Genomic DNA, 72089 nt, shown 5'->3' on the forward strand with positions numbered 1-72089 from the left:
CTTCTTCTTCTTCTTCTTCTTCTTCTTCTTCTTCTTCTTCTTCTTCTTCTTCTTCTTCTTCTTCTTCTTCTTCTTCTTCTTCTTCTTCTTCTTCTTCTTCTTCTTCTTCTTGCATTGTTGAAGAAGCAAACCTATTTTTATATCCCTCACTATAAGAAGAAAAGGATTTTACCAGATGAAACACACCCTATGAATAGATGTTTTTTTTTAAACAACAATGGCAGCATATAGACACATTCATATAGTTTACAGTCTCCCCTTACAAGAGCAGACAAAAGAGGAAGTAAGAGTATTTTTTTTAAGGACATTTTATTTTCCCCTTACATTATCGACAAAACGTGTCGATGAACATTTTTTGCTACAACTCCAGATATAAAACCCAAACTGTATAAAGTTAAAAAAAACATAATCATTTTATTGCAATGAAAAATAAGAATAACATGCACGACCGAAAAGAAAGCACGGCAATCTTAACTGAAACCAACTGTTTCTAACAACAGCAACACCAACAACACTCTGCATACACGCATTGCGTGAGGTGTAAACACAAACAGTGATAACATTTTGCAGGTATCTTGGCTAGCAATTTAAGTCCCAATATGTAACATTTCCCTGTGTAATCAGAAACCTGGAGAAATTCCGTGTACCGAAATGTGGATACCATTGCACATGAAATTACAGGACCCTTGAATAGAGAAAAATAAATGAACGCCTGCTCTGCGGCTGAGGCAACAAGATTTTCTGATTCCATAAACAAGAATTCGAGAAGTCCTTTGAGGTCAGGGCGAAAAACTAAAACTTATATAATGACCATAGACTTGTTCCATCGCACGTGGCAAGGACAAAAAGTAGGGATCGTAAACGATGATGTCAATATGGGCAGGTAGCAAAGGCTGATATGATATTTGACGATATGCAATTGTGTGGCATCACCGTTGGTACACAATCGCTCTTAATCCTGCAACATCACAATGCAAAATAATAACTGTGTCTCGTCGAGAATCAAATAAAATCTAAGATCTATACCTGTTCAGTTATTACTCGTCAACAGATTTTCGGTTCAGTAAGTCCAAAACGAACAAAAGGGACAAGAAAACGGGAAGTACTCTGTGAGGCTGAATTAAACTATACCACCTTCACTATCAGTAGTGAATAATGAGACGTAAATACAACCGCAACTCCTGTCCACAACGAATGAAAACAAGGAGAGCGAACTATAGGAAGAACAGCAGTAACACCACATCAGTGAAGCAACTTTTGCAGCGACACCACCTTATGAATATATGAGAAAGATAATCAAACAGATGATGAGGGGAAAAAAACCATAGTCTTCAAAATAAAGTAAAAAAGTAATGAAACAGAAATACTACACAGGAGCGAAGTGCAATACACCCTGTGAAGAAAGAATTATCTCCACTGGGGTAGGATGTAAATTTTATGGCGGAAAACATGTGAATGCAAGATGGAAATCGCCCCCGATTGAAATGAAATTCACAGTCATTCAACAGAAAACAATTTTTTATTAAAATATTTATACCAGAGGAATATCCAAATAAAGTACAAGTCGAGTGAATAAACTTGTACTTTTTTTAATAAAAAGACGAAAAAGCTGCTGAAAATGCCTCGGATAGAGTTTACGATGTTTTTGTATTACAAGAATGCAGAAAATATGTCCTCTCACTCGGTTGATATAATTCAAGAACTTCGCATGGTGGATTGTGGAAGCTTCAACCATGAACAGTATTGAGAAGGAGGAGACAATTCTTATCAGTGAAGTGGGGATATACTGAAGAATACAAGTTCAAACAATTCTTATCAGTGAAGTGGGGATACACTGAAGAATACAAGTGCAGGTTTATGTTTCCAGTAAATATCTTGTTTTAATCATCGTACATTATCTTATTTTACATATTTTTGTGTAACTTTTTGATTTGTGTATTTTTAATTCGTACAAATTACATATTGTATATAACGTGTTTCACTGTCTCCTTGTTTTGGATGCCTTCTCCGTTCCACTATATACATTGGACATACAGAAAAAAACCCACCTCACATATAGTTTTTTAAACACCGAGTCCTTGTGGCTAATAAAGTAAACATTATTAGCTGCGAGAATGTTTACTGAGCTGAACAAAATGCATAACGTCATCTTTCCCGAGAATTCAATCTCCGGTTTCGAATGCCGCCAATATCAACTTTCGATCGGGATCGATAAAATAAGTACCAGTTGAGTACTAGGGTCGATGAAATTGACTTAACCACTTACTTGAAATGGCTGGTCTAATGTCCAAACTTTAAACCAATATTATCATTACATATGAATCTGTAAAGGACCGGGTAAAATCAATTCTGCTATTTAGTAAAATCTCTAACTTCTGAGATGAAATATCACATATTAAATTTCAGGTTGATAAAACATACATCCTATTCTTAATGTCGATAATAATAGGTAATAAACCCGATATAATGGCTTGAAATCTTGTACATTAAAATATATTTTAAAACCATTGGATGTTAGTAGCGTTAGAAATGAATCTAAACTTGAAACGTTATCATTGAATTCAGTGACGATGCGGGTAAAAATATGATGCCTGCTGAATAAACTCAGAGATCGAGCTCTTGGAAAACACCTTTGTCAAGGATCAACTTTAATACCTATTTCTTTACTACCCACAAGGGGCTACACACAGAGGGGACAAACAAGGACAGACAAACGGATCAAGTCGATTATATCGACCCCAGTGCGGAAGTGGTACTTATTTAATCGACCCCAAAAGGATGAAAGGCAAAGTCGACCTCAGCGGTATTTGAACTGAGAACGTAGCGGCAGGCCAAACACTGCTGAGCATTTCGCCCGGCGTGCTTAACGATTCTGTCAGCTCGCCGTCATCAGCTTTAATACCTAAGAAGTGCTATAGTCCACCCAAGAGTCCAAAGTGCCATTTCTGTCTCACAACCCAACGCGAAAGGGTGAAGTTGATCCCAAACCAATGGTAGAAAAAGACTAGAAAAGTCGAACAGTGGAGCCTTTAGGAGACAAACAAACACCTTAACCACATCACTGTATCTGCGATTAGCGCGCCAGATAAATACTAAAAACGTTAAGTGTTAAAACGATTTAGCAGCATGATATAATGAAATGAATACATACAGAGAGAGAGAGAGAGAGAGAGAGAGGGAGAGAGTGGGAGGAAGAAAGAGAAAGAGTGAAAGTGAGAGAGAGAGAGGGCGAAATACTCATCCACTAACACCATAAATAGATATATAAATAGCTTTAAGCAGGTGTGTGTGGATGCGCGCTTGTATGCGACTGTCTAAAATTTGTATCTATGAATATGTATATATGTATAAATGTATGTATGTAAGTATGTATGTATGCACATATGTATATATTAGCAGTCAGAGATATCTATCATCTTAAGTAAATATGGGGTAGGCTTAGAAGAGGGCGGAATTGCCATATGTGTCAATAGAATGTTTAAATGTTTAAATACGATCATGTCACATTTTGCGTTATCTGACAACTTGTAGGAGAGGCCGCTCATAAAATGATAAAGCAGTCTTTACTTTAAACACACATGATTCCTCTCTCACTCTCTCTCCCTCTCTCATTTTACTTATATCTTTGTATAAATATATGTACACACACACACACACACACACACACATGTGTATAAGTGTCTATATTTATTTGATTATTTATACATTCTTAATATATAAAAACGAGAAGCAATAATTCAAATAGGACATAATACATGTTGTCGGGTGTAATATTTATTTCTATTTCAACTTATATTTTCCTGGAATTTCGAAATATTTGATACAAAGCTTATACGACAGACGTTTAGTGGCGTTATAGCAAAATCCTTGTTTGTGCGGACATCTTTCTGCATGTGAGTGTGTGTGTATATATATATATATATATATATATATATATATATATAATTTCAACAATTGAGGGTAAAATTAATTAATTATTAATCAATTTCACCAAGTGTTCAGTATGCAAAGGGACCATTCAAGGCGAATTCAAATTATTACATTATATAAAAGGGCTTAGTAAAATAAATTACTTTGCCGCATATATATATATATATATATGAATAAAAGAAGGGTAAAAATACCTTTTGCCAAAGATGAAAGCGAAAGCTTCAAAACTCACCAATACTACGATAAATGCACACACGAGCAATGCAATGAATATTTTTAAAAAATAGGCCTACCTTCAGGATGGAATTTGAAAGTAGGTTACATACCGGAATATCAATTGATTTCAAGTTGAGTAAAAAGTAAGCAATATTTTGAACCCTGAAGAATTTGTACCGGATTTTTACTTTTTTACTGTTTTATGCTTTTACTTGTTTTAGTAATTTGACTGCGGCCATGGTGGAGCACCACCTTTAGTCGAGCAAATCGACCCCAGGACTTATTCTTTGTAAACCTAGTACTTATTCTATCGGTGTCTTTTGCCGAGAACAATCTGTTCTTATAGTCTGACCATATGGGGTCCACATTTAGCATATTGTATGTCCTGTCCACCCAAATGGTCAACCCTCTTATATGTATATATATATATATGCACACTTCCATTTTGTATCTGATTTGCAAGATCCTTTATAAGAATTCCTGTACTGAAGCAAATTTTGTTCGGTCGGGGGACAGTGGTATCCTCTTAATGGCTCATCAGTTCGATTTCCATTTATTTGGAATCTGTTATAACGGACAGAGTCAACATCCATTGACAAGGTTGCAAAAGCAAGGTTGCAAAAGTAACCGGTGAGCATGTTAGATAATAAGATATTAAGACAAAATGCCTCTCCCCAGACACAACACTATATAGATGTGTGTGTGTCTGTGTGCATGTGCATGTGTGTGTGTGTGCGTGTGTGTATGTATATATGTGTGTGATTTATTCATTTATTACATTTATTAAATGCACGAGCATATTCTCTTTCGGTAATTTTATTGTTCTTCGTCTTTCCATGAAATTCTTCCACTCTTCTTTTGGTGCAATAAAGTTTCCAACTCGATAAACAATTTTTCACAATATTCTCAGAATCACAATCAGGATATGAAACATATTCGCCTCGTATCTAGACTTTACATGAAGGATTCTGATTACAGGACTTACTCCTCTGCTGCCACGTCTCAATATATTCGATGTATTATTTGTTTCTTTCAGCAACGTATTCCGATATGAGTTCTGTTTCCACGAATAACCGTCAGCTTTTTGACCATTATTACATAGTACAGAGACATTCTCCACTAGTAATTTCCTATCGAAATTATTATATGATGGCGATATAGTATGCTGTGATTGCACTTTATTGTAAATACATGGTAAACCTACCAGAGTATGTTGAACTATTGCTGCCAATATAACTGCTGGGGTCATGAAATTTACGGCTTTCAGTTTACAATAAAATTTTTGATTAGATTGGTCATTCCTAGTTTGTTCACGTGTACATTTGCTTGTAGATTTCTGGTTTCGGCGATTTGGGGATATTGTTATATTATTAGTTATCGTTTGTAATAAGGTATTTTGTTTTTTGCATTATGGAGATTTTGATTATGAGATTGTTCGTTGTACATTTGTTATGCATTTGATATAAATGGTGGATTTCATATTTCATCCAATGAAAATTTGCGTGGTAAAGCCTGCAGTAATCAGACTACAACAAATGAAGATTTACATAACACTGCTGACCTCAAATGCTAACGGTCAAAATTTTTTGTACGAAAGGCTCCACACATTCCATTACTATAAAAAGGACAATATATACGACAAATATGTTCCAGGTGTCCACAATCAAACTGTGAAAATTTCGATAACGTTGTTTAGAATATTTATTAAACTAAACGAAATAGACGATTCTTATTCGGAAATATGAAAACATTATAAAGTTAAAACTGGAATTCATTCGGGTTTTTTAAAGCATGAATAACAGAAAATTTGCCGAATACACTAACATGTGTGTGTGTGTGTATGTGTATGCACACAGACACGGATACATAAAGAATTATATATGTGTGGTGTGTGTGTGTGTGTGTGTGCATAATCATAAGTATATAGGGTTGATTTCGTATATATATATATATTTATATATATATATATATATATATATAAGGCGCAGGAGTGGCTGTGTGATAAGTAGCTTGCTTACCAGTCACATGATTCCGGGTTCAGTCCCACTGCATGACACCTTAGGCAAGTGTCTTCTACTATAGCCTCAGGCCAGCCAAAGCCTTGTAAGTGGATTTGGTAGACGGAAACTGAAAGACGCCCGTCGTATATATATGAACCTACCTCACGGCAAGAGGTGCAAATGAGAGTAGCTATATCAAACTCCATTCTTCACCAAGTGCCACATATTAGAGGAGGCTCTTCGTAATAACAGTTTAGCACAAAACGGTGGTGCACCAGCACGGCCGCAGCTCTGAGCTGAAACTAGAGAAAAAAAAAATATATATGTATGTATGTGTATATGTTTGTATGTCTGTATTTGTACCCCCAACATCGCTTAACAACAGATACTGGTGTGTTTACGCCCCCATAACTTAGCGGTTCGGCAAAATACACCGATAGAATAAGTACCAGGCTTACAAAAGAATAAGTCCTGGGGTCGATTTGCTCGACTAAAAGCGGTGCTCCAGCATGGCCACAGTCAAATGACTGAAACAAGTCATGTATGTGTGTGTATATCTATATCTGTCTCTTTGTTTATCTATGCGTATATCTGTATATATACAAAACACACTCACAAACATACATATTGATGTATATTGTGTTATGATCCCTTTTTTCTCTCTTCCTGCTGCGCTATTTATGTGCAAGTCTTTCGCGCCTTCTCTTTATTTGTAAGTACTTGAAATTGTTTGTATAGGTGGGTGATATATTGTCGGTGTATACACATATATTTAATTAGGCATGTATTGTTCCCTGCAGAAGTGATATTCTTAAATATGTTTCCATGTGTTCAAATACATAAGTCCTGTTTAATTGTCCTGTCTATTTCTAAATAGACGACCCGATATTTTTATAAGATACTGGCAGGCAAATTGGCACTTTATGTTATCAAAACACACACACACACACACACACACACACACACACACACATGCACGCACACACATATATACAGACACACACAGACATACATATACACAACTCATACACAAACACACAATCAAAAGCACTAACTCAAAGACGCACACATACAACGAAAATCCTACTGATACTCACAAAAACTTATTAACACATACATGAACACTCGTTCATCCATTACGTATTTCTCTATATCTGCTTGCATATATATATATATATATAATATATATATATATATATTATATAATATATATATATATATAATATATATATATATATATATATATATATTATATATATATAATACCCTTATCTATTATTATATATACGTGTACGTGTGTACGTGTGTCCTGTGCCTGTCGTTATTTATAAGTGTATATATGTGGACACTGACACACAAATACACACACACGTATATACATACATACGTACATATGTCTATATATATATACATGCATCCATACGTAAATATACATACGTGTATACATATTTATATATATACTCATGTATATAACATTTCAATTACCGTTATATATATATATATATATATATATATATATATATATATATATATATATATATATATATATATACATAACGGTGTTAATTTAAAGAGAAGTGATTAACCGTTAATATCACGTTTAGTCACGATCCAACATATATGCCAACAGAACGAAATTCCTCAGTCTTAACTACGATGTTTAAGTTTCTGTACGAAATTTTCATATTGTTTAATGCACCCCCCCCCCTTAATATTTTTATCAACAAAAATTTCTGATCCCTTGGCCCAATCCTTCTTGCATCCATGCAGATCTCAAACACCTGATATTGCAATCCAGCTCAACTGTTGGATATTTGTTCTTTGGGACGGTTTACTTTGTTTTACGAGCCACAGATCCTAGCATTTAATGTCGACTCGCCCAATGAATTCATTTTCGACCTGTCTGAACCAAATCCAATTATAAGGGATCTTCAAGTAAACTAAATGGAATGCTTTAAGTATTTTTAGAGAAATATATGCATAACTCTTCTCAGAAACCCATTTCTCAATATTCTCTCCTTTTAAGGCGGCGAGCTGGCAGAAACGTTAGCACGCCGGGTGAAATGCTTAGCGGTATTTCGTCTGCGTTACGTTCTGAGTTCAAATTCCGCCGAGGTCGACTTTGCCTTTCATCCTTTCGGGGTCGATAAATTAAGCACCAGTTACGCACTGGGGTCGATGTAATCGACTTAATACCTGTGTCTGTCCTTGTTTGTCCCCTCTGTGTTTAGCCCCTTGTGGGTAATAAAGAAATAGGTATTTCGTTATGTAAGAGTTGCGTACTGCGGTCGATCTAATCAACTGGCCCCACTTCCCCAAATTTTTCGGGCTTTGTGCCTAGAGTAGAAAAGAAAATTCTCTCCATGTCACTACTCTAAATGTCTATTTCTCTCTAATAACCGGCGGCCATTTTTTGGGTCTTCATCACGAGTCTCTGGACTTTCAATCCGAACATATCTTTTCCTTTTAAATTTTTTGTGATAACCCTTATTGGTTCCGACCGTAAGTACAACTCACTTCATTGAATATTTCTGCAATATGACGAAAACATTTGCTGGTCGTCAGTCCTAGTTAATCAGTTTGATTCTAAAAGTATGTTTCAACTAATGTATTTAGTTAATTCTGGAACAAATGTCTTGTGCTATGTCTTTTTTCTTTACTCATCCAAGGAAAGAATGATACCATCCAAAAGATATGAATATTTTCTATTGGACTTAAGAAAAAATTATTAAAATGTTCTTAAATTAAGAGACGTTTTTCTTTTGACAGCTTTATGCTGTCAATAGTTTCATTATGTTTAAACATATTTTTCAGTGTTGCAGCTGCTTACCAAGTGAATACCACCGGAGAACAAAAATTGTCACTAAAAACCGAGATTGTGGTTAAATTCACTTGAAACGTCAATATATTTCATGCGGTGACAAAGATTTCATTGCATAACAGCGACCTTACTGCTGGCGCATTTCTATTGCAATTGTCAATGACAAAGTCGCAGCTGTACCACAGACATTCTGAGAGTTCCTGTATTCAATAGATTGTAACCGATATCATTTAGAAATGTAATATTCCATTTGTTTATCTAATATGTAATATAAGAGATGAAACAAATGGAAATGATGTCTAATCTGACCAATACATTTATCTTTGTTATGTTACGCTTTATTCATTCTTCCTCTCTTTTTTCTCATTTCCTAGATGCATATATGTATATATGGTTAAGTGCATATATATTTACACAAACACGCGCACTCACACACGCATATGTATATGGTAATATATGTATATATAATTTATATATATATATAGTTAATTCCCACCAAAACGGAAAGACACAAGGAAAAACAACAACGCGACGACGTAGTACATGCAAAGTATTAATACATGAATATATATATATATATATATATATATATATATATTATATAAAAGGGCTTAGTAAAATAAATTACTTTGCCGCATACTGAACTCATTAGAAATAGCAGCTAAAAAACTTTTTTAAGGCTATTTCTAATACTTAAAGAAAATCTCTCTCATATATAGTGTTTGCATAATTTAACTCACAAAAGTTTGGGGGTATGACATCGAAAAATCAAATGCTAAGGTTATTCGAGAACGTACGTTTCAAGATTAGTCAAAACAACATTTCTATCATCGGCTCGGAATTCCTTGGTTTGGATTTGGAAACACTGAAAATAAGAACATACCCTCTCGAAGATCTGCTCCCAACTAACAGTGCCAGCAAATTCAAAATAAGCAAGCGAAGAATCTCTGTTCTCCCCTTCCACCAGCGTGGGTTAAAATCATCAAACTCTATGCTTATTTCGGTAAAGTCCGAAGCATTAATCAGAGGGAGATTAATTATAATTTCAACAATTGAGGGCAAAATTAATTAATTATTATCATTTCACCAAGTGTTCAGTATGCAAAGGGACCATTCAAGGCGAATTCAAATTATTACATTATATAAAAGGCTTAGTAAAATAAATTACTTTGCCGCATACTGAACTCATTAGAAATAGCAGCTAAAAAACTTTTTTAAGGCTATTTCTAATACTTAAAGAAAATCTCTCTCATATATAGTGTTTGCATAATTTAACTCACAAAAGTTTGGGGGTAATGACATCGAAAAATCAAATGCTAAGGTTATTCGAGAACGTACGTTTCAAGATTAGTCAAAACAACATTTCTATCATCGGCTCGGAAATTCCTTGGTTTGGATTTGGAAACACTGAAAATAAGAACATACCCTCTCGAAGATCTGCTCCCAACTAACAGTGCCAGCAAATTCAAAATAAGCAAGCGAAGAATCTCTGTTCTCCCCTTTCCACCAGCGTGGGTTAAAATCATCAAACTCTATGCTTATTTCGGTAAAGTCCGAAGCATTAATCAGAGGGAGATTAATTATAATTTCAACAATTGAGGGCAAAATTAATTAATTATTAATCAATTTCACCAAGTGTTCAGTATGCAAAGGGACCATTCAAGGCGAATTCAAATTATTACATTATATAAAAGGGCTTAGTAAAATAAATTACTTTGCCGCATACTGAACTCATTAGAAATAGCAGCTAAAAAACTTTTTTAAGGCTATTTCTAATACTTAAAGAAAATCTCTCTCATATATAGTGTTTGCATAATTTAACTCACAAAAGTTTGGGGGTAATGACATCGAAAAATCAAATGCTAAGGTTATTCGAGAACGTACGTTTCAAGATTAGTCAAAACAACATTTCTATCATCGGCTCGGAAATTCCTTGGTTTGGATTTGGAAACACTGAAAATAAGAACATACCCTCTCGAAGATCTGCTCCCAACTAACAGTGCCAGCAAATTCAAAATAAGCAAGCGAAGAATCTCTGTTCTCCCCTTTCCACCAGCGTGGGTTAAAATCATCAAACTCTATGCTTATTTCGGTAAAGTCCGAAGCATTAATCAGAGGGAGATTAATTATAATTTCAACAATTGAGGGCAATTAATTAATTATTAATCAATTTCACCAAGTGTTCAGTATGCAAAGGGACCATTCAAGGCGAATTCAAATTATTACATTATATAAAAGGGCTTAGTAAAATAAATTACTTGCCGCATACTGAACTCATAGAAATAGCAGCTAAAAAACTTTTTTAAGGCTATTTCTAATACTTAAAGAAAATCTCTCTCATATATAGTGTTTGCATAATTTAACTCACAAAAGTTTGGGGGTAATGACATCGAAAAATCAAATGCTAAGGTTATTCGAGAACGTACGTTTCAAGATTAGTCAAAACAACATTTCTATCATCGGCTCGGAAATTCCTTGGTTTGGATTTGGAAACACTGAAAATAAGAACATACCCTCTCGAAGATCTGCTCCCACTAACAGTGCCAGCAAATTCAAAATAAGCAAGCGAAGAATCTCTGTTCTCCCCTTTCCACCAGCGTGGGTTAAAATCATCAAACTCTATGCTTATTTCGGTAAAGTCCGAAGCATTAATCAGAGGGAGATTAATAATTTCAACAATTGAGGGCAAAATTAATTAATTATTAATCAATTTCACCAAGTGTTCAGTATGCAAAGGGACCATTCAAGGCGAATTCAAATTATTACATTATATAAAAGGGCTTAGTAAAATAAATTACTTTGCCGCATACTGAACTCATTAGAAATAGCAGCTAAAAAACTTTTTTAAGGCTATTTCTAATACTTAAAGAAAATCTCTCTCATATATAGTGTTTGCATAATTTAACTCACAAAAGTTTGGGGGTAATGACATCGAAAAATCAAATGCTAAGGAATTTCCGAGCCGATGATAGAAATGTTGTTTTGACTAATCTTGAAACGTACGTTCTCGAATAACCTTAGCATTTGATTTTTCGATGTCATTACCCCCAAACTTTTGTGAGTTAATTATGCAACACTATATATGAGAGAGATTTTCTTTAAGTATTAGAAATAGCCTTAAAAAAGTTTTTTAGCTGCTATTTCTAATGAGTTCAGTATGCGGCAAAGTAATTTATTTTACTAAGCCCTTATATATTGTAATAATTTGAATTCGCCTTGAATGGTCCCTTTGCATACTGAACACTTGGTGAAATTGATTAATAATTAATTAATTTTGCCCTCAATTGTTGAAATTATATATATATATATATATATATATATATATATATATATATATATATATATATATACATATATATGAATGTATGTATATACTTATATACATATATAAACATGCATACATATACACACACAGACACACATACACACTCACATATATGTATGTATGTATGTATGTATGTATGTATGTATGTATGTATGTATGTATGTATGTATGTATGTATGAATATATATGTATGCATAAATACCTATGCGCTCACTCACACATATGCAAAACGTCCTCAGATACCCCATTCCCTTTTATTATACCGTCCTGTTCCCCTATAATTCACAGCATATGTGTCGTTTCGCATATTTATATATTATCATATATATATATGTGTGTGTGTGTGTGTGTGTATACACATATTAATATATATCTTGTGTTATCTAGACGTTTATATAAACGGGAATTTCCCATATCCGTAAAACTGACGATTTTCGTGTCACTTGATATTATTATCAAGATCCTCGGCTCTTAGAATGATGTATATTGTTTGCGTTTTCGTTGCTTATTTTTGTTATTTTTGCTATAATCACTTCACTTCTTTTTCTGTGGATAAGCAAATGAGTGTTGCTATAGATATTTATATCTATAAGGACATATACAAATATGTACATAACGTGTATAAATACACACATGCATATACATGCGGGTTTATAAATTTATACAGACATATATGCACGCTTTTATACGTGTGTGTGTGTGTGTTTGTACTGTGTGTGTTTATTTATAATTATTGATAATAGTTTCTGGGTTGGGGGTGCTGTGGAACGGTGGAACATTTTGAATTATTATCGCTTTTCCAACACGTCAGATTAGCGTTGTGTCCCACTTCCTGTTTAACCCTGGCTAATCACTCATATATTGTTATTTTTACTTCTGCGATAATCACATCTCTAAAGTTTGGTGCATATGAACTTACAATATATAGCAACCATCACTCCTCCGCGTTAATTTCTTCTGCTAAGCGTTTCCTTTAATTGTTGTTAATAGATTTCGTGGAGAAAAACAAAAACAATATTTTTCAAAAAATCTACTTATTCTCAGAAACCGTGATAATTGAGTAGGAAAGAAGTTAGCTCCTTTAAGAAATTGTCATCACCCAGACACACAGCAATATCAGGAACGGGAATATAACTTCAGTGACTAGATATACTTTGGCAACAAAGGGTGAGCCGTGAATACGTGGTCTTTGGTTCAATATTAATGCAGAACATCGTATGACTTCTTCGAGAGACCGGGTTAAATATTAACATCTTTAGACTGAAACTGGTTAACTGAAACTATGTCCTATTCCTTCGTATACATACATACTCACACAGACACATACACAACAAGTAGCCGTAAATGCTAAGAACCCTCCTAAGTATCCTAGCTGTCCCTTACAGGTGGGGCTCAGTTAGAATTTTCTTCATGTTGAGTAGCCCATTCCATCAAAAGGTCCCGGAATAGGGTTTGTCTAATGATGAAGAACTATACACATATGTTCCCCCAGGTGAATTGTTCAAACTCCAAATAATTCCTTTCAACACATGGCTATGAATACCACAACTACTATTTCCGTTCGTGATCAGAGATGCACATATCGTCAGCCGCCAAGGGACATGCTCGACTGGTTAATGTCAAACAATTGAGAAGCAAATCTGTGGTATTGAGCAGAATATTTGCTGTAGGCCATCTTTTATACCAAGACAAAACAATGTACATGATAACACTTCCAATCAGTTAAGATCAGAAGCCACGAGAGTCACTGGCACTTCATACATTATTGCTGTTAGTATCACACTTAGTATGACGAGAAAATTCCGCCGAGGTCCTCTTTGCCCTTCACACCTTCGGGGTCAATAAAATAATTACCAACTGAGCACTTCGGTCGATGCAATCGACTTATCCCTCCTACAAAATCTCTGGATGTGTGCCCAAACTCGAAAGCAATAATATACCAGGGTGGGCAAAAGTAGGTGTACAGTTGCATTGACATATGAATCGCTTAGGTTTTAAAAAATAAATACCGAAATGAAGAGAGCATTCCACTCATATTAAGCAACTGATAACGACTTTTGCCCACGCCTGCATATAAATTGGAGAAAGCACAAACTAAGAATTATGCGGCATAATCTCCCCATTTCATTTACTGTTGTAACACTAATTATTGAAATATTTCTAAATCTCGTGCGGTTCCATTTGGTGATATTCTTAACAATTCAATACCAATGTAGGTAGCATCATTAAAGAAGAAAATTACAATAAATATCAGTTATACCGACACGAATAATGGAAACGTTTTAACAGTCAAACCTGAAATTGCTACTTAACGTTTCTTCCTCCTGTCAATGCTGAATAAGACAGGAATTTACTTATTTACTTTACTAATTTCAACTCACCTTCATTAATGTTTTAGCTTATCAACATTTGGCAGTAAATTACAAATAAATGATGGTGACTTTAGAGTTATCTCCCCTTGTACATCATTCTTGTATTAAATACATTATTGGACTCTTTGTTTTTCAGAAACTTTATGCGGTGATTCACTGAGTCATACTTCTTTACAAACAATCTATGTATAGAGATCGTTCATAGAGAAGCCTGAATAACGAGTTTTCCTCTCATATCCACAGATAGACCTCCTATTCACTCACATCATTACTCACATATCCACCGATAGACCTCATACTCACTCACATCATTTTAGCTTTATCAACGATGACCAATGTTTACCGTTTTAAATATTTAAAATGTGCTTATAACTATATATCTTGAGACCCTCTTCGGTCATAGCTGACCGTGGGATTGCACCTAGAAAGTTACCCTCCCAGGCACAAGTCCGGGGAAGGTTGTCTATGGAAGACCAGCAGTCGCCCATGCATAACGGCCTCCCCTTTCCACGCTACCAGTGATATCCAAGGGAAAGGCAACAGCAGATGAGCTTGGCACCAGTGACATCGCAACTCATATTTCTACAGCTGAGTGAACTGGAGCAACGTGAAATAAAGTGTCTTGCTCAAGAACACAACACGTAGGCTTGTTCGGAATTCGAGCTCACAACCTCACGATCGTAAGCTCGACCACTGAGCCAAGCGCCTCCACATAACTATATAGAAATGAATCATAATGATTCACTTCACAAGTAAATATGTATATATTTCTTTATCGTTATATTTGCTGAATTAATTAAAGACTGATGAAATTCGGAATTATAATGTGACATTTTAATCTCCAGCAAATAGGCGTGCGCGCATACATACACACACACACACACACACTCACACACACTTATACACAGTCAAGCACTGTCACATAAACACATACATAGATTCTTTGAGGATGGAAAATAAAGTGGTTTTGTTATGTAAGTCGAACTCAATGACATCCTAACTATGAGGAATATGGTCATGCTCAATGAAATCACCAGTAAAAGAGTTTATAGGAAAACTATGAAGAGGCGTTTGAACAACGTCAAAAATAGACGGGAAAGAAGAGCGAAATGAAAAATGAGGTTGGCTGATGACCAGGAATAACGGAGGGAAAAGCGTGCGTTGGTCGGTGTGCATCTATGACCTCTTTAGGAATTGAAATTTGATTGATTGCTATTTAAGTACACATATACGCACACATACACACTTAGAGATATACTCACACATACATATATACACACACGCGCGCGCCTACATATGGTTCTTTATATTTTGTATATACTTGTCAGCTCAAGGTGTAAACGATGACACATTATTTTCGAGAGAAAAATAGTCTGTAGTATTCGTTACGTCCAAGAATCAAGCCGCTCATATGATTCTCTAACCTGCGTAGGACACAGCGAACCAGTGATTAATAGCATTAATCATAAAATGCTATACATAAGAAAACGAAAATTATATTCCAAAATAAATACATAACTCAAGTGAGTCAACGCGGAAGACTCTATATATTTCAATTCATTATTTTTTGCAACAAGGGGGTGGGAAGAAAAGGGTGAAAGGCAAAGTCGACCTCGACGGAATTTGAACTCAGAACGTAGCGACTGGCGAAATACCTATTTCTTTACTACCCACAAGGGTCTAAACACAGAGAGGGCAAACAAGGACAGACAAACGGATTAAGTCGATTACATCGTACACAGTGCGTAACTGGTACTTAATCTATCGACCCGAAAGGATGAAAGGCAAAGTCGACCTCTGCGGAATTTGAACTCAGAACGCAGCGGCGGACGAAATACCGATAAGCATTTCGCCCGGCGCGCTAACTATTCTACAATCTCGCCGCCGTAAGCATTTATATAAACAAACTGAATCATTGTCAGGTAAATATAATCCCCGATAACACGCCCTAACTTGTGAAGTAACTGAATATATATAAGTAAACCTTCGAACAGACAATCAACAGGGACGCCAGCTGGGTTCACATTGATAAGGAGAAAATACCCCGAAACCGGCCTGTGGGTATTGAACCAGCAAGGCGAAGGTGACAACCTTCTCTGTTCGAAGGTTGTAATGGACACAGATTTGAGTGTCACATGGCTAGCTAGAGGCGACAGCCTCTCGGAGCTAATGAACAGCTGAATTCGTACTATATCTCTGGACTGCCATGTTAGCTTGGCAATAAATATTGATACACAGTACTGCTGCTGTAGTCTCATTTAGAGAGATTTAAAAACAACAACAACAACAACAACAACAATAATAATGATAATAATAATAATATAATAATAATAATAATGATAATAATAATAATAATAATAATAATAATAATATAATAATAATATAATAATAATAATAATATATATATAATGTAATATATTATACTACATTTATACTCAGTTTGGTTTTCAAGCAATAATTTTAGCAGTTTTGGCAGCAGGGTTTTTCTTGTTGTGGGTGGAAAGAGTAATGTATATGGTGGAAATTATGTGTTGTATAAGAAGGTTTATTGGCAGAAAAGAAAAGTAGCTGTTTGGGTAAGTGGAGAATGTAGAAGGATAGAAAGAAATTATATCTTTGTAAGTGTCGTTAAAGAGTAATGGATGGTAAAGGCAATTCGTTCTGATTTAATAAAGGCTTTTCGTTCAGGGCACTATCTTGGAGTCTATATAAAACAGGGTGTTTGAAGTAAACTTGAATTGAACTTTATGTGATATATCTTTCATATTTAGGACACAATTTCTACTGTTTGAAGTTTTTTCCTTTTTAAAGACTTACTTAGGTTCTGCTACACTGGATCGTGTTGTACAGTTTAAGGGTTCATATAAGAATATTTATAGTATATAGAGATTCGATTTGTAACAGTATAATATATCAGTGAGATCACTGCTACTTTGACATTAAAGAATGTTACGCAACAATATCGGAATCTAAACTTTTGTGCCATTTCAAGTTTGCCAAATCTACTACAACAATCCTTGGCATACAAATCGAAATAATACTATAGTTCATAAAGTACCTTCAATTCTACAGCAATGCATACGGGATTAACAAAAGACTGCGAAATCATTTGAAGTTAGCACTGGATCAAAAGACTCAAAATACGTCAGTGATCCAGTAGGCCTATACATACATATACACATACATATATATGTACATACACATAAGCGCGTGCACACGCATACATACATACATAGTATCAGAAATTCCCCTTTTTTAGGTCGTTTCAAAAAAGATCATGGTCTTCTCTAAAACTTCAATGTAAAAAACAGTCATATTTAGAATAGAATAACATCTGATCACCATGAACATGTGATTCTCTGTGGCTGTGTGGTAAGTAGCTTGCTTACCAACCACAAGATTCCGGGTTTAATCCCACTACGTGGCACCATGGGCAAGTGTCTTCTACTATAGCCTCGGACCGACCAAAACCTTGTAGTGGATTTGGTAGACGGAAACTGAAAGAAGCCCGTCCTATATATGTATATATATATGTATATATATATTATATATATATATATATATATATATATATATATATATATATATATATATATATGTGTGTGTGTGTGTGTATGTGTGTGTTTGTGTGTCTGTGTTTATCCTCCCAACATCGCTTGACAACCGATGCTGGTCTGTTTACGTCCCCGTAAGGTAACGGTTCGGCAAAAAAGAGCGATAGAATAACTACTAGGCTTACAAAGAATGAGTCCTGGGGTCGATTTGCTCGACTAAAGGCGGTGCTCCAGCATGGCTGCAGTCAAATGACTGAAACAAGTAAAAGAGTACCGTGGCCATTCGTCTCAAAACATTTGTCTTCCTTGATGTCAAATTAGACACAGCATCTTCCATTTACAAACCTAAACGTAAAAAGAGAAAAGGAAAAATATATCTACATAGATTTCCAACAAGCCTCAGAGTAAAATTAAAAGACTCGTCAAGAATATTGCGTTGTGTTTCTCTTCTTTATTCTCTAATGAACCAATATTCAACGAAATAGCAACAACGTATGGGAAAACGCTACACAACTGCAGTTATAGAGGAAAACATTAATAAAAATAAATAACAACAGATGGGTAATAAAGAAGGAACATAAGAACAGAGAAAGAAAAAATCATCTGGTTCTATCCGGACTCTACATACATGTCACCACCCTTATAGGCAAAATGAATGAATGAAACATAAGACACGCGGGTCATATCTGTCCAAAATAGTCGTAATTTTGGCAACGCTGTTATAGTAGCAAAAACAGTAGCAAAGATAAAAGCAACAACGACATACACGAAATGACATATGTAATTGCTGCCATAATATACGACAATACAACAAAAATAGCACAAACGAAACCACGAAACAACAACAACGAAACAACAGTAAAAGCAATGGACAGTAAGCAGATGTTTGTGGAAACAGGAACTGTCAAGAATTAAACCAGCAAGAATTGTTAATACGAAAGTAGAACGCAGAAATCATTTTGAAGGAGACAAACGGAGACAGGTGAAGTGATAAATCTATTACGCAAATATTTAAATATATTCACCTTTGAGTCGGTATACAATGTGTCACACAAGTAGTTGGCTATTTCATTGTTATTGGAGATGTCAAAATTCAGAGCTTGTTCCTTAAAAACGGAGAGGAAGCCTCTATCTTTCCAGTTACAGAATAAGAAGCAAGCAGAATCGGAAGTAAAAATGGCTTCGGTGATTTTCTTATAAACTTGGGTCTCTCAAAGGCGATTGGTTTGATCGAACAGACCTGTACAGAAAAGATTTGTACCTATTTGTATATAGATGCGTATGTGCACGCCTGCAAAGGAGAGAGTGTATGTATATTTGTGTGTTTACGGTATGTGTGTTTGTGTGTTTACGATACGTATGTTTGTGTAAGGCGGCGAGCTGGCAGAAACGTTGGCATGTCGGGCGAAATGCTTAGCGGTATTTCGTCTGCCGTTACGTTCTGAGTTCAAATTCGGCCGAGGTCGACTTTGCCATTCATCCTTTCGGGGTCGATTAAATAAGTACCAGTTACGCACTGGTGTCGATATAATCGACATAATCCGTTTGTCTGTCCTTGTTTATCCCCTCTGTGTTTAGCACCTTGTGGGTATTAAAGAGATAGGTATGTATGCCTGCGTGTTTACGGTGTGTTTACGGTTTAAAATATACACCACACAACTTTATATAAAATTTACAATGTTCACCTGCATATTAATTTCTGTTGAATTATGGTAAGTATAATTCTTGTCTCTGACTTGGAAGTAAAATATAATATCAACGCCATTTACATTGTTTTGGTTTCCGGCTCCAAATGTACTTTATGGATTCGAGCTTATATACATTTCAGTATCATTCCAAACATGAACACCCACTTGAAGAAAATACAAATTCAATGAAATGATAAATATATGCCAAATAAATTGATTTTAATTATTTATCTTAGTATATATATATAGTGTGGGGAATCTGCATACGGCGATCAATTAATTCGACAGCAGTAAATGTAATCAACAAGATAAGAATATTGTAAGTGATGATTAATGTCGCTTCAATTTTAGAGTGAGGAATGGAATGCTGTACAAAATGCAATAAGGTTATATCGAGTAGGAATTGTGTTGGTATCTAGTTACTGGCAGAAACGTTAGCACGCCGGTCGAAATACTTAGCGGTATTTCGTCTGCCTCTACGTTCTGAGTTCAAATTCCGCCGAGGTCGACTTTGCCTTTCATCCTTTCGGGGTCGATAAATTAAGTACCAGTTACGCACTGGGGTCGATGGAATCGACTTAATACCTATGTCTGTCCTTGTTTGTCCACTCTATGTTTAGCCCCTTGTGGGTAATAAAGAAATAGGTATTTCGTCTGCCGTTACGTTGTGAGTTCAAATTCCGCCGAGGTCGAATTTGCCTTTCATCCTTTCGGGGTCGATTAAATAAGTACCAGTTACGCACTGGGGTCGATGTAATCGACTTAATACCTATGTATGTCCTTGTTTGTCCCCTCTGTGTTTAGCCCCTTGTGGGTAATAAAGAAATAGGTATCTAGTTATGTTTCAATACATGCGTACGTACATCCGTACATACATACATGCAGGTATATATATATATATATATGTATATGATGGGCTCTCCTTTCGGTTTCGACGTATGAGGTTCCGACAACGTAGTATTTCTTCGTCAGTCATAATGCTTATGTCGAATGTGACATTTAAGTCTTGTCAACGATTTTCGAAAAACACAACGGATCCTGCAAGTATGAGGATTACAGGCCAGTGCAGGTGGTATATTTGCAGCTGCTTTCCTCTTTGCAATGCACCCCAAAGCCTGTTAGTGGTGGTTGCAACAAAGTTTCTAATACCATTTTGACACATTTTAATCGCTCAATGATGTTGTGAGTTATCTTCATTGCCAAGAGGTTACTCTTCAGCGTGTCCTTCTTTCTGTGCAATGGTCGACCAACACTCCTGTGTCCACTCTCAAGCTGGCTCTATACGAGGACTTTGGGTATTCTTTCATCACTCATTCTGAAGACATGGTCAGCCCAGTGCAATTGTGATTGCATAAGGTTGCTCTCGATTCCACCAATCTTACACTTACTAAACAGGTCGGCATTAGAAACTTTGTCTTTTAGTGATAAACCGCACATTGTCCTCAAACAGTCTTTGTGGAAGATGCCTAGTTGGTTAATGTGTTGTCTATAAGGTCTCCACGATTTTGAACCATGCAAGAAAGAATGGTATCTTTAGAGAGGTGTACTTTGGTGTCAAGATTGATGATCCTTCCATTTTATAGTCGATGGCGGAGTTTGCCGAATGCGTAGGTTGCATTTGTAAGACGGTTGAAGATTTCATCGTCAAGGGAAGGGTTCGAATTCACTTTACTACCAAGATGTGTGAATGGCGTCACATAATTTAGGCTTTTCCTATCAACATGTATAGGAGTCTCGGAAAAATTGTAAACCGGTTGTACTGGGTTACAGGAATACACGTCACCAGCAGCGAACAAGAGCGACTAATAGCACTCCTTGAGCAACCTGAGTTAATAGCGTAGGAGTTATGGGAGTTAACTCCCTTAACTCCCATATATATATATATAATATATATATATATATATATATATATATATATATATATATATATACATATATATATATATATATATAGTAGTTCAGAATAAGTGTGATTTTCATGCAAGTTTAGGAGGTTAACTCCTATTTTTGGAAATATAGGTTTTCCCGGCACACTCAGTCAAACTAGTTACGATTAAATATGTGTGCATGTTTATTTGTGTGTGTGTATGTGTGTGCAAATGTGTGTTTCTGTAAAAGTGGAAGCATATCTGGAACAGATGCGTGTGTAAAATGTATGTACATTCTTGATATTAAGCTCCCGCTGCCCCATAATTTCAATGCAAGGAGACTGGCAATTTATGTAACATGGTACCCGAGGATGACATTCGTGTACTGTTCACTTTATGACACCAAATATTTACGAGAGTGAAAATTATTTGAGCTAAAACTTGAAAATTTAGTTGACTGTATTTTATTTGACTTTCTGACTTTAAAAGCTGTTGGGTACAAATATGTTTTACTCGCAGAAATTTTCGTTGAATAGCAGTAAAATATATCTTGTCTTCATGTGCTATTGGTTATTCAAAATGACTGTATATACAGCTTCTTGTCTCTACAACAAGATATGTTTTTTAGTATAGCTTCACTCTAATCGCTACAATGTCAGCCGCAACTGCTGTCAGCGATTAGGCTTCCAGTTAATATTGCATATCGCTGATCATTTTAGAATTCTCAAAATTAAATCCAACCAGACGTATTAAATACTATTAAGCGAATGTCTTCTTCCATTGAAATTATGGGACAGCAAAAACTTAATATCAAGCATGTACATACATTTTATACACGCATCTGTTCCAGATATGCTTCCACTTTTACAGAAACACACACACACACACACACACACACACACACACACACACACGCGCGCGCATGTTTAATCGTCATTAATGTTGACTGAATGTGCAGAGAGAACCTATATTAAAAAAAATAGGAGTTGAATATATTAAAGTTTCATGAAAATCACACTGTCTCAACTCTCTATCTGTCTATCTATCTATCTATCTATCTATCTATCTATCTATCTATCTATCTATCTATCTATACACACACATACACACACACACACACACACACACACACATATATAGATATAATAGTGTACATTTAAACACAAGAGAAAAATATATTTAACAGGTAATTTTTACGCGCTAGTAGAAGCAGTTAATACGACCAAGGTCACATTTTAAGAAGAGTTTTGGAAGGGAATGAAAAATACAAACTTTTACTTTGTTACTTTTTATGGTCACACCTAGGTTTCTGATTATTTTAGCAAATAAAATATTTTGCTAGACGAATCTTCATCAGTAACCGTGCCTTAACAATTAACATATAATTTAGAGTCGAATTACACGTGTCTTATCATTATATGTTATACTTTTTCAAAATTCAGTCACGTCTTGTCCTTACGTTCGGACCGCGGTGTAGACGAAACAGGGACAACTGAAGAAGGTGAATATTCCTTGCGTTGTATGTCTTGTACTCTGTTTTTCCGTTGTTTGAAAAAAAAGTCCCTTTCCATGTTCTTGCTTTTATGTTTTCGTTTCTCATTGTGTTCAACGTCTTTTGATGTCCTGTACCCATATCTGCATGTATATATACATATAGATGTAGGTATGTGCATATATGTATGTATATATGCATATATATATATATATATACATACAAAAATATAAGGAATGGCCATAATAGGACATTCGACTCACTAGAAAGAGCAGCCAAACTCAAACCGCTAAAAGTTGTAATTCTGAAATTGAAAGAGAAATAAAAACGTTTACCCCTTTCATCTCTGTACTATGCATAGTTTCGGTAAACTTTTGTAAACAAATTAATTAAATTAAATTAAATTTATTTACAACTGGCGTGCCTCGTCAGCAGAGAAGCCAAGGACGAGTAATATATCCACGAGACGATGGAAAGGTGCCACGCAGTGGGACTGAACCCGGAACCATGTGGTTGGTAAACAAGCTACTTACTACACAGCCACTCCTGTATATGCTATATGCTATAAATTTTCAAAATCTACCGCAATCGTGCGGTCTTCTCAGCAGCAAATATAAACTGCTGATTTAATTTCAAAATTAGTCAAAAATCATTAATTAATAAATATAAGGGTAGCAAAAAAATTCTACAAAATTTTGTAGAATTTTTTGCTACCCTTATATTTATAAATATATATATATACATACATATACATATATACCTCTTTTACTCTTTTACTTGTTTCAGTCATTTGACTGCGGCCATGCTGGAGCATCGCGTTTAATCGAGCAACTCGACCCCGGGACTTATTCTTTTGTAAGCCCAGTACTTAGTCTATCGGTCTCTTTTGCCGAACCGCTAAGTAACGGGGACATAAACACACCAGCATCGGTTGTCAAGCAATGCTAGCGGGACGAACACAGACACACCACCAACACACTCGCATATATATATAATATATATATATATATATATATATATATAATATATATATATATATATATATATATATGTATATATATATATAATATATATATATACTATATACATATATACGACGGGCTTCTTTCAGTTTCCGTCTACCAAATCCACTCACAAGGCGTTGGTCGGCCCGAGCCTATAGTAGAAGACACCTGCCCAAGGTGCCACGCAGTGAGACTGAACCCGGAACCATGTGGTTGGTAAACAAGCTACTTACTACACAGCCATTCCTGTATATATATATATATATATTATATATATATATATATATATATATATATATAATATATAATATATATATTATATATATATATAATATATAATATACAGCTTCTTGTCTCTACACACAAGATTGCTTTTAGTATAGCTTCACTCTAATCGCTACAATGTCAGCCGCAACTGCTGTCAGCGATTAGGCTTCCAGTTAGTATTGCATATCGCTGATCATTTTAGAATTCGTAGAATTGAATACAACCAGACGTATTAAATACTATTAAGCGAATGCTGTCACTGCAATCCTAAGAGTATCTTGTTTATCATAAATGTAATAATTCTTATTATGTCAGAGACACGTTATGATGTAGGGGAAATTTGGTTGACACTTTAAACAGATTAAGCATGGAAGCGGGTGGGGGTGATGGTTTCGTAGACAACTTTTGTCTGAATGTAGTAAATTCAAACGATTACCGGGTATATGAGAGTAGATGTAGAAATGCTGCATTTTTGCCCGTTGCCTTCTCTAGGTAGAATCAAAACTCACTTAGTAGTGATATGTTTAGATTATCAAACGCGCACCAAAACGGAAAGTAGTAAGTATTAAATTTTTTTTTTTTTTTGAAGCACTCTGTTGTTTACGACGATGAGGTTTCCGGTTGATCCGAATCAACGGAACAGCCTGCTCGTGAAATTAACGAGTAAGTGGTTGAGCACTCCACAGACACGTGCACCCTTAACGTAGTTCTCGGGGATATTCAGCGTGACACAGAGAGTGACAAGGCCGGCCCCTTGAAATACAGGTACAACAGAAACAGGAAGTAAGAGTGAGAGAAAGTTGTGGTGAAATAGTACAGCAGGGATCACCACCATCCCCTGCCGGAGCATCGAGGAGCTTTTAGGTGTTTTCGCTCAATAAGGAATCGAAACCGCGATCCTATGACCGCGAGTCCGCTGCCCTAACCACTGGGCCATTGCGCCTCCACAAGTATTAAAATATATGTGCATCGACTCCAGAAAATTATTTACATAAATTTTCCTCAATCGTGCCGTACATATTAAAAAGAAAGAAAAAAATAATCGAAAACAATGAAACTTGGAACAAAAAGATTAAAAATATGGATTGCATAATATTGACATGCAAGTACAGATTTAAATGATGGAGGTAGAGTCCGTTAACCTGATGTTATAATATTACAGGTAGGTTTATTAGCAACACGTGGCTAAAGGATGAAATGCGAAATTGATCAAGAGATGGATTTTGAATTCATCAAAGTTAACGAAATTATCCTGTAAACACAAATCGAAACACACTCTTGCGTGCGCACACACACATACATGTATGTGTGTGTATGTTTATTTGCATCTTTTATAATTATACATTGTGGAGGCGCAATGGCCTAGTGCATAGGGCAGCGGACTCGCGGTCCCAGGATCGCGGTTTCGATTCCCAGACCGGGCGTTGTGAGTGTTTATTGAGCGAAAACACCTAAGAGCTCCACGGCTCCGGCAGGGGGTGGTGATCCCTGCTGTACTCTTTCACCACTCTTTCTCCCACTCTTTCTTCTGTTGGCCTGATCGCTTAGTCAGCGGGGTGACGTCATTCGAAGGCTAAAACAATGCGAACGCATTGTGACCAGCGATGTGTAACAACATCTGATAGTCTGGTCGCTCACGTGATCACGTGATATTATACATTACTCAAAATTCGAAGTCATTGTCAAACGTCTGTTTGCTAGATCTAATATTCACGGACTTTGCTATTAAATAATCCTTCAGTTTAATGGTAAAATTTGTTCTTGAGTTATCTGGCATAAGATCAAACATCACACGCACACGCTCACACACACACACACACATCACACACACACACACACCATATATATATTTCATCGGTTCTATATTTTGTCTCGTTCCCTACGGAATAATCTTTAAGGAACATTGTATCCAGGTGTTTTAGTCTGCTAAAGAAAACATGGTTTTTTAAACTGCGAAAATTGTCTTCTTTCAACAGCTGATATAAGGTAAATATTCCATTTATTTCACTTAATATTGCTTTTTTTATTGTGTGGTCTCTCTCTCTCTCCTTTCTCTCTCCTATCTATCTATCTATCTATCTATCTATCTATCTATCCATCTATCTGTTTTTCTGTCTATCTGTCTATCCATCTCTCCATCTATCTATCTATCTATCTATCTATCTATCTATCTATCTATCTATCTATCTATCTACCTACCTATCTATCTATCTATTTGTCTATCTGTCTGTCTATCTATCTATATTTGTAGGCGCAGGCGTGGCTGTGTGGTAAGAAGATTGCATCAGAACATGGTTCCGGATTCAGTACCACTCTGTGGAACTTTGGGCAAGTGGATTTGGTAGATGGAAACTCAAAGAAGCCCATCGTATAATACATACATATATATATTTATATATGGATATGTATATGTCTGTGTGTCTGTGTTTGTCTGCACACCATCGATTGACAGCCGATGTTGGTATATTTATGTCCCCGTACATAAGCCGTTCCGCAAAAGAGATCGACGGAATATGTAATAGGCTTACAAAGAATAAGTCCTGGGGTCGATTTGTTCGACTAAAAGCGGTGCACCAGCATGGCCGAGGTCAAATGACTGAAACAGATAACAGAATAAAAGAATATGTGTGTGTGTGTGTGTGTGGTGTGTGTGTGTGTGTGTGTGTTCGTACGGGTATGTATCAATGTTTATTATTATGCTCTTTGAGCTGTACCATGCTGAAAACGGTTAAGGGAGTTACATCTCTAAACTGGAAATTGCGGAGCTACTCATAATACCCTTTCTATAATTATATTTATATGATTGATTTTGATTTTGATTTTTCTAGTTTCAGCTAATGAGCTGTGGCCATGCTGGGGCACCGCCATTTGGTTTGCTACACGATTTTACCTCACGGATGCTTTTTAGCAAACGCCATCTGATGCATGATTATATATTTTCTATTAATCATTACCTATATGCATGAATTATGTTAGCACTTTCAAATATATAATCTCGAATATCATGCTGACGAAGGAAATTAATTTTACAATTTTAATCCTGAAACGCGTACATGATTAATCGAAGGCTGGTTAGTTTCGTTATTTTTTTCTTCTTTCTGTCTATGTAATTTACGAGTATTACTGTCTGTGGAGATATATTGTAGCAAAAGAATTAGTAGTTTTTGATTGCTATTTCTAAATCTTCAGTATGTGGTGATGCAACTTTTTGCTAATCCCTTAATTATGTTTATATAATATATATATATATATATATATATATATATATATATATATATATAATAATAAATATTAGGAAATAAATCCAAATTTACAGGGAAAAAATCAGATTTAGGACTGAATCCAATTTTATAGTAAAATATTATATAATATTAATTAGAGACAAAACTTCATAACTTAAAATTGAATAGAAGATCTGAATACCACCTGATGAATGTCCTTAGAAGAGACACGAAACAATTGTAGTGGCGAATTTAATTTTATTTAATTTATATAAAATTTTTTATGTATTGGATTAAGTCTTTCTTTGTTTGATTTGCATAATAGTGGTTTTGTCTCTAATTAATATTATATACTAGCAGTATCGCCCGGCGTTGCTCGGGTTGTAAGGGAAATAACTATATAAGCATTTTTAGAGAGTTATAGCCAAAAAATAGCAAAAAAATGCATTAAAAATTGAAGAAAAATTAAGGTAAATTTTTTTTAAATCGTTGACATATCGTAGATATTTTTAGAGAGTTACTTCCCTTATATAAAAGCGAAAAAAATGCATTAAAATGGAAAAATATGATGGTAAATTTTTTTAAAATCGTAGACTCATCGTAGACGCGCGCTAATACCCAGAAGGGCTCGATATGAATCACGACTATAAGATACCCGCTTTTGGTTAAACTGCACCGCAAAATGTGGGAGTTGTTACGAATCTAAATCGTAGGAGACAGACACACAACTTCACTCTTATATAAAGATGCTTTTTTTTCAGTCATAGAGTTAGATTTATGAAGGTCTTCAGTAGAAAATCCTTCGAATTCTGACTCGATGCTGATATAATGAAATTCGTATCCATTTTTTGTCAGAATTACAAATTTTGAAAACACAATAGGAACAAATTTCGAAAAAAAAATCTCCCATAATTCACGGAATTAAAATTACACTTCGATTTTTGTACAAAACTGTATTTGAAGTTGTTTACGAAGTATAATACGTGTTTTCACGAATGTACTAAAGAGATTTACTCTGGTATTCTCATTTAAATATGAATAGGTAAATTCGGGCGGTTTGGTAACGAAAGGGTTTATATAAGTGTCGTCTGTTTATACATAAAGACTGTTTCATACTTTCAGTTTAGTCTTCCTCAAATCACTCTGTCACTATTTACTCTCTTCCAAGAACATTTTCACTCACTCTTATCTGTTAGCTTGCCATACATTTTACTCATGTATCTATCAGCGTGATAGACAGAAACAAATATTACATCTAGTTTCACTTTATTCGTTGCACACTATGTGTGTGCGTTTGCGTGTGCTGTAAACCAGACTAAGAAAAGCATTTGACATACACACCAGAATGTGAGTTTCTGTAAATTTTGCTAATTGGAGTTTAACTTTTAAAAACTGGACCTGGCAAAACCCGATGCATTCTACTCTTAAAAATGCTAGGTAAATTGTAATTGAAGAAATCCTATATTGTAGATTTCTATAACTGGAAAAGGGAGGCAGATAAAATCTGCCTTTTATAATAAGACTAGCAGTATCGCCCGGCGTTGCTCGGGTTTGTAAGGGAAATAAATTTATAAGCATTTTTAGAGATGTAAAGTATAATAGCCATCTCAATATGGCTAACCACAAAGGGGGAGGGGTGTTACTGTAGCTTTTTACGTTCTGAGATTTAATAATAAATTTAGAGAGTTACTTCCCTTATATATGTCAAAAATGGATTAAAAATGGCAAAAATGATGGTAATTTTTTTTAAATCGTAGACTCATCGTAGACGCGCGCTAATACCCAGACGGTCTCGATATGAATCACGACTATAAGATACCCGGTTTTGGTTAAACTGCACCACAAATGTGGGAGTAGTTAGGAATCTAAATCGTAGGAGACAGACACACACAACCTCACTTTTATATATAAAGATTTCCTCTATTTACATAATATGAGGTCTCTTCTTTCTTTTGTTATCTTACTGTTTTTACCAATATACATATATATATTAATATATATATAGTTACAGAGATGTACTTGCATAGCAAGTGACTTGATCTGAGATCGTGTGCTGGAACGAAAAACAGTTGCAGCGTTGAAGGTGTTTATAAGCCATTTAAGAAACACACAAAAAACCGTTAGACTCACTTCAACATTTAATTTAATTGTCAAAATATTTTCGTCGCTTTGAGACCGCGACCTGTTAGCACGATATTTTTGTCAGTGAACAGGTCGCGGTCTCAAAGCGACGAAAATATTTTGGCAGGCAAATTAAATTAAAATGTTGAAGTGAATGTACGGTTTTTTGTGTGTTTCTTAAATGGCTTAGAAACACCTTCCAGGCTGCAATATATATATACACATATTATATATATGTATGTATGTAGAGTATGTATGTATGTATGTATGGTGTATATGTATGCATGTATGTGTGGTGTGCGTGTCTGTGCTTGTGATTGTCCTCCACCACTGCTTGACAACGAATGTTGGTTTGTTTACATCCCTGTCACCTAGTGGTTGGACAAAGGAAACAGATAGAATAAGTACAATGCTTACAAAAATAAAACTGGAGTTGATTCATTAAACTACAATTCTTCAAGGCATTGCCCCAGCATGGCCACAGACCAATGGCTGGAAAAAGCAGAAGAATAAAAGAATACATTCTCTGCTTTGGTCTTATGTTGAAGGCATGAGAAAGCTTGAGTTTACATGAGAAGGCCTAACAGACTGGTAGAAACAGCAGCCAAATCTCCCTCAAATCACACCTTACTGTCTTATGTATGTATATATATATGAGCCAATGAGGGGGACTCTACATGGTAGCTAGACCTGGTAGAAATAGCAGCCAAATTTCCCCAAATCACACCTTACTGTCTTATCTATGTATATATGTATGTATGAGCCTATGAGGGAGACCCTACATGGCAGCTAGACTTGGTAGAAATAGCAGCCAAATTTCCCCCAAATCACACCTACTGTCTTATCTATGTATATATGTATGTATGAGCCTATGAGGGAGACCCCTACATGCAGCTAGACCTGGTAGAAATAGCAGCCAAATTCCCCCCCAATCACACCTTACTGTTTTATCTATGTATATATGTATGTATGAACCTATGAGGGAGACCCCTACATGGCAGCTAGACATGGTAGAAATAGCAGCCAAATCTCCCTCAAATCACACCTTACTGTCTTATCTTCTGCTACTTGGATATAGGTGTTATATTCGTCGCAAAAAAACTTTCCTGTCACACACTCACGCACACGCACACACACACACACACACACACGCACCCTCACACACACACGCGCACACCCACACACACCACTCACACACACGCACGTTACCTTACAATTTTATTTATATATTTGCGTGTCTATGTGTGAAAGAGGAAGTGGGAGGCAGAGTGAAAGAATCACTCACTACAGTAAGTCAATTACTTTCATTTTATTCGTTGCCCACTGTGTGTTGCGTTTGCGTGTGCTGTAAACCAGACTAAGAAAAGCATTTGACACACACACCAGAATGTGAGTTTTCTGTAAATTTTGCTTAATTGGAGTTAAATTTTAAAAAACTGGACCTGGCATGACGCGATGCATTGTACTCTTAAAATGCAAGGTAAATTGTAATGAAGAAATCCTATATTGTAGATTTCTATAACTCCAAAAGGAGGCAGATAAAATCTGCCTTTATAATAAGATAATAGATATATATATATATATATATATTATATTATATATATATATATATATATATATATATTTGTTGTGAAAGATTTTTTATGTGAAGTCATGTGTTGAAACAGATATTGTTATATTTCGGAATGGTCATTTTGTTATTTAGCCAAAGATCTCTGGCCGAAATAGATTAAGATTAATGTAAAAAATAAATAACACTGCAGCAAAAGTAACGCCAAATATATAGTGGTGTTGTGTGTTTTATTGGCTAAACTGACAAAATGACCATTCCGAAATATAACAATAATATATATATACATATATATATATATATATATATATATATATATATATATAATATATATATTATATATATATATATATATATATATATTATATATATATATATATATGCAGACACAAACACAGACACACACACACACACACACACACACACACACACACACACGCACGCACGCAAACACACAGGCACACACAAATTTGCATTGAGAAGAAATGACATCAGATTTTAACTAGCTTATTAAGTGCTTTTCGTATTTCCTTGTAGTTTGAATCAGTGAAGCTCACATTTCCATCATCAACGTTACTAAGCAATTCGAGTCTCACCTTCTGGATGAAGTAATGTTGGCGAGTGTTGGATGGAGATTTCTTATGGGAGGTGAATAAAACATAATGTTTGTATTTAAAATCATTCGCCTTCAGACGTAGACTGTGTTTCTTTTTCAAAGTTAAATGCTTCTTGGAACTGATGTCATCGAATCAGTCAAACATAGAGAACGGTAAGACTGATTATATATAACCACATATATAAATATATATATATGTATGAATATTTTGCGTTTATACATACATCCATACACAGATATATAGACGTATAAATTACATGCATACATGCATATATGTATGTATGAATATTTTATGAGTATATAAACGTATATAATTTTATATGTACATAAGTATTATATATGATAATTTTATATATATGTATAAATTTTTAAATATGCATAGATTAATTTTATCTGAATATATATATATATATATATATATATACCTATATACATACATACACACACAAATACATATATATATATATATATATAATATATATATATATATATATATATATATTATATATATATATATATATTTAAACGCATGAACACTTTTGTTACGAAATAGACAAAATAGCATTCAATGCATGAATTAACGTTTTAATTTGCATCTTGGAGCTGAATGTCTCAAATTACCACTGCTAGCATCAGATTTCCGCTCCTCAGGCAGTGGTGTAAACTGAACTGCACAACAACTGTATAGAAGCGACCGACCAAAAGAGAAACAAAAAATAAAAAAAAAAAGAAATGGAAACATTTCAAAAAGTTATATGGTATTTATCTGAATAAAAATATATAACAGCTTTTTGAAGATTCAAGAAAAGAGAAAAGAGAAATGAGAAAACAAACAAAGAATGACTGGGAAAGAAAACACAGATGACATAATAAATGACAAAAATAATTAAAATAACAAAATTAAACTTAGAATGGAAATTGAAAGTTAACGAATAAAAATGAAAATATTTAAAGAACGAAATGAAGGAAGTAGTAATGCTAAATACATCGTTTTGCTTCTAGGGATCAATTTTAGAATTTGAGTTTTTAAAAAAAAGCTACCTACGCAAGGAATTATTCTGTGTTCAAACCGACTGCAGGGCACTTATAATTATGTTTCTTCTATTGTAGCATAGGATTGATCGAGGCTTTAGGAGTACAATTTCAGTAGACAAAAATCTGTTTCACAAAATGAACACAACACAGATATACATGCATTTGACTATTGGTGTGTACATAATTATACATATGTACATATATACGCAAGCACCCACACATCCATACATGTATATATATATTTGTAGATTATATGTATATACTTACAGGTATATACATATATATATTTGCACACACACACTCATTTTTATATACATAGAAATATATATATTATCTATATATAATATATATATATAATATATATATATTTCTTATATTTATATATATATATATATATATATATATATACATCTACATCTATATATATATATATATATATATATATATATATTTATACATATACATTATTATTATAATTATTTAGGGAATTTACTTCCAAGAACTGAGGAAAAATGGATAGGGGTAGTGAAAAATGTTGAGGAATCCAGACCTGAAGATTGAGAGTATGTCGACCCGAGTAAGAATTGAAACTAGATACCACGTATCTAATCAATACCGACGTACTTTCAGGAAACATGTGTAGTCTTATATAAACGGAAAATACAGGATTCAGAATAGATATAGTTAGTATAAGATTTAACTTTTAATATTTATGGAGTGGTCGGGTATAAAACCTTTCAGTGTTGATTGAGTTGAAGGTGGCTCTGTCTTAAAAATTACTTTTTTTAATATATATTTACACGCACATTATATATATATAATATATATATATATTATACGTATATATATTATAATATATATATATATATATATATAATATACTATATATATATATATAATATATATATATATATATACAATTGCAGCGTGGAGGTGTTATAAAGCCATTTAAGAAACACACAAATGCCGTTCGATTCACTCCAACATTTAAGTTTTAATTGTCAAAATATTTTCGTCGCTAAAATCCCACGACCTGTTCACTGACAAAGTCCGTGCTGCATCTCTATCTCTCTCTCTCTCTCTTTCTCTCTCTCCCTATATATATATATATATATATATATATCAAAATAAGCAATAGGGTAATACAGTACGACCGTTTCAAGCGGTTCCATTTAATTGAACAATGTAATCCTTACATCAGTTCAAATGCAGCGCCATCTTCAACTGCACATATAAAGACAATTTGAACCAGAAGGACACCTTAATATATATTTTTTCGTAAATATTTCAACAGAAGAAGAAGATGGAAGTAATACGTGTTGTCGCTATTGTAGCTAAGAATAGTCTATTCACATTACTTCGTGCTGTGCAGATAATACCGGACTGACTTGGTGCTTCATCTTGGTGCTAAATTTAGAATTTGTAGAGTACATATTCAATAGTTTTGACAGTGAATTCGATGTTCGGCCTGCTTAGCATTCCATCGAATCGTCTGAAAAGTGCAACTTTAGTATGTCCGTATAGAAACACACATATACATGCAAAGATACAAACCTCTAGGCTAAACATCCTGAATACGATATATGTCCCTTTGTTAAGATAGTCTCGCGAATACAATGACGTAAATCGTTGAGACTATTGCCCCAGTATGACCTGCGGTCAGTGACACAAACCAGTGGAACAATATATATCTATATATATATATAGTTGTGTGTGTGTTGGTATGATTGTATACATATATAGAAACATATACATATGTCTCTGTCTGTTTGTCTGTCTGCCTGTCTCTCTCTATATATATATATGTGTGTGTGTGTGTGTGTTGTGTGTGTGTGTGTGTGTGTATCATGGTTTGATATGCCATAAACTACGTCATCTAGGCATAGCTGGAAAACTTCGAGAGTGGTTACATGACTTTCTGATAGGAAAGAAGTCAGGCAGTAGTGGCCAATGGAGCCACCTCAACGAAACCACAAATAGTGGGCAGTGTCTCACACGGCACTGTCTTGGGATCACTGCTTTTCATAGTGGCCCTCTCAGATATACCCTCAACTGCCCGGAGAGCCACCCTTCCTAGCTACGCAGACAATACGAAAATCTCGCAGAAAATAGAGAAATCCAGTGATGTTGCACACCTGCAGCAGGTGTTGGACTCAATTTACAGATGGCTAAGGATAATCATATGCAGTTTATAGCTGAAAAATTCTAGGCCTTGCGCTACCAGCGTCCAAAACTGAATATAATACCTACAGTGTACATCGGACCACAAGGGATTACAATATCAAGCCTAAATCAGTGCGGGAGCTGGGTATCGACATGAGTTATGATACTTCTTTCCATGTGCACATCACCAGGTTGGCGGCAAAGTGCGGACGACTGGCTGGCTGGATCCTGAGAACGTTCAGAACCAGAGAAAAGGAAATCATGATGGTCCTCTTCAGGACATTTGTCCTCTGCCGCCTGGACCTCTGCTCCCAGCTATGGTCACACAACAGTGTAAAATTAACAGCGGTCCTTGAAGCAATCCAAAGAAGATCGTCTCGTTGCAACAGCTCAGCTACTGGGAAAGGCTGAAAAAGCTAAGACTCTGCTCCATGGAGCGAAGGTGGAGAGGTATGCAGTAATATATTTCTGGAAGATCCTGGAAGGAATTGTGCCAAATTTTGGCGTTGAAAGCTGCACCAATGCGAGAATGGGTCGACACCGCACAGTACCAAAGTTCCCAAAAATGCCACTGCGCTTCAGGACCGGTTACTGCAGCAGCCTGGATTTCAAGGGCCCACAGTTTTTTTTTAATATTCTCCCAACGAGCCTGAGGGACCTGCACGAAGTATATGTAGGTATTTCCAAATCAAAACTGGACCTCTTCCTGTCGAGAGTCCCAGATACATATACATATACATATACATACACATATGCATATGCATATATATATATATATATATATGTTTATATTATGTATATAATATATATATATATATATATATATATATATATATATATATATATATAATATATATATATATATATATATACTACATATATATATATATAGCTATATATACATAGCTGCATTATATCTGCATGTATGCTTATGGACATGCATTGTTTTCCTCAACTCTCTCTTTCATTTTCTTTCTCTCTCTCTTTCACACTCTCATAAACCCAAATACAAACTCACAATCAAATAGATGTGCGTGCTCCCACAACTCAAATGTATGTATATATATATCATATACACATATCTATGGATATATTATACTGTATGTATGTATGTATGTATGTATGTAGATATATATATATGTGTGTGTGTGCGTGTGTGTATGGGCGTCTATCTATGTATTTGATATTTATGTTTGTCCGATGTTACAAGAGTTTATTACTGTGCAATGTTTACGAGAGCAATCAGAGCAAATACAACGTATAAGACAACGTAAAACGGAATAACTGAAAATCAATCGTGCCGTACATATTAAAATTTAAAAAAATAATCGAAAACAATAAGATATGTTAGCAAAATCATTTTTTCTCCGGACATAATTATGTTTCCAGTAAACATACATAAATATATACATAGTCATGTCTGCTTGTTCAACAAGCCGCGAAACGGAAGTTGTTAATATATACGTGCTTATAAAGCTTTGTTGCGATTATACATCCTACATATTAAACCCCTAAACTTGATATTTGGTAAACAAAGCTGAAATGTTGGAAATTTTGAAAACCATGTTTTACCATTTAAAATCATTCAAACACATTTTTCTACCAGCGTTAGATTATAAGATTTAAACAATAAGATTTGTGTAAATATATATTTAAAAATAAATAAATAAATAAATGCGCCCTTTTAAAGCCCAGCCAGGCTCATGGGCCCGGTTTCCCGGTTTTAATGGCGTATGTTTTCCCCAGCTGGATGGGACGTCAGTCCACCGCAGCGTTATTCATTTTTGCCAGCTGAGTGGACGGGAGTAACGTGAAATGAAATGTTTTCCTCAAGAACACAACGCGTCAACCTGTCCAGGAATCGAAACCACATTCTTACGATCATGGTGCTGGCAGCCTAACCACTAAGCCACGCGCCTCCACAAATATATATTTTATCGTTTTATATTTAAGAGATGAGGAATTATATACATTATTTACATTATTTACAATTGAGGGATATTTGTCCTCATCTTGTTTGTTGTTAACACAAAGTTTCTGCTGATATACTCTCCAGCCTTCATCGGGTGTTTTGGGGAAACAAATTCGAACTCGGTGAGATTTGAACTCAGAATGTATAGTGTTGTATGGAGTGTGATGTAGCTACCCTCATTTATCCCCTCTTGCCGTGAGATAGGTTCATCTTGGACTCTCAACAGGAAGATGTCCAACCTTGATTTAAAATCGTCTATATCTACTTTGTGTAGGTTCCTCAGGCTCTTTGAGAGAATATTAAAAAACTGTGGGCCCCTAAAACCCAGGCTATTGCAGTAACTGGTCCTGAAGCGCGATATTTAAGAGATGAGGAATTATATACATTATTTACATTATTTACAATTGAGGGATATTTGTCCTCATCTTGTTTGTTGTTAACACAAAGTTTCTGCTGATATACTTTCCAGCCTTCATCGGGTGTTTTGGGGAAACAAATTCGAACTCGGTGAGATTTGAACTCAGAATGTATAGTGTTGTATGGAGTGTGATGTAGCTACCCTCATTTGTCCCCTCTTGCCGTGAGGTAGGTTCATCTTGGACTCTCAACAGGAAGATGTCCAACCTTGATTTAAAATCGTCTACATCTACTTTGTGTAGGTTCCTCAGGCTCTTTGAGAGAATATAAAAAAAACTGTGGGCCCCTAAAACCCAGGCTATTGCAGTAACTGGTCCTGAAGCGCGATTGCATACCTGGGATATTTGGCACTACGCAGTGTCAACCCGTTCTGGCATTCGTGTATCTTTCAATGTCAAAATTTGGCACAATTCCTTCCAGGGAGAAGAGTCTTAGCTGTTCAGCCTTTCCCGGTAGCTGAGCTGTTGCAACGAGACGATTTTTCCTGAAATTGCTGGCCTTGTTCTAAAATTTGAGACCAATATATTTATAAACCTCTATTATTGTGCGCCATATCAATATATTTATATAATGTTACAGAAGGAGTATTATAAAATCCAGGAAATTAAAGGGGGAAGACTGTTACTAGATTAAAATTACCTCATAATTTTACAGGTATTTCATATAATTGACCTGGATACGACGAAAGGTAAAACTGACTTTGGTGAGATTTGAACTCAAAAAGAGCTGGAAGCAACACTGTAAAGCATTTTTTCCGATGCCCTTATTATTCTGCTTGACCACTGCATTGCGAGAAGACATTGTACTGGGCAAAATTGTCAGTACACCGGGCAAAATGCTTAACGGAGTTGCATCAGTCTTTAGGTCCTAGGTTCAAATTCCGCACCGGTTGACTTTGCCTTTCATCATTTCACGATTGATAAAATAAGTACCAGTTGATTACCGAGGTCACTGTATTCGACTTAACCCCCTCCTACAATAGTGCTGGCCTTGTGTCAAAATTCGAAGCTAATTTTATTATACTTATTTCTAATTTAAACATAAGGTCAGAAATTTCGTGATGAGGGGCATTTGATTTCATTGAAACTGAAATGATAATAAAAACCCAAAAATGATGACCTCAGCTGGATTTGAACACAGAACGTAGAGATCAAGAACAATAACATATCAATATGCATATGCTAATGATCATATGCCTATATCTATTGAACCCGGTTTTATTTTTTCACAAAAAATACGACCGTATTGTATTTATCCGAGAAATATGCGTCGTTATATAACTCATATTCTTTTTTTAAACTTGATAGCCAACGTTTGTAGATTTCTTTGTCATAAAGCTTTTTGCATACACACACACACACACACAAAAAAAAAGACGGCTTGCGAAATTTATGGTATATCGGCTTCGCTTATGAAGTAACATGCCTTTCTGCTTTTTGTTTTTCTTATTGTGTTCGTTACGAGACTTTATAAAAGGGTATATTTAGAATAACTCCCATTTTGCAGCCGGTTGAAGAAAGCATCGAGTTTTATGCAGATATTTATGAATGTATGTCTATCAGGAACAAATTTATATCCAAGAAAAACACTTATAAATTTATTTTGATCTGTGTACTACCATTGATTATATATATATATATGAACACACACACACACACACACACATACACACACACACACACACACACACACACACATATATATATATATATATATAATATATACATGCACATATGTATATATAGTATGAATACAATATATATATATAAATAAATATATATATATATATATATATGTAGTTATATCTGCACACATATATATACATATGTATATATGTATAAATACAATATATAGATATCTGGATGTATGTATATATGCATATATATATAACACATATGTATATATATATATATATGTATAAATACAATATATATATACATATATATATACATACATATATATATATATATATATATATCTATACATACATACATACATATACAGACACACACGCACATGAACCTCTATCTATATTTTATGTATATATATATATATATATATATATATTATATATACACATGCATTCACCATCTCTATCGCGTGCGAGTGTGCGTGTATACAGATATATGTGTGTTTATATGGGATATATGGGCTGGAAGGTGATTGTGTTGCTATGAAATATGAAGTTGTGCGTGAGGGTATATGCAAATAAGAAAGCGACGACTGACGACGTGTGATATATCCGTTTTTATAAACACTCATTTCTCATTTATTACATTATACATCTAAAATAATACGTATACATACGTATGAGTCTCGCTGGATTTATGTGCATATGTGGTCGTGTGTCTGCACGTGAGTGTGTCACAGTGATTGAGCTTGTGTGATAATAAACGTGTGTATAGGTTTTTCTCTCCTTCTAGTTAATCTATTACCGCCTTTTCACTACTTTCAGCCTTATCTCTCTGTCTTTAATTTTGTTTTCGCAATTCTCACTCTCTCAATTTTGAATCACCATCTCCACCTTCTTTAAATGTTCTTCATAAATAGATATATTCTTTCTTTGCTTTCTTTCGTGTCTGCACTCACTCACACATACACACACACACACACAAACACAAACACAAATACACACAGACAAATACACGCAAGACACACACACATACACATGATATGACAAACATTCATAAATACAAAATGGCAGCTGCAGATAGATACATATTAAGAAAGCGACACAATATCACACTTGAATACAGACATGCGCACACATGCATATATACCTACATGTTTACGTATTTACATATATGGGAATATATATGCATAGAGAGAGAGAAACTCACATAGACAGGACATTGATAACGCATATATTACTGTTTATGAATAAAACACAGCTGGAGATAAGAAATCCACTTAGGCATAATATTTAATACGTGGCTGTATATATATATATATAGATATGATTGTATATATATGTATTATATTATATATAATATATATATATATATATATATATATATATATATATATATATATATATATATATATATATATATATTTACATAATATATATATATCATACACTCACAAACACACGCACACACACACACACACACACATATATATATATATATACATACATACATATATTATATATGTGTATGTGTGAAAAAAAATATATATATGTGTGTGTATGTGTGAGTGTATGTATCTCTAAGCCCATGTATACATATATAGATATGATTATACTTGCGTATATATATACACTGATATACATACTTTTATGCATACATTATATATATATATATATAGACTGCGATAGGTAAATGGTCGCCATTTTATAGTTCTAATTTCACGTATGCACATTGTTTATTTTTGAAGTTATCGACTACACAGTATAGTAGGGTCAGTTGGGCACCGTTTGCGAGAAGAACACCACCATGATGCAATTCACTCTACTAGAAATTTGGAAAAAACAGGCAGTACTGATTGGCATTTGCACCGTACGCTCCAACACGAACAGATGGTTAACAGACAGGACAGCCGTTGGCTTGCCAAGTCCTTGAGAGTGATAAAAATCAAGCATCCAGTCATCATGGTGTTTGGAGTGATCACTAGTGATGGTGACGTTATGCCTCCATTCGTCATCTAACACGGCCTCAGGCCCAACACAAAGACCTACATCAAGAGGAGGCAGTACTGCCCTAGGTCAAGAGGATGAATGCTGAAAGACCCTGTATCTGGCAAAAGGACTCTGCACCATCCTATTCAAGCTGGAGAAACCGGTCATGGCTGTCAGACAATTTTTGCGACCTCATCACCCTTAATATCTGAACACCTAACTATCTAGACTGCACATCCTTTACTTATTACATGTGGGACGTAATTGAGCGAGAGGCCAACAAAGCTCCTTGTAAACCAAAGATGAACTGAAGGCAACGATCATGGTAACATTCTCCAACTTAAACAAGGAAACCGTCCAGAAGAATTGCAGGAGATTCCGTAGTTGTCTGGAGGCCGTAGTTGAAGCCAATGGCGATTTTATTGAATAAATTTACTCTTTAGTATTTCAAGATATTTTTATGTAATTTTCTTAAATACGTCTGTTTAAATGAGGTGTTAGTATTATTTTCATTTTTGCGTAATGTAAACGACAGTTTATTCACCGCACCCTGTATATTGGATATATATATATGCATTTATACATATATATAAATATATATGTATATATATATATACATATGTATAAATATATATATATATATATATATATATAATATATATAATATATATTTATACATATATATATTATATATATGCATTATACATATATATAAATATATAGTTATATATATATGTATAAATATATATATATAATATATATATATATATATATATATATATAATATATATATATATAAATAATATAATAAATAATTACACGCACACACACACATAACACATACATATGTATGTATATATATCGTCTACATGATTATTTTCTCTTTTCCTTTTAAATGAACAAAACACTGTAATATATTAATAACAGCCATATTAATAACAAAAACTCTTTTTAAAAAAATGGACGAAAATTGTAATAAAGCAGACAATCAGGAATAGAAAAAACCACCGCGTCTACCAAGAGAATTATATGAAAACAGTAACCGGGAGTAATAATAATTGAGCATCCGGTAATTACATTTTCCTCCCTTTTATCTACCGAGACTATCTCGAACGACAGTTAGATACGCTAGCGCATATATATAAACATATGCACACACATATATATATAAACATGTACACATACATACAAACACACACCACGCATACAGGGAAATGTACGTACATATGCTAACATAGATATGCTCATGAAAAGAATGTACAAATATTAACATATATTAGGCATCAACACGCGTGCACATCGAGTCCAACATAATCACATCCTACAGCATTGATATATAAAAATCAGGTATACACACACACACACACACCACACACACACACACACACACACACCACAAACACACACACATATATATATATATATATATATATATATATATATATATAAATCACAGGAGTGGTTGTGTGCTAAGTGGCTTGCTTACAAACCACGTGGTTCCGGGTTCAGTCCCACTGCTTGGCATCTTGGGCAAGTGTCTTCTACTATGACCTCGGGCCGACTAAAGCCTTGTGAGTGGATTTGGTAGACGGAAACTGAAAGAAGCCCGTCGTATATATGTATATGTATATATATATGTATGTGTGTGTATACGTTTGTGTGTCGCTTGACAACCGATGCTGGTGTGCCTACGTCCTCGTAACTTACAGGTTCGGCAAAAGAGACCGATAGAATAAGTACTATGTTTACAAGAATAAGTCCTGGGCCACAGTGAAATGCCTGAAACAAGTAAAAGGTATATATATATAATATATATATATATAGATATATATATATATATAGTATATATATATATTATATATATATAATATATATATATATATATATATATATATATATATATATATTATATATATAATATATATATATATATAATATAATATATATATATATATATATATATATAGGTAGATGTAGAGGGACAATGGCCCAGTGGTTATGGCAGCGAATACGCGGTTTCGATTACCAGACGAGCGCTATGACTGTTTATTGATCGAAAACACTTAAACTCCACGAGGCTCCGGTAGGATCTGGTGGCGAACTCTTTCACCTTTTCTTCCTGTTTCTGTTGTACGTCACACTTTGTCACGCTGAATCTCCCCGAGAACTACGTTAAGGCTACACGTCCCTGTGGAGTACTCAGCCACTTGCACGTTAATTTCACGAGCAGGCTGTTTCGTTGATTGGACCAATTGGGACCTTCGTTATCGTAACCGATAGAGTGCTGATATATAATATATTAGGTCATCCCATAAATAATGCGGTTTCTTCATTTGCTTGAATTAAAAGTCGGGGTAGGGGATAAAATACCTGTATCAATGTGCTATAAAAGCAGGTAGTAATTTACCTTATATTTTCAAAGTTATAATAGACGTGACAAAAGTGCATATTGGGCATATTTTGTTTTATGAGTTCAACGACCTTAACAAGAAAACGGAAAGAGCGAGATGTATATAAGGATCAACAGTCGTTCCAGAAATTCCTAGTCGGAAAGTACAGCTTAGAAGACGAACCTCGTTCTAGATGATCCGTCAAGCTCGACGAGGAGGTCTCGCAAACCCTAGCGGAAGGAAATCCCAGCGCAACTGAATATATATATATATATATATATATATATATATATATATATATATATATATATATATATAATATATATATATATATGTATATGTATTTTTATTAATATTTAGTAGGAGAAACAAAGTAACTCGAGGTTCCAGAATTTCGTTCCTTGGCAGAAACTATCGAACCTTGAGTCATTCTCTTATTTCTTCTGAATACTAATATATATATATACATACATATAAGCATATAAATGTATATATTCTCTTTTTCTCTCTTTTACTTGTTTCAGTCATTTGACTGCGGCCATGCTCGAACACCGCCTTCTAGCCGAGTAAATCGACCCCAGGACTTACTCTTTGTAAGCCTAGTACTTATTCTATCAGTCTCTTTTGCTGAACCGCTATGTTACGAGGACGTAAACACACCAGCATCGGTTGTCAAGCAGTGGTTGGGGGACAAACACAGACACGCAAACATATACACACATACATATATATACATATATACGAAGGGCTTCTTCCAGTTTCCGTCTACCAAATCCACTCACAAGGCTTTGCTCGGCCCGAGGCTATAGTAGAAGACACTTGCCCAACGTGCCACGCAGGGGGAATGAACCCAGAACCATGTGCTTGGTAAGCAAGCTACTTACCACACAGTCACTCCTGCGCCTATATATATAATATATTATATATATATATATTATATATATATATCTTTATCTATCTATCTATACGTACATACATACATATATACCCTAATTAAATTATTCTAAATGACTTGAAATACTCGTTCTGCCTTCATTTTGATTTTTCATATAATGCAATATAATATAATAAATCTCTGAGCGAGGTATAAACAATATCAGCACGACATCGTGTGATATATTTGTCACCTAAATGTGGCTAACCCTCCAGCTGCCTATTAACACACTAACTGTGCCGTATCAGTCACCGTTCCGGTTTAGCTACATTTAGGTGGCAAATATACTTCGCAAAATCATATGGCACATATATATGTGTGTATATATACATATATATATATATATATATATATATATATATATATATATATATTATATATATATATATTACATGTACATATATATATATTATATATATGTGTGTATATATAAACAAAGGGCAACACATCTAGTTTTAAATATGTGAGCCAATCGCATATAGTTGCATGTGTATGATTGTGTGTGTGTATGTGTGTGTTTTTATTTCTAAATATATTTATATGTATATATATATATATATATATATATATAGATATATATATATATATATATATATATATGCATATACACATAGACGTGGACATGACATGTATTTACTTATATATATATATATGTTTATATAAGTCTGTGTGAGCATGGGCATAGGCAAATGTGTGTGTAAATCGGGTGGTGTGGTCGGTGTGGTTGGTGTATTCCCCTCTGGGAAAGCAAGATAGACAGCTCCTATGCTGGTTAATACTGCTATAAATATCAATTATTTAACATAATATAAAGGCAGACGATTTCCAAGTCATTATTAAAATGCTAATACATTGTATAATTAAATGCACAAATTTAAATCCATAAACATTATGCACAATATATGCATACACACACACTCACACACACACTGACAAACACACACACACACACACACGTATATATTTCAGTATTACGATTTCAATTCTGATGAAAGTGTAACGTAGGTTCTTTTCTTTTAAATTTTATACATCAATAGAATCATATACAGAGTTGTACATACAAGCATATGTACATATAAACAAACATACATACAGCAAAGAATATATATATATATACGAGCAAAACTCCCCCGTCCAATGGACGGTGCTGAGTTGTCAAACATTTAAACCAAATTTTCTCAAAACAACTTGTCCGACCGTACCATAGGCCTCCCCTTTGAGAAGCAAGGATTTAACCTACATTTGAGACACCTGCAAAAGAAGAAATAACGATACACTTTTTTCTATTCCAAAGAAAAGCGATTTTATTCACACAAATATGCAACCGAAGAGTTTAAAGTACCAGTAGTGATAAGGTTATTGACTGGGAGAACACAAACATGGTTTAAACAGTAACCCTGGCAGGAAATAAACGTGCCTTTAAGCAGTACAAAAACAACAAAAATTGCACATGCATTTTTCTCGCGTACGCGTAGTATCGATCGCGACAGCTGATGTACTTGCGCGCACAAATGCACTTTCCCACGGCTTTATCGATCGCATTCTCACCTTGAATCGATTTTTGGAATTTTTTCAAGACTTATATACGCCCAGATACCGTCGGTATCTACATATCAAATTTGAGCCCAATCGGATGGAGGATGCTCGAGATCCTAGAAGACACACAGACAGATAGAACTGATTTTATGTAATATATATATATATATATATATATATATATATATATGTATATAGGAGTAGCTCTGTGGTAAGTAACTTTCTTACCAACCACATAGTTCCGGGTTCAGTTCCACTGCATTGGCAACTTGGGCAAGTGTCTTCTACTAGAGCATCGGGCCGTCCAAAGCCTTGTAAGTAGATTGGGTAGACGGAAACTGAAAGAAGCTCATTGTATATATTATATATATATATATATATATATATAATGTGTGTGCGTGTGTGTTTGTTTGTTTGTGTCTGTGTTTGTTCCCTCACCATCGCTTGACAACCGATGTTGGTATGTTTACGTCACCATAAACTAGCGGTTCAGCAAAAGGACTAAGCTTACAAAGAATAGGTCCTGGTGACAAGTTGTTCCACCAAGGGCAGTGCTCCACCATGGCGGCAGTCAAATGCATGAAGCAAATAAAAAAAATAGAATAAATGTATATACATACCTACATATATATGTAAAAATACACACACATATGTACATGTATATATGTGTGTATATATATATATATATATATATATATATATATATATATAGAGAGAGAGAAGAGAGAGAGATAGGAGTGAGAGACGAGTGAGAGAGAGTGAGAGAGAGGGAGTGAGAGAAAATTACATAATTTATCTATGTACGCGTGGTTTTGTGACAAGAAGTGGCTTCCTAACTACAGAGGTCCGGGTTCAATCCCACTACGTGATACCTTGGACAGGTCTCTTCTGCTACAGGCTCGGGCTGTATAGAAGCCTGCCGTACATTTGTGCGTGTGTGTGTGTGTGTGTGTGTGTGTGTGTGTGTGTGTGCTTGTGTCTGTTCCCAGCTACTGTTTGACAACCAATGTTGGTGTGTTTACGTCTCCGTATATTAGAGGTTCGGCAAAAGTACTCCAGAGAAGTACCAGACTTAAGGATGTAAGTGCCTTGCTCGATTCATTCGACTAAAAATTCTCTATGAGCATGGCTGCAGTCTAATGACTAGCGCAAATAAAATATAAAACATATTGTTATAAGCCTGATGTAATCGTCCTCCGAAATCATATCGATTAGACGTTAGGGACTGAACTGATGAGATTACACTGGTTGACGAAATTTCATCAGCATTTTCAGCGAGACTTTTGTATCAATAATTTTAGCGTCAAGTGCGGATTAAAAGCAGGTACTCAAGCCTCGAACATCGGATCGAAAATGCGAAACAATAATGCAGTTTCACATCTGTGATGTCGCAAATATCAAGCGGGCTGTGTATAATGGAAGTATTATTTGCAACGAATAATATGTGATAAATCAGTTCCCAATATAAATTAAATCAGTCCTGATATAATCTCACTTATTTAGTGTTTAACACTAAACGTCTATACAAAATGATTTCTCTGGGCGACTACCGCACTCTTGATCGTTAGTTAAGTGGGATGAGTAGATTAACGTTCGGTTGTTCGATATGATGTTCCTTGCTTGTGTGACTATCGTTGATAAAACGGTGTCATTACTTAGTGCTGACGATATTTCTTTCACCAATGTAATCTGTACTTTTCAGCACCTAACGCCCATGTGAGTTCAAACTGGGGAAAATTAGCGCGGCCTGTAGCGATCATTACCAACGTATCCAAGTTAAATTGGATCTGCAAGTAAAATTCGTTACAAAAGATGCTCCTGTCGCACGTAGCTAAATCATCTACAGCCCGCTAACGTTTTGTCCACTCTGTGTTTAGCCCCTTATGGGTAGTAAAGAAATAAATATGAAATAACGTACATTTAAACAAAAAAGAAATTACCTTTAACAGGTAATTTTACACGCTAGAAGAAGCAGTCATATATATCGTATATTTCTAGCAATGGTGGTGGTACCCTGCACCGTCAGTGACAATTAGATACAATTGTTTTTTGGTTTTTTATTGCATAAAACCGTCTTCGTTATTTTATAATTTTTACATGCCATTTTGGTGAAACAGCCATTGATTCAGACGCTAAATACTGACAATCGAGATTTAACCAAACCATTCAGTGATGGAATAACCCTATTGAAGAGCTTTGAGTTTAAGGGAAACTAGACTAGTATGGCTATCTCGCTCACTGTGGGGCAGTTCCTCCCCTGTTAGTGCATACTCTCCCCCACACACATATATACACACATATATGTATGTGAGTGTATTATATCAATGTACAACCTTCCTGGCTGGTAAATGAAGTACCAATGCAGGACTGGAGTTTTTGTAGTTGACGACTGTTCTTCTCCAAATTTCAGACATTGTGCTTGTATTATATAAATTATAATTGCTGTTATTATTATTTGTATCAAAATATCATAGTGTTTTACCCTTTTAAGAATGTAAATGATTTAGGAAATAGCAGTTGTTGACCTTAATTTTATTTTCATTTGAAACATATGGTTCGTATATATTGGAATATTCGGTGGAAAAAATATTTACTAAATGAACGAAAATGAACAGTTTTGGAATCCTCGGTTTAACACATGTATTGAATGGTTGACTGAAGCGGGTCATGTTCCTCTAGTTGAAGAAATCTGGCATCTGCTGCCAAGAGATAATTAATTTCTTTAATGAAATCTCTGAAATAGGGAATAGAAATAGAGGATAAATTTACTTGTAAAATTAATGAACATTCATAAATTGATTTTATAATCTTGTTTCAATACTCATCTTGAAAGGCATGTATTTATATCACTATTCTCATGGGAAACCTATTGAGAAAGAGAACCTGACCGCTGGATCTGCTAGAAAGTGTAACCATGTTCAGGGGGAAATCACGAATTACAGTCTTGACAAGCGAGAGACTGGTTATTGTATTTCTCTTTTTACTGGAAATAAAAAGATTAAAATAAAAGGAAAACGCTATTGTTATGACTTCAAAGACTTGAAACATTGATCAACTCCATTAAAGATGACATAGAACGAGACAAAAGCAACTACACACAATTTCTTTTAAAATTTTCGGTCTCAGAGATAGTGATGGATACAAGGCACGTATAAAGTTCTGTCACAAAGGATATTGTCATCTTTAGGTCAGTTTTATGTTTCTTTAAAATTAGCGCTACCGACACCGTAGGTTATCTAAGCAGCAAAATAGATTCATGTCTAAACTGATTTGGTCTATAACATCGGTGTTAAGTTTTAGCACAATGCCGGCAATTTCGGGTCATGTGGTAAGTCGATTACATCAATCACAGTGTTCAACTGGTACTTTATGTTATCGACACGAATAAGATGAAAGGCAGAGCCGACCCCAGCGGAATTTGGGCCAAGAACGCAAAGACGGATGAACTGCCACCAAGAAAGTAAAAACAAAATGGCGCTAGATTTCTTACCCGGCGTTCTAATGACTCTGCCTGCACGCCACCATAATTTGGCGTCAAATTTTGATAGAAAAACAATTGACGAGTGTACAGTTAGTAGTTACCAGCGGTGTACGAAATTTCATGTGTTAAATGGCTAAACGTTTATCAATACAAGCAACGTTGTAATTTAAGAATATCTCGAGAACATAACTGTTTGTAAAGAAGAAATTATTAAGTGGCCAGAGACTGAGTTAAAATGTAATCAAAAGTCTTGACAACAATGTAACAAGACAGCAAGGTAACTAAAAATTCAATAATAGAAATAACAGCAACGTTCACTTATATAGAACAAGGGTAACAAAAAAATAAAAAAAGGTAGACAGCAGCAATAAAAAAAACAATAGTATTACACGGCTTGCAAAAAGTAAGAGCTATATTAATTTCAAATCACTCCTTTCCGCCTTCAATGATGAAAACACGTATTGGATAATATGATAAATGATGTTTAAAAAATATAATTCACAAAATGTTTAGGGATGGGATATCTTCAGAAGAGAGGTCTGTAAAATCGAGGCCGATTTTTGAATTTAAAAAAGATTAATTTATATATCGGTATATTAGTATAGGTAGAGGCGCAATGGCCTAGTGGTTAGGGCACCGGTCGCAGGATCGCGGTTTCGATTCCCAGACCGGGCGTTGTGTGTGTTTATTGAGTGAAAACACCTAAAAGCTCCACGAGGCTCCGGCAGGGGGTGGTGATCCCTGCTGTACTCTTTCACCAATCTTTCTTCTGTTGGCCTGCTCGCTTAGCCAGCGGGGTGGCGTCATTTGAAAGCTAAAACAATGCGAACGCATTGTGACCATCGATGTGTAACAACATCTGATGGTCTGGTCGGTCACGTGATCACGTGATATTAGTATAGATCATACATTGTATAACATGTTAACTGTATTAATGATTAAGACTGTCATAACTATTTAAGAGCATTCAGTATATAACGTGTTGTACTCACGCTTAATATTATGAGAGAAAATACTTCAATCCAATACAAAATTTTATCCGTAATGAGGAGAAAAGCATCTCAATTGAAGAAAGTTCGTGGAGATCAAGTTGAAATGTAAATGAATATAATACAATATAATGGGAATTATTGCATAGAGCAACAAAAGGATTCAACTAGCCAAGGGAGATAACACCAAATACCACATTAACAAATACGTAAAACCGTTTGGAGTCCTGGTGTTTGCTAAATTCTTTGATAACTGTATATGGTTTTATCTTTTTTTTATTTTTGTCTTATTTGACACTGCTAAGCCAAGGTCTAGATAGTACTTAGCAGATGTTAGACGACTAAGTTAAAGAAAAAGAAAAAAAACTTTGGCTGAAAATTGACTGACAGGCGTAACGACCTAAAATAATTAATACGGGTGGAATATCCCAGGCACAAATTCTGTGTGAAATACAAAGAGTTAAATGTGAGCAGACATACAAGCCGAAGTGAGTCTTAATTAAAATTGCGGAGTTACCAGTCCTGCCTTTCGAAAGGATCAATCGTTAAATTAATCATTACCATCTTTTCTTTTCACAGCATTGTAGATCTAGCTCTCTGTACTTGCAAGATTATCCTTGTATATAAATGGATTACTTGGTTCTTTCCCTCGGATTGCTCAAGTGACGTAAACACATCTAGTGACTCCACAACAAGAATCGAAAATCAGCTATAGCGACTACACACGAACACACACACAGATGCACATACTCACAAACTCACAGATAAGCACACTTACACAGACATTCACTCTACACTCATAGCAACACATACACACATACACACACACCCTTACAAACACTCGGTCAAACTCTCTCTCTCGCTCGCTCTTTCACACACACGCACATATATGATTTATGATTTATAGAGAAGAAGAGTATAAGCCACTTTGGAAGTTAAGCCTGTTTGGAATATACAAGCTCATTTTACCGGTTTTCGTGGTCTTTAAGTTACAGAAAATACCCATGACACAGTTTATCAGGGTGCAGTTCGCAAAGAGTTTACTCCCACAATGCTGCAGTAGACATTCTTATCTGAGTGTACTGGAGCGAACAATATAAACTGCCCTGCTCAGTGACACTACGTGACACATGAGCAGGGAGCGCAGATACATCCACTTAATCATTAACCCAACAACTAACCGAGTAGGCCAAGACGACTTCGCTTATAAGTTATGCCTCATTACCATCTATATTTATAGAAGTATACATACATACATACATACATATATATATACATATATATATATATATATATATATATATATATATATATATATATATAGATAGATAGATAGATAGATGATATACATATGTATGCATATACATACATACATATATATATGTATATATACATATATATATATATACATACATAAATACATATATACATATACATACGTATATATATATACATAAATACATATATATACATACATATATACATATATACATACATATATACATACATATACATATATATATATACATATATATAATATATACATATATATACATATATATATATACATATATATATACATATACATACATATATATATATATATAAATATATACATATGCATATATATATATATATTATATATATATATATATATTCATATTTATATATATATATATATATATATATATATATATATATATATATATGTTCAGTAATATCACTGTATTTCAGATAGCTAATATAAATTTAGGCTTTTGATAAGATTATCAGATAAGGGAAATAACCTAATCTATTAACGCCAAGTATATAACTTAATTCAAAAAACGCAAAATGTACCCGGTTGTGGTAAATGCCAGATGTTGTTTATACTTGCTTGCATATTTCTGGAATCCAAGTTTACCATAACACCGAAACACACTTAAAATTTAGTTTTCGGTATTCGGAACATTATCATCAGCCATCTGTTTACTTCACTAACTCATAAAGATAGGCCATATTTTCTCTTCCATTGTCCAAATATTCAGTAGTTTCCATACTTTTGGTTTTACGTGACTGAAGCATCGGACTACTATTGGTTGATTCTCCAGGCAGGAATCAAAATATGATGTACTCTGTGCGTACATGTGTGTGTGAGTATGTGTTTGTGTATGCGTGTGTCTGTCTACTTCTTTAAATCTCAATCACAAACTTGTACGCTTCTTATAGACTACTTCAATATGTACGATTCTTTCTTATCATATCTTAATTTAAACCAAAGTCTATTATCTGGTGTATTTAGCATGTAGGCATCTAAGTCTTCCCATTTTGTTTGGAGTATGTTGTATATATGTATGAATATATATATGTATATGCAGTTGTGTATATGTATATATGTATGGTTATATACATACATATATATATATATTAATGCATATATGTACATATATATATATACAAACATACATGTATATATATATATATATTATATATATATATAAATATACATTATATATACCATACATATATATACATATATTTATATATATACATATATACACCACATATATATACGTACATATATATATATACATATACATAAACATACACATATATATACGCATACACACACATACATATATGTATATATATACATATATATATATATATAATATATATAATATATATATATATGTATATATATATAAATATATATTTATAGATGTATAATTTCAACAATTGAGGTAAAATTATAATTAATTAATCAATTTCACCAAGTATTCAGTATGCAAAGGGACCATTTAAGGCAAATTCAAATATTACATTATATAAAAGGGCTTAGTAAAATAAATTACTTTGCCGCATACTGAACTCGTTAGAAATAGCAGCTAAAAAAACTATTTCTAACACTTAAAGAAAACCTCTCTCATATAGTGCTTGGGTTGAATGAGCAAGCACTATATGAGAGAGGTTTTCTTTAAGTGTTAGAAATAGTTTTTTAGCTGCTATTCTAACGAGTTCAGTATGCGCCAAAGTAATTTATTTTACTAAGCCCTTTATATAATGTTTATAGATGTATATGTATATATGTGCATATATATATGCATGTATATATATATATATGTATATATATATATATGCTTATATATATGCATGTGCATGTATATATATATATATATATATATGTATATATATATGCACATATACGTATGTATGTGTATATATACATATACGGCAGCACACAAACTGATGCATATTGTACACATGCATGCTAAAGATAAATTGAAGAAATGGAAATAATACAACTCCTTCCAGACATTTAAACACTCAAACCTATTTTATCATGCTTCGCCTTCATACAAAGTTGTTGGAGTCATAGTAATTATCTGAACGTTTAAACAACGAGAATCACTCGTACAGACAACACATGTTGTAAACATATCACTGATCTTTTGTTCTTCTGTCTTATGTCGGTGGAATGTAGACGTGCAAGTGATATTACAGTATTATTTTCTGCTCTAGGCACAAGGCCTTGAAAATTTTTGGGGCGAAGGGATATCGAGTAAAGCAACTGGTACTTATTTTATCGTCTACGAAAGGTTGAACGTCAAAGTCCACCTCAGCGAAATGAATTCAGAATGTAAAGACAGAGCTCAAATTCCACCGAGGTTGACTTTGCTTTTCATCCTTTCGGGGTCTATTAATTTAGTACCAATTGCGCGTACTGGGGTCGATCTAATCGACTGACCGCCTGCCAAAATTTCGGGCCCTGTGCCTAGAGTAGAAAAGTCGACCTCAGCGAAATGAACTCAGAATATAAAGACAGAGCTCAAATTCCACCGAGGTTGACTTTGCCTTTCATCCTTTCGCGATCTATAAATTTAGTACCAATTGCGCGTACTGGGGTCGATCTAATCGACTGACCGCCTGCCAAAATTTCGGGCCCTGTGCCTAGAGTAGAAAAGAATATTCAAGTATTTTAGTCGATCTTAACGATCTATATTTATCTGATCAATATTGCTAAGTTTTTTGGCGTCTTTTTAAATATTTTTGGTGCATCGGGATGCACCAATTTATACCCCTATGTGCAAACATAAAGATGCATAAAGCTGTGCATCTTTTATTCCTTTGATGTTCCACTTGTTCTAGTCGTTGCACTGCGGCCATGCTTGGGCATAAAATTTTAGGCTTAAATTTAATAAAATCGACGCTGGTAGTCTCTTTTGTTTGTTTGTAAGTTTGGTAGTTATTATGTTGGTATCATACTCTGAAACACTAAGTTATCAGAATGAAAACAAAAGAAATCAGGTTGTCAAGGGACAGTAGGGATAAACACAAATACAGGCATGTACATACATACATATATACATACATATATACATACATATATATATTATTTATATATAGGCTATGTGGTAAGAAGCTTGCTTCCAAACCACATTGATACGGGTTGAGTCCCATTACGTGGCATTTAGGGAAAGTGTCTTCTACTGTAGACTCGGGCAGACCGAATCCTTCTGAATGTATTTGGTTGACGAAAACAGAAAGAAGCCTGTCGTATATATATATATATATATATATGTATGTATGTATGTATGTACGCATGCATGTATATATTTGTGTATTTGTGTATTTGTGTTTGTATCCCCACCATCGCTTGACAACCGATGCTGGTGTGCTTACGTCCTCGTATCTTAACGTTTCAGCAAAAGAGTTCGATAGCATAATTACTAGGCTTACAAAGAATAAGTCCTGGGGGCGATTTTCTCGACTAAAGGCGGTGCTCCAGCATGGCCACAGTCAAATGACTGAAAGAAGTAAAAGAGTAAAGATATCTTTAGCGTTTCCTGCTTCATCTGTGTTACAAGCGCGTCAGTCTACATTCATATTCAATGGAGGTGTTTCTCAGTAACTGGAGACGGCGAGCTGGCGGAATCGTTAGCAAACCGGGCAAAATGCTCTGCGGCATTTCGTCCGACTTCACGTCATGAGTGCAAATCCCGCCGTGGTCGCCTCTGCTATTCATACTTTCGAAGTCGATAAATTAATTGCTCCTTAATAACTGGGGTCAATGTAGATGACTGACTCCCTTACCCCAAATTCCTGGCCTTGTATCAAAATTTGAAGTAAATTTTTCTGGGTAACTAACCCAGTCTTAGACTAGACACGACACGTACTACATATATAAATATTGCTTTTAAATTTTAGCCCAATACCAGTAATTCCGAAGGAGAATGGAAGTTGATTACATCAATCCCAATGCTTAAATAGTGCTTATTTTATCCACCCCGAGGGACAAAAAGCAAAGTAAAAAGCATAGCGGAATTTGAACTCAGAACATACGAAATACCTCTAATCATTTTCCCCGGCGTGCGAACGCTTCTGCCCACCTTAGTGTACATATAAATTGTGAAAATTACACACTTAGAATGTTGGGTTAACGGTTCCATATATTAAAATCTAGACTGACACTAAGTTTGAAAGTCCTAGAGACCATGGAAAAAAAATAAAAGACACAATAAATCTTAACATATCAGTTATGCCAGATTAGATTTTAATAATTCCTTTTTTCGAAAATATTCTTTTTTAAGTGACTGAACTTCTAAGTTCTTCCGATTTTGTTCTTTCTCTTCTGTCTCAGTCTTTGGTTATATATTTATTTTAAGCTTCTCTGAGATTACAAACAGATATGGCGGATATGTTGTCGTGCATATTAGCTCGCCGAAAGAAATTCTGCACACTAGTACTGATACAGACATTGACACACAGACGCAGACTAGTATGTATGTGTATGTGTGTATGTATGTATGTACGTATGTGTGTAACTATGTATGTACGTATGTGTGTATGTATGTGTGTATGTATGTATGTATGTATGTATGTATGTATGTACGTATGTGCGTATGCATGTATGTATGTATGTATGACCCTTTCTGGAAAGATAAGTGTAAAGTACTTGATGAATTCGAGGTAATATATATATATATAATATATATATATATATATTATATATATATATATATATATGCGTGTGTGTGTGTGGTGTGTGTGTGTGTGGTGTGTGTGTGTGCGTGTGTGTGTGTGTGTGTGGAGGTGCAATGGCTCATTGGTTAGGCCAACGGACTGGCGGTCGTAGAATCGCGGTTTCTCATCCCAGACCGGGCGTTGTGAGTGTTTATTGAGCGAAAACACCTAATGGCGAACCTTGCTGTACTCTTTCACCACAAATGTCTCTCACTCTTTCTCCCTGCTTCTGTTTTACCTGTATTTCAAAAGACCAGCCTTTCCACACCCTGTGTCACGCTTAATCTCCCCGAGAAATACGTTGAGGGTATACGTATTAGTGGAGTGCTCAGCCACTTGCACGTTAATTTCACGACCAGGCTGATCTGTTGATCGGATCAGCTGGAACACTCGTCGTCGTAACCGACGGAATGCACACACACACACACACACACACACACACACACACACACACACACACCTACACACAGAGTGTAAGTTAGGGCTCCACGTAAACTATCATTATTCATTCTGCTTCCATCCAATGTAGTGGTTACTCAACCAATGTACTTAAAGCTGTGATAACAGATGTGATATACAGAATATACAGGGTGTCCCAGTAGTCACTGATAGGTTTCAATTTTTAATAACTTCCTTAACTTAACAAATACATGCAAGAAATGTTGATACAATGTAAAGGACATAATGGAAATTAATATGCGTAAGTCACGTTTTGCAACAACGTTGCATCACATATGGAAAGTGACATCGCTTAAATGGCAGCCATTTTCGGCTTCGCATGCCCTCTTCTTTCCAAAACTTGCACCAAACCACCCACAAGAGTTTCCCATTCCGATTCTCTGATTTCTCTGTTGACGTTCTCCTTCAGTTGCACCAGAGTCTCCGGTTTGTTGACGTAAACACTTTCTTTCAGGTACAAGAACAAGAACAATCCTGGCTCGAGTCCCAACCTTCCGAGTTCTTTTACCGAGCCTAGAAAAACTGAAGGACCGCTGCAATAAGCATGTGAATCTGAGAAGGGGATATGTTGAATGAAATCATAATTAATTGATCCTCCACTGTTTTGTTTTACCCAAAGCCAAGAACATTTCATAACGCTCTCATATGTGTTTGTGCAAGTGTGTGTGCATGTTTATATATATGCGGGTATGAGAATGTAGGTTAATCCGAACTAGTACACGTCAACTCCATAACTGAAAGAGAACTAACAAATAAATTTATCTTGAGATATTCTAAGACAACCAGCGAACACGTGCACAGTCTAACTGTTATAATCATAAGTAAAATATTACTGTAATATCATTTACTCTGCCATTAAAAAAAGAGGTTGTGGAAGATTACATTTCATAATGTTACATCAGCTACACAATATCGGAAAAAATACGGGATGTCCATGGTTAAGACTCTCTTGCTAATAAGACTCTCGCTTAACCATGGATGACCATGGTAAGAATGTCTTGCTATAGGACTAAACAACTACAATAACAGTTTTCTAATCGAAACGTCTAATTTAATCTGAAGGTAAGAAGTCCTGTTTGATTGATTATTGTGAACTCTGTAACGAATTTGTTCAAATGTTTACGACAATGGTAGCTAATGTCTACTTTGCCTGGTTTAGAAGCCAGAGTGTAAAGGAATGTAATTTTATATGGTTTTCGAAATATAGGACAATGCCAGGAATTACGAGAAAAAGAGTCTATTAGATCGACCCTAGTGTCCACCTGGTAGTTATTTAATTGACCTCGAAACGATGAAAGGCAAAACTGACCTCTGAAGCGTTGTAACACAGATTATGAAACGAGACCATTAAGTATTTTATTTGAAGTGCCACTGGATCTGCCAAATCGCCGCTTTGAGATGTAATTTAATACTTGTTTCAAATTTTGGCACAAGGCCAGCATTTTCGATAGCGGTGTTAAGTAGAGTACATCAACCGCAGTGCCCAACAGATACTCAATTTACCGATTTCGTGTTAACGGTTCTGCCAGCTAACCGACCCGATGTAATTTAATGTTGAAATGTATTTTTTAATCCTTTCGGGGTCTATAAATTAAATACCAGTTGCGTACTGCGGTCAATCTAATCGACTGGCCTCCTTCCCCAAAATTTCGGGCGTTGTTCCTAGAGTAGAAAACAATATTGGAATACATTTTGTCCACAACTTTATTGAGTCTATCATTCCAACGTCTTCCATACGTCTCTCTTTCAGTACTAACATCAATCCAGGGACACAATTCCAGTTAAAAAGAGCGTTATCGGGAAAATAGAGGAACATTGGATAATACATCAAATAAATAAAAAGTATATTCTTTTCACACCGAGATCAATTTTTGTCGTAGGCTTTCTTTTCGGAGGATCTGTAGTCGAGTTTAGCAAAAACAGCAAGACCTCTCTCGCCAGCACTTGTCATCACATATCTTGCAACACCCATCTCCACAATTACAGATGGTTAACCTGTTAGGCAAGTAGTCAGCTGTAAAACGAAGTTCATCCGTCACTCAGTGCAAAATGTCACAGAAACCTCGATCCTGGCTGCAACAGCCGGGTTTCCCTATAAATAGATGTCACCTATCATATCATTGGGTAGATTATATTTATATATCTCAAGCATAAAAAGATATCTTTGAGGTTTAACAAGAGATATAGTCGGCCTTCAGAAGTAGATACCAGTATGGTACATAGATAAATCGTAATCTTGGTTGTCGCATTTCTTTACTGAATCTGATTCTATTAATTTCTTTCTTTTTACTTTGATGATACTAAAATAGAATTTTCTGATAATGATGATAATAATAACAATGATTGACTCTCCTGTTGAAAACGACGTGTAAGTGTTCAGCTTTTGATGAACGGCCAGCACAAATGATTTTTTGTTTATAGTGACCAAATGATCGTGTTATACGTTAGTTCACTCTATCCATCAATTCGACGTTGTCTGAACACGTGCATTCTGTGGCATGCGTCAGATGTCAAATGGATCGCAGAGCAACGTGCGACGAAGTGTTTTGCTCAAGAACACAACACAACACCCTGTCTAGGAATTGAAATCACAATCGCTATATCGTGACTGCAACACCATAACCACTAAGCATGCGAATAATAATAACGATGACCATAATAATAATAATAATAATAATAATAATAATAATATAATAATAATAATAGTAATAATCATACTACTACTACTACTAATACTACTACTACTACTACTACTACTACTACTACTACTAATAATAATAATAATAATAATAATAATAATAATAATAATCAAATAATAATAATCAAAAAGTTCTACCAAGAACTGGGCAAAAATAAAATAGAAGTCACTGCAGCACCAACGGCAGAAGAATTGGAAGAATTCTGGGGAGAAATATGGTCGGCGAACGAACCACCAAAAAAAAGGAGTATCAAAATAACAAACTCGGCATCTGAACAAATTTGGACCCCCATAACAACTGAAGAGGTCACCCAGGCACTGCAAAGACTAAGCAACTGGAAGGCACCTGGGCATGACAAGATCCCCAACTTCTGGTTGAAATATCTAACAGGAATGCACAAAAAGCTGGCTGAAAACTTTAACAACGTACTAACAGAGCCAGAGACAATGCCTGAATGGCTCACGAAGGGGAAAACCATCTTAATTCCCAAATCAAATGAAACAGAAAAACCAGAAAACTACAGACCAATAACCTGCCTCCCTACTATGTTCAAGGCATTTACTGCAGTGATATCACAAAGGCTGAACAAGCACCTGGACGAAAACAAACTGTTCTCAGAAGAGCAGAAAGGATGCCGCAAAGGCTCATATGGCTGTAAAGATCAACTAATGATTAATAAAGCCATAACTGAAGACAGCTATAGAAAGAAGAAAGGCCTCAGTATGGCCTGGATTGACTACAAAAAGGCGTTTGATAGCATCCCCCACACATGGATCCTCGAAACACTAGCCATTAACAAAGTAGCACCAACAATCATAAAATTCATAGAGCACTCTATGAATAAATGGCAAACAGTCCTACACCTCCAAACAAAAGAGGGACTCATGAAAACCAAAGACATCCCCATTAGAAGAGGAATATTCCAGGGAGATACGCTCTCTCCACTCCTTTTCTGCTTGGCACTGTCACCTCTATCTGATATGCTAAATAGAACTGGATGCGGATATAAATGTTACGGCAAAACGATCAGCCACCTTTTATATATGGATGACCTAAAACTATACGCTGCAAATGACAAACAGCTGGAAACACTATTAAAGACAGTTCATGGATTTACCAAAGAAATAGATATGAAATTTGGATTAGAAAAATGCGCCAAAGTAACCATGAAAAGAGGAAAACTAGTTAAGAGTAACAACATCACACTAGATGAAGCAAATGAAATAAAAGAATTAGACCAAAGCCAAACTTACAAATACTTAGGAATCCATGAACTAGATAAGACACAACACACACAAATGAAAGAGAAAATAAAAAAAGAATATTATAGACGAGTTAGATCAATACTAAACACAGAGCTCAATGCTAAAAACAAGATAATAGGTATCAACACTTTAGCTGTCCCAGTTATAAGTTACAGCTACAATATCCTTAACTGGACACGAAATGAACTGACCAAAATAGACAGGAAAACAAGAAAAATAATGACAGGATCTAGGATGCATCACCCAAAATCTGACATAGAAAGACTATATATACAACGTATAGAAGGTGGTAGAGGCCTTATACAGCTGGAAAACTACTATAAAATAACCACCATAGGACTGCAAAAATATCTACTTCAGAAGGAAGGAAAACTGATCCAGATAGCGGCAAAACACGAGCAAAACAAAAAACTGTTCTCAGTATTTAAGGAAGCTGACAAATACAAACAAGAAATCATACCACCTAATAAACATGAAGAAGAAAAAGAAGAAGATGAAGAAACAACAAAAGCTATAAAAAAAATGAAATCCAAACTAAAAATAGAACAGCAACGAACCATGATAAAACGATGGCAAGAAAAGCCCCTTCATGGTAAATACTGCACTAAACTAAACGCAAAAGAAATAGACAAAGAAAAATCCCAGCAATGGTTGAGAAGCTCAGGACTCAAAGCAGAAACAGAGGGATTTTTAATTGCAGCACAAGACTAAAGCCTCCCCACCAGAAATTACCAAAAACATGTAATGAAAAGAAATATTACAAGTAACTGCAGAATATGTGGAGATGGACAAGAAACAATAAATCATATTATCTCTAGCTGCCCAGTCCTGGCTAAGAAGGAATATATTCACAGACATGACAGAGTTGGAACCTACATACATTGGAAGCTATGCCAACATTATGGAATAACAACAGAAAAAGATGGTATAGGCACACACCAGAAAAGGTCACAGAAAACGAGAAAGCAACCATACTCTGGGATATGCCGATACACACAGATAGAGAAATTAAGGCCAACAGACCAGATATAGTTGTCAGAGACCATGAAGGAAAAAAATGCTTTCTAATTGATGTATCAGTACCGGCAGATGACAACGTGTCTCTAAAAGAAATGGAGAAACTCTCAAAATACAAAGACCTGGAAATAGAGGTAACTAGAATGTGGAATCTGAAAACAGAAACAATTCCTATCATAGTAGGTGCATTAGGCATGATAAAAAAATATTCAGACAAATACATAACAAAAACACCAGGACTTACAAACACATATAACATACAGAAAATTGCACTACTAGGCACTGCACACATCCTACGCAGAACACTTTCCATACAATAACCATCAGAGCATCACAACAAATCACAGCACATACCCAAGGCACACAGAGCTGCGCTCGGTAGTGAAGTGAAAGCACGCTATAAAAATAAAAATAAAACTACTGAATAATAATAATAATAATGATAATAATAATAATAATGATAATAATAATAATAATAATAATAATAATAATAATAATAATAATAATAATAATAATAATAATAATAATAATAATGAGAAAGAAGATAAATTCAACAACTATGACGATTTGAAGTGGGAAATACGAAAGTTGTGGTTAATGAAAAGAGTAGACAAGATACCAAAAGTATTTGGTGCATTTGTAAGTATCAGCATTCACCTAACAACATGGCTGAAAAAGATTGGTGCAAGTGTGAAGGGATAATACCTACAAAAATCAGCATCGCTTAGAAGTGCAAGAATTCTTCGGAGGGTTCTTGAAATTTAACCTGTCCACCTATCGAACTCCCACAATCATCCCTTCCGGTGCCGATCGAGGGAATCGCCGACTTTATTTCGCTATTGTCACTGCTTCCTCCTCCCTCGGAGCTGTGTCCATCAAATCGATGCTTACTGTCTAAACTTGTGGTGATGTCATTTGCATGCAGTGGTACAACTCTCTCCCATCCCATCGATGCTATTTAACCTCCGAAGGGCATTGGTTATTTTCTTTAGACACGTGTTTCAAGAGTTCTTGCGATGCAAACTCGAAAGCATTAAGCTTGTCTGGAATAAAGAGGAAAAATCTCTATGGATTCCAACAAAACGGGGAGTTATAAACGAAACTGAACTGTATTGGAAGATTAGCTCAAAGGGGATGTTCGGGCCCTACCACCCACACCCCTATGCCTCCGCGCCCCCATGCTCTAACGTTCTTCCACTCCACCACGCGCTTTCTCTCTCTTTCCCCCTTTTCGCTCTCGTTCTCTCTCTCTCTGTGGTTGTTGTCTGCCTGATGCTAACGTCTAAACATCTTTTAAACCAGTCTCGCTCGATGCAGACCTAATTGCCCTAACATCGCAATCAATCATCTTCTGTATATCGATCAACTAATAAACAACTGAAGGTTCAGTTGCATATATTGTGAGCTTGCTAGCAAAACTGACATCGTATTTGGTCAGAAAAATGAACGGGGTTATAATGGAAATGATTATATCAAGTTTAAATTAGCTCTGACATGTGGATGAGAAACATAAATAAGAAAATTAAACGAAACACAAGCGCACATGCAATTAAACATTTATGGAGTAGACGGAGCATCACGCACATACAAGTGAAAGTTAATTTTAGGAGAGAATATTATAGACACAACAGGTTAATATTTAAATCAAATTTTTAATAAAACCAAGATATTAGATGTACATAATTCGTTGTCCGAGCTATAATTAATTGTCATATTATTGTCAACTGGAAACTTTATAAATTAGCAAGATTAGACAAGAAAGAAATCGTGATTGCGTTTAGAAATACCAGCATGTAAAGAATATATTTACAATGAACTCTGAAGGTAGAGGTCGTCTGCTTCTACAATGTAATCGCTAAGGTAGGACTATGAATACATCTATTAAATAATACAAGAAGTGTTATAGACAAATGCAAATTATGAGCCCGAGGAAAGCATTTCTGTTTCAAAAGTCAAGGAATTATAAAACGGAGACAAAGGTGAGAAAAAATTGCGAAGAAATGCGATAAAGAAGAAAACGTAATTGAACGGCAAATGAGCTAATGAAATATTACCGTAAATCCTCGAGTATAATCCGCATTTTTTCCCAAAAAATTTAAAGGTCAAAATCCCTAGTGAGTACTATATACGAGGTTAAAAATGAAAAATATTTTCTAAGCAATGTCTGAGTCTCTATTTGATGTCTGGCAATGTTTATTCAGACGCATTTTGTGATGTCGGATGCGAAAATACCTTAAGCTAGGCCTGAAAGCAATGAAGTCATAAAAGAATTACGTATAACTTGCAGTAAGCAACATTTATTAAAATAGAAGTATTCAGAACACAGAATAACATGTAACAAAAACAATTTGCAAATATATTTACATTCCCATATAACAGTTAAGAATATCACAATTATTGTATTACGCATGCGCGAAAGTGTTTGCTCGACTAGGTGCTGCTGGCTTAATTACGCACGACTCAAGTTAGAAAAGGGGTGCGTATCACACACAAGGTTTAGGTTTTTCAGAGGTACAGACTCCTGAAAATCCCCTGCGTATTATACACAAGGGCGGACTAAACTCGAGGATTTACGGTATGCGGAGACGTTTTCAAGAAAGACTTTAAATCACATGAACATGTGATTAGCGAAGAAAGCATAAATGAGTAACGAAAAATCAACATAAAATGAGAAGTAGAACAATCAAAGTCGAGTTTGATGACATTATGATCGCAAGATGAGACTAAAGCCGTCCTATCTGAAAGGAGTAAGAAATATAATGAAGAAGAAGCGGAATATGAATTATTAATGCAAAATACAATCAATCACTTTGTCTCTGTTCTTTTTTCAAATACTTTTTTTTCGTTCTCGTGCAGGGTCTGGAGAAAAAGTCAGTGTGCCTGACCTTTGGCAGCTCACGGAGATTGGGGATACTGAGGCCGTTAATGTTCGGTTTCAATAGTTGCAGAGCTAAACCTTTAAGAATTATATGAGCAGGAAGTACTTTACAGACGGCTGATGTTCTGAGGAGAAAAACTGGGCCTAGTAGTTTATGGTGAGTCAACGCATACAACAAGAGTAATGAGAACTGGGAAGAGATGGGGTCCGAATGGCTCAAGTACGCTCCTGGCCAGACCCGAGGGGGTTCATTATCTTATCGATAGTTTTAAGACGACAAAGTAGCTTAGCGGCTTTTCGTCAGTCTTTATGATTTGGGCTCAAATTCCGCCGAGTCCGACTTTGTTTTTCACCCTGCTACTACTCAATAAAATAAATACTAGTTGAGCACCTGTGATCGATGAAAGTAACACACACGGCCGTCAAAAATTCAGGATCGTTAATAGAAAGAATTATTTAGTGATAAAAAAGGCAGAGAAACGAGACAGCACAACTGTAGGCCACAGCATAGAGAGTGTCTGTTAGTAACTGAATGTCAATCAACCGAATAGTTCTTCTCTGGAAGCAATCTAGGATGTGTGTAGACATGGTCGAAAATAAATACATATAACTTACGTAGATCATATAAGGTGTGTCTATGCTTGAAACTACGGCATTATTTATGAAATAGCAACATAAAATACATGTCACAAATACAAAAGTTAAAATGTATTTCAAGAATGACAAAATAACTCCATATTTTGGAACATAACTGCACACATAGGCAGGGAGGTTAAAGAAAATTTCCCACATGACATTTCCGAAGTCCATTTTAACCGACGTGAATATATCTTTTAAAGAAATGTACAACTTATCCGAATATAAAACAGGGCAGTTCGAATATGGAGATTGGAAACACTTTTAAAATAGGGGTTTTGAGAATTATAAGAAAAGTGATCCAGGTAAAAATGTTATCGTATCTCAATTACATACGTTCTTACACAATATATAGTCGTCTATGAAAGTGCTTTTGTAAGGTTTCCCGTTTGCTAGGAATAACAGCCAAATTATCTTTAAGGCAAACCATACCAACATAGAAAGAGAAAGACGCTTTCATTCTATATTCTTTTGTATAGTATGCCTAGAAAACTGGACGAGATGTTCGGATTTAAATTACATTTGATAATAGGTCCAGGCAAGGAAATTATCTTGAACATCAACATAAACAGCTGTAATAACAAAGCAACAACAACAGCAGCAACAACAAGAACAACAACAATAATAACAGCAGAAGCAGGAATCGGAACTACAACAATAAATCAAATCAACAATAATGGATGCATCAAAATAGAGAAAACGGTATTTGTACACAATGGAGTTGTATTACAAATTGTAATTTGAATACAGTAGGAAACACGGAAGCAAAACAAAGCAATCCATGCAGGGAGAGCAAACAGGGCTGCACTGAATTTGTGCAACAAAAGCAATCAATAAGAATGGGATTTGCTAGAAATAACAATCAAGCATCCCCCAAACCATTTTAACCAGTACAAAGTATTTTAACCATCACAAAATAGAGTCGACGCATTGGATAATGTGTTCTTGTATGTATTATGGCTAGGAAAATCAAATAGGGAAAAAAAAACGTGACGTTCACATCTGGAATGTCTTGATAATCAATGCTAGCACAGAAGTCAACAGAAACAGTCAGAACAGCAGCAATAGTACCATCAGAATCTTGTACTACCATGTATTACAATTATATAAGACGGAGTTGTTTGAATGCATTAGTAAAATATGGAAAGAAAACAGGACAATTCGTACACATGGAGTTTGTGGTTTGTGCAAAAGAAAGCAATAATAATCGGACACGCTAGAAATAACAGTTAAACCTCCCTCAGATCATACCATACTGTTAGAAAAATGATATGGAATGACGTACTGCATGATGTATTCTTATGGATTCTACGGTAAGAAACAAATTTAACACGAGATGCTCACAGCTGGAATTCCTTTGATAATGAATGCTAACTTGAAGTTATATATATATATATATATATATATATATATATAAACAAGTGTAAAAAGAACAACGGCAACAACAGTAACTTTAACGATGGCAACAGCAGCAGTAGCATACAGAAAGTACTTTCTTGTAGGTACTGCAGTTGTGTTATGCAGAGTATTTTGAATAGAACTGAAAAACACGGAAGCTAAACAAGGCAATTCATGCACACAGAGCTGTGTTGGTTTGTGCAGCAAAAGCTAGCACTAACAATAGGACTACAGAGGCAAAACCACAAAACAAAAACAAAGCAAAACAATGAATTGTGGTTCAAACTTTCCTGAACAAAAAGCAGAAACGGGAAGTCTGATTTTAGCTGCACTGGATCAATGCTTAGATACAAATAACTGTAATTTCAAAAGGTTTACACAAAATGCAGAAAATGCAATTAATACAATGAGTAAAATGATATTATATTGGGCTTTGCAATGCCAGTCTTACAAAGTCTGAGCATATCTACAGACGCGATCGAATCATCAGTTATATGCTGGGATGTTATATTTTCTCTTCTATTTCTTTGATTATTATGATCAGGGGGAAAATGGCGACTTCTTTTCATACAGTTGTCTGGCATTGAAATTTCCATTCTGATAAATCAAATACGGACATTTTTTAGTGTTCTTAAGTTAGGAAGGAATTGAAGAGCCGGCTGAAGACGGAAAAAATTCTCTCGGCCACGATTTTAGCGCCATTTTAAAGTTACACTCAAAAAGGGAGGTGAAGGTTGAGATGAAGTGTGTGCCGTCAAAGAAGCTCTGGAGGCGTTGCAACCATACCCGGTGTCTGTACATCAGTTATAACAGCATGTTTAGTAATCCATGCAACGGATTATAACAACAAAGACACCGTCGGATTAGCGGAAAGAGGAAAAGCAAACTCTCTCCTCTAGTCAGTCATGAAGCTGGGCAAGACATGTCAGTCAGATGGTTGTAGATGGATTGAATGTAGGTATTTGCTACCGCCACACTATCTTTCAGGGATAGGTGCCTCTTGACCTATTTTGTGGTGAGACTGGCCAAGCTGTACGTCAACTTCCCTAGTTCTTAAGAATAAAGTTTGGGCAATTTAACACATTTAAACCTCAAAGGTGCGACAAACGAAACCGCGAGCACGCCCTGTGTTGTGGTAGGCTTTGACAAATGCTATATAACAAATTTTTGACAGCTACCAACTTTTGAACATATAAACGAATGGAACAATCATACGAAGGACTCGAAACAACATTTTGCTATTCCGCAACAAAAATACTAATACACCTAACTTGGTGAACATTTAACATGAGAGAAAGCTAATTCAATATTTCCATTGACATTCTATCAAATAATAACGAACAGAATAAAAAGTATTCTAAAATATTCATGGATAACAGTAAATACATAAAATTTTTAGTGCAATTCTATCGGATTTCTTCTGATGCTAAATAATAGCGCATTTGAAAAAATGTTCGTAGTGCCCGGTGATTGCCACCATATGTAAATAACCTAAGAGAACACACATCAAATGACCATCATCCAAATCCATATTCAATGTGTACATACCTTTGGAAGCTAATTGCTCGCTATCGCCATTTTCCATGTGTGCGTTTCTTTTATAATCGCTTACTACTCCTGATTCCTTCATATTTTGTACCAAAAAAAATATTGTTTGGCACTCATACTATATTCAATATTCTAGTGTATACCAAGTCGCGAGCTGGCAGAATTGATTGAACGCCGGACAAAATGCTTAGTGACATTTCGACCATCTTTACTTTCTGATTTCAAATTCCGCTCTCATCAATTTCGCTTTTCAGCATTTCGAGGTCGATAAAATATGTACCAGTCCAATTCTGGGGTCGATGTAATCGAATAACGACCTCCAAAAATTTCTGGCCTTGCACCAAAATTTGAAAGCAATATGGAAATAGATCCTTTGAAATGTGTTGGCCTCTCATGCTATAGTCTAGATTGAACCAGTGAAGTTATTATTTCCACTGCGATAGGTTTATAACGCTTCAGCAGTAATGAACTGATTTAATAATGGGGCTATTCCGTACATAAGTGAATAATTATGGTATAAAAGAAAGAGTGCCGATTGATTCTTCACACTTTTTTTCTCCACTGACATTTATGTATGATTAACAACGCCTGATGTGGGAAATGCATCGTTAAGCGGATAAACTCTATCAAATTACGTACGACGCGTTCTCTGTTGACGAGATAACCAATGAAAATCTGACGTTTATTATGCACCCAGTCGTGCAAACGTGTTCAGGTTTTCATCAGACAGATGCAACAACTTACAGTCGTAGCCACTGCGGCTTTAGCAACTCTTATCTGTTTCGTATCTTTCGACAGATCGCCATTCCGTTCACACTTTCTCTCTGGCCTAGCAGCACTGTAGGCGATCACATATCAATAGTTAAAATTTACCGTGATGCATAGTGCATCTTACAAACATCTTCGTACAAGGAACTATCATAACGAGTCGAAAATAAATATAAACTACAACGCCATTCATCAAAGTAAAAACGCGCAACATTTTGGAGGTGATATGATTGGATGTGTCCTTTATTTACGAATACGGTGTAATTGGGATTTTCTCAACAGTTATACAACGCCGAGAACTTTGACCTCAATTTATCAAGCTTCACTTCATTTTGTTCTGCGATGTTAATATTTTGCTGCCCCGAAAAAAGAAAAAACAGAAAATTAGAGTAAATATTCTTGCTCTAAGCTCCCCCTCTGTTAATTAACAATAAACTAGTGAAGTGTGATATTGGTTTTTGCTATTATACATTATAATTATCGTCTGAGTTGTGAAATTATATTCTTATCCTAGTAATTACAGCACAAATAATTCAACGCTTAAAATAGTATTAAACCTTCAGAAAACAAATAAAGGTAAACAAAAAATAAAAATCATTGAGAAAGAAAACCACGGGAATTAACCTAACACGAGCACCACCCCCCAACAAAATAAACAAAATCAAAAAGAAAACAAGGTTAATTTCTAAATACAACGCACCAATCCTTAGAACACTAATTGACTAGCAATATAACGGACCAGAATAACACGCAAAAATGTTATAAATCAATGGAATTTGAAAAAGATGTAAGATTTCTAAAGACGAAAATTATGAATATGGCAATAACATAATGGTGGAAATAATTAAAAACTTAAAAATCGACAGATTTTCCTTCGGGCTAAGAAAATCGCGCCTATGAAACTTAAACGATAAAATACAATATTCAATAAAAGAAATAAAAAAAAAACGTCTGACCATCTTAGACTTGAAGGAGAGTTATAAATTATCAATATATGAAGGAGAAATCAAATGATAAATGCTGTAACTAGGTTAGATACAATGCAACGTTGGTAATGTTTTCGAATTTGTTTCTACAGAAAGATAATAATCTATGAAAGCATCATGAAAACCAAAACCTAAGATGCTGGGAAAACACACACACACAAAAAAGAATATTTAATGAAATGATTAACAAGCAGACACAAGTGAAGAATTAGGCGAGGAAGAACCCCCACCCAGTCAAAAAATATTTGTTAATTCTTAACTGATACATCAATTTAAAATGTTTCAAATATTCAGTAGAAAAAAATCGAAACTATCACAACCCAAAGGATGTTATCAAGAACTACGGGAAATAGAAACAAAAATCAATGCACACAAACAGCAAGAATTTAATTTAATCAAGGCGGTAAGCTGGCAGAAATGTTAGCACACCGGGCGAAATACTTAGCGGTTTTTCGTCAACCGTTACGTTCTGAGTTAAAATTCCGCCGAGGTCGACTTTGCCTTTCATTCTTTCGGAGTCGATAAATTAAGTACCAGTTACGCACTGGGGTTGATGTAATCGACTTAATCCGTTTGTCGGTCTTTGTTTGTCCCGTCGATGTTTAGCCCCCTTGTGGGCAATAAAGAAATAAGAATTTAATTTGGTCTCAGATTACGGTTACAAAAATACCGCAACGGACGAGGATATTGAAATAATGTGCAAAATCCAAGACAAGTGGTAAACCAAACATTCAACTGGAAAGCACAAATATAAACGACTAGAGACACTGCAACAGCCAATAAACGGATTACACTGACCCCATGTTAAGTGACACGGGATTTCGCGAAGGAAACTTGACCAAGAACCTTGGAAAATAACAGCTCATTAACTGCGCTCATACCATACTAAATAGAAAAGAAACAGAAATAAGCGTCAGCCAAATTAGTGACTTAAAACAAGATTTAGTGAATAAGTCAGAGTTAACACCTCTACTTGATTATGTAGGAAAAGTTTGAGAAAGAATATTGTAGACACATTATACCAATGCTAAATTGAATTAAATATAAAACAAGGTAATAGTTATAGAAATTCAAGCTTTCCTAGTAATAAATAAAAGTTATAATCTTCTAAACAGTCGTTAAATGAACTAGCTAGACTAGACGAGGAAAAAACAAGAAAATGATGCCTGTATTTATATCAAATAATTCAAATATTACACTAAAATATATTTGCTATGAATACATTGGCGCAGTGTTTTATGGAAGTAGTAAACTATTATATAATATGGAGGATACGCGTACTTAGAAAATATCTCATAAAGAATAATGGGAAAGTAATACAAATGTCTACAAAGCACAAGCAAAAAATTGTTTTCTGTTTTCAAGGAAGCATTAAATAGAAGACAAAAGTTGAAGCAACCGGGAGTTAGAATGCTGGTGGTGGTGTTGGTGGTGGAAACAACTGATTTTATGCGAAACGAAAAACTAATGTAAATATTGAAGCTGTAGAATGGTGTGCAAAAGTAATGGCAAGAAAATCCCCGACAAGACCTGAAAAGACTGCAAGAGATTAAGAATACACTCCTCAGAACAAGATTAGAAGCATAGGACTCGAAGCTAAGATCAAGGGATTTTTTTTATTATGATACAGAATTGGATTTTCCGCACTACTGAAATTATGTCAGCGTTAGCAAATATCAACTGAAAAGCGTTGGTATAAAATATATTAGAAGAGATTTTAGAGAATGCCAAAGAGAACATATTCTAGCATTAAGTCAATAATTCATATAGGCAACATATCGACAGTTTATTGTTTTTAAGGACTAGTAGGAAAAGAAGTAGGCCATCACGG

The 72089-nt window shown here is 35.0% G+C and overlaps 1 long non-coding RNA gene across 1 annotated transcript; it reads right to left on the reverse strand.

Annotated features, from left to right (window-relative positions):
* Window positions 1-8435: 8435 nt before the first annotated feature.
* Window positions 8436-34336, reverse strand: LOC118765723. Its single transcript, XR_005001589.1, has 3 exons — window positions 34247-34336; window positions 17809-17826; window positions 8436-8447 (listed from the first exon to the last, which is right to left on the reverse strand). It is a non-coding gene; the product is annotated as an uncharacterized LOC118765723 (long non-coding RNA).
* Window positions 34337-72089: the final 37753 nt, after the last annotated feature.

The sequence above is a fragment of the Octopus sinensis genome, linkage group LG13 (genome assembly GCF_006345805.1).
Source record: "Octopus sinensis linkage group LG13, ASM634580v1, whole genome shotgun sequence".
Lineage (NCBI taxonomy): Eukaryota > Metazoa > Mollusca > Cephalopoda > Octopoda > Octopodidae > Octopus > Octopus sinensis.